We start from the raw sequence: 51,872 nt of genomic DNA on the forward strand, positions 1-51,872 counted from the left end.
GGCGTGCAATGTGTGTAGTTGGGTGTGTGACCAAGGGAGTATGTGTTGGGTAGGGACTGTCCCTATATGTTGCCAACTTGTACTTCCCAAGCGCTTAGTACAGTGCTCTGCACACAGTAAGCGCTCAATAAATACGATTGATAATGAGTGTTTGCATGCATGAGAAGCAGCGTGGCTCAGTGGAAAAATCACGGGCTTGGGAGCCAGAGGTCATGGGTTCCAATCCTGGCTCCTCCACTTCATCATCATCATCATCAATCGTATTTATTGAGCGCTTACTATGTGCAGAGCACTGTACTAAGCGCTTGGGAAGTACAAATTGACAACATATAGAGACAGTCCCTACCCAACAGTGGGCTCACTGTGTGGCCTTGGGCAAGCCACTTGACTTCTCTGAGCCTCAGTTACCTCATCTGCAAAATGGGGATTCAGACTGTGAGCCCCCCCGGGGGACAACCTGATCATCCAGCGCTTAGGACAGTGCTTTGCACATAGTAAGCGCTTAATAAATGCCATCATTATTGTGGAGGGGAGGAGCGTGTGAGTTTTTAGTATACGTGCTGAAAAAAGCAGCATGGTTGTAGTGCAGAGAGTGCCAGCTTGGGAGTCATAAGGTCATGGGTTCAACTCCCTGCCCTATGTCAGCTGCGTGACCTTGGGCAAGTCACTTCACTTCTCTGTGCCTCAGTTCCCTCCTCTGTAAAATGGGGATTGAGCCTGTGAGCCCCACGTGGGACAGGGACCGTGTCCAACCCCATTTGCTCTTATCCACCCCAACGCTCAAGTTCAGCGCTTGGCCGCGCTTAATACCGTTTTTATTACCATTGTTATGAGCATGTACGTGAATTGCAAGCTCGAGGTTGTGTGATCGAGGGAGCATGTGTTGGTGTGTTTGTGTGTACGTTTCCTGGGCTGACCAGAGGCTGGGTGTCTTTCTTACGCACCCCGCACCCCTGGCCCTCAATGCGGGTTCTGCTGCGCACGCTGTGAATGAAGAAATGCCTGAATGGAGGGAGGGAGGGAGGGAAGGGAACAAGGAGAGGAAGAATGAATGAAGCCGGCGAGGAGGGAAAAGTGAATGAACGCGCCACCGGGCTCTCTCCCTCCGGCTCAGCGCAGGGCCCGGCGTGTAGTAAGCGCTCCATCGACGCCGCCCCGGCCGGGTCTCTGCCCGGTGCCCACTGGCTCCTCTCCGGGCCTGCTCCCACTCGGGGTGGGGAGGGCGAAGGGGGCGGACGGGGAGGTTGAGGCAGCGGGAGCCTTGGCCAAGAGGTTCCCCATCCTTTATTGAGCCGGGGAGAGGAGGGGGCTCAGTCGCTGTCGCCCGCCTGCAGGTCGTAGCAGTCGAGGCCGGCCACCAAGGAACCGGCCAGCTTCACGGTGGACACCCAGGGCGGCTCGCTCAGGTGGTTGGTGGGCGTGCTGAGCCTAGGCCGGGCCGGGCCCGGGGAGGGAAGGGAGGCCTGGTGGGTCCTCACCCCGCCGCCCCGCCGACACTCGGGACCCCAGGGTCCCTCCCAGGGGGGTCCCCGACTCCGGGCCCGCCCCGTGGGACCCCCGCACTCTCACCAGGCCGTGACGTTGCGGGGCAGTTGGCGGCGGGGCTGGTGCTTGCAGTGACAGCGGGAGGGGCAGGAGCTGAGCACCTGGAACGGGGGCCAGTGGCGGGGGGCTGGGGCTGGGGGCGGCTCGGGGGTGGAGGCCGCCCGCTCCTTGGCAGCCGGCCCCGCCGCCCCTTCTTCCCGCCCCCCGCCTGCCCGGCCGTTCTTGTTCCTCTTGGAGGCCTTGGGCTTGGGCCGGGGATGGGGTCCCTGCTGGAGGGGCTTGGGGGCCGGAGCCTCGGCGGGCGGCGGGACGGGCTGGGGAGGGACCCTCTGACCGGCCGTCGCCGGCTCCTCCGGAGGGGTCGGGGGCGGCGGGCGGGGGCCGGGCCGGACCCCTTCCTCGCCTTCGGCCGTGGTGGTGGCGGCGGCGGCGGCGGGGAAGATGAAGATGGGGGGTGCCAGGAGGCTGGGGCCTGCTCGCCGCGGGTAGGGGGTCGGGGCCCGCTTCGGGGGCTCGGGGGAGCCCCGGCGGGCGAGCTCCGGGGCCCCCGCGAGCCCCTTGCCCGAGCCCACCCGTCGCAGGCCCCCGCCGATGCCGTTGAACTGGAAGGGAGCCCGGGGCCCAGGCTGGTTGGAGCAGGCCCAGTCGAAGTGCGGCCTGGGCCCCGGGACGGGCCCCCGGGGTGGTGAGCAAGAGAGCGGGGGCGCGGGGGATGCCGGGACGGGGGCGGCCTCCCTCGGCGGGGGGCCCTCGCCGGGGCCGGGGGTCCGGGCCGGCTCGGGACCCTGGCAGGCCGACGGCGGGGCCTGCTGCTTCAGGGCTTCGGCGTAGGAGGGGAAGGAGGGCCCGACCCCGCGGGCCCGCAGCGGAGGCGGCAGTGGGCCCGTCGGGAAGGCCACCTGGCACGTGAGGTTAAGGACGGGCTCCGGGTGCGGGGCTGGGGTCCCGCCGGCTGCTCCCCCGCAGGCCTGGGCCTTACCGTCGGGGTCCACGTCCTGCAGGGCCGGGACCCCCGGGGCCGCCCAGCTCTTGCGGGCCGCCTCCTTCTCTGGCGGGGGCTTCTTGGGCTCCGGCGGGCACGGGATCGGGCCCCGGGGGTACACCTTGGTCTGGGCGGCGCCCTCCGGGCCCGGGGAGCCCTGAGGGGGATCGTTGGGGGGCACCGGCAGCAGGGGGAGGGGGTCTCCCGGGCCGGGCAGGTCTCCCTGGCCCTGCTGCCCCTCCTGGGGGGCGGTCCCCGCGGCTGGAGGGGTCTTCCACGTGGCCGGGGCCTCGACGGAAGGCGACGCCAGGTCGAAGGCGGCTGGCGGGAGGGCGGAGGGGGCGGGCAGGCGGCCCCCGGGCCGGTCGGGGACCAGCAGGCCGCCCGGGCGGGACGGGCCCGGGGTCCAGAAGCTGCCCCGGGCCAGGCGGAGGGCCAGAGGAGCCGGGGGGCGCCGGGGACCGGGGGACCCAGGGGGTGGCGGGGGTTCGGCTAACGGGGCCGGTGGCGGGGCAGGGGCGGCCGGGGGGTCCTTCCGCCCCCCTCGGGGGGCAGAGCCGGACTCCGAGGCGGCGCGGGGCTCCGACTGCACGTTACCCATTCCCGCCGAGGCCACGGGCGGGGCCGGGACCCCCGAAACACACCTACACACACGGACACACACGGACACATCAGACGGCCGGCCAACCGGGGGGGACCCTCGCACCTCCTTGGCCGCCCCCTGTACCCTTCTTGCCCTCAGGCCGCTCTCAAGGGCCACGGGCGGTGTGGAGGGGGGTCTCGGTTCCGGACTGGGGGGCCCGGCCCGGGGCTCTGAGATGAAGAAGCAACCGGAGCGGCTCAGCACGAGCCGAAAATAACGGCCAAAAAGGGGTCCGGGGGCGGGGGGGAGAACCCCAGGCCCGCCCCCTTCCCCTTGGAACCTCGCCTTTCCAGCCCCGCCCCTCGTGACCTTTGACCCCTCCCCTCGGACTAGAGAAGCGGCGTGGCTCCGTGGAAAGAGCCCGGGCTTTGGAGTCAGAGGTCATGGGTTCGAATCCCGACTCCGCCACAAGTCTGCTGTGTGACCTTGGGCAAGTCACTTAACTTCTCTGAGCCTAAGTGACCTCGTCTGTAAAAATGGGGATTCAGACTGTGAGCCCCCCGTGGGACAACTTGATCACACTGTATTCCCCCCCAGGGCTTAGAACAGTGCTTTGCACATAGTAAGCGCTTAGCAAATGCCATCATCATCATCAACTCAGTCCCTCTACCCCCCTCTTCGTGACCCTGGACCCCTCTCTGGACGTCTTCCCCTCTACCCCTTCCTCGTGACCCTTGACCCCTCTCCAGATGTCTTCCCCTCCAACCCCCTCCTCGTGACCCTTGATCCCTCTCCGGACGTCTTCCCCTCTAACCCCCTCCTCGTGACCCTTGACCCCTCTCCGGACATCTTCCCCTCTAACCCCCTCCTCGTGACCCTTGACCCCTCTCCGGACATCTTCCCCTCTAACCCCCTCCTTGTGACCCTTGACCTCTCTAACCCCCTCCTCGTGACCCTTGGCCCCCCTCCGGACATCTTCCCCTCTAACCCCCTCCTCATGACCCTTGACCCCTCTCCGAGCGTCTTCCCCTCTAACCCCCTCCTCGTGACCCTTGACCTCTCTAACCCCCTCCTCGTGAGCCTTGACCCCTCCCCTCTGGAGTCTAACCCTCTAACACCCCCCCCCCCCACGCCGTGGTCCTCCATCCCTCCCCTTTGGACGTCTTCCCCTCTACCCCCACCCCTCGTGACCCTTGCCCCCTCCCCTCTGGAAGCCTGCTCAGTTATTTATTTATTTTATTTGTACATATTTATTCTATTTTGTTAATAGGTTTTGTTTTGTTCCCTGTCTCCCCCTTCTAGACTGTGAGCCCACTGTTGGGTAGGGACCGTCTCTAGATGTTGCCAACTTAGACTTCCCAAGCGCTTAGTACAGTGCTCTGCACACAGTAAGCACTCGATAAATACGATTGAATGAATGAATGAATGAATGCCCCTCTAATCCCCCCCACGTGATCCTCGACCCCTCTCCTTTGAAGGTCTTCCCTTCTGCCCCCGCCCCTCGTGACCCTTGCCCCCTCCCCTCTGGAAGCCTGCCCCATTATTTATTTATCTTATTTATACATATTTATTCTATTTATTTTATTTTGTTAATATGTTTTGTTTTGTTCTCTGTCTCCCCCTTCTAGACTGTGAGCCCACTGTTGGGTAGGGACCGTCTCTAGACGTCGCCAACTTGGACTTCCCAAGCGCGTAGTCCAGTGCTCTGCACACAGTAAGCGCTCAATAAATACGATTGAATGAATGAATGAAATACGATTGATTGATTGATTGAATGAATGAACAGTGCTCAGAGCTTAGAACAGTGCTTTGCACATAGTAAGCGCTTAATAAATGCCATTATTATTATTATTATTATTATTATTATTATTATTATTCCCTCCCCTCCTCCAGGAGGCCTTCCCAGACTGAGCTCCCTCCTTCCTCTCCCCCTCCTCCCCCCTCCATCCCCCCGCCTTACCTCCTTCCCCTCCCCACAGCACCTGTATATATGTATATATGTTTGTACGGATTTATTACTCTATTTTATTTGTACATATCTATTCTATTTATTTTATTTTGTTGGTATGTTTGGTTTTGTTCTCTGTCTTCCCCTTCTAGACCATAAGCCTGCCGTTGGGTAGGGACTGTCTCTAGATGTTTCCAACTTGGACTTCCCAAGCGCTTAGTACAGTGCTCTGCACACAGTAAGCGCTCAATAAATACGATTGAATGAATGAATGAAATACGATTGATTGATTGAATGAATGAACAGTGCTCAGAGCTTAGAACAGTGCTTTGCACATAGTAAGCGCTTAATAAATGCCATTATTATTATTATTATTATTATTATTATTATTACCCCCTCCCCTCTGGAAGTCCGCCCCTCTACCCCCACCCCTCGTGGCCCCCTCCCCTCTGGAAGCCTGCCCCTCTAGACCCGCCCCTTCGGGCCGAGCCCCTCTCACTCCGCCCACCTTAGGCCCAGCCCCTGTCAATCAATCAATCAAACGTATTTATTGAGCGCTTACTGTGTGCAGAGCACTGTACTAAGCGCTTGGGTAGTACAAGTTGGCAACATATAGAGACAATCCCTATGCAACAGTGGGCTCACAGTCTAGAAGGCTCTTCACCTCCTTAGAGCCCACCCACCCTTCCCGGCCATCGTGTGTGCACGCCCGTGTGTGTGTGTGTGTATATAATAATAATAATAATAATAATGGCATTTATTAAGCACTTACTATGTGCCAAGCACTGTTCTAAGTGCTGGGGAATTTACAAGGTGATCAGGTTGTCCCACGTGGGGCTCACAGTCTTAATCCCCGTTTTACCTTCATTCATTCATTCATTCAATCATATTTATTGAGCGCTTACTGTGTGCAGAGCACTGGACTAATCAATCAGTCATATTTATTGAGCGCTTACTGTGTGCAGAGCACTGTACTAATCAATCAATCAATCGTATTGAGCGCTTACTGTGTGCAGAGGACTGTACTAAGTGCTTGGAAAGGACAAGTTGGCAACGTATAGAGACGGTCCCTACTGTACTAATCAATCAATCAATCAATTGTATTTATTGAGCGCTTACCATGTGCAGAGCACTGTACTAAGCACTTGGGAAGTACAAGTTGGCAACATCTAGAGACGGTCCCTACCCAACAGTGGGCTCACAGTCTAGAAGGAGGAGACAGAGAACAAAACAAAACATATTAACAGAATAAAATAAATAGAATATATATGTACAGGTAAAATAAATAAATAAATAGATTAATAAATACTTACAAACATATATGCATGTATATAGGTGCTGTGGGGAAGGGAAGGAGGTAAGGTGGGGGGGATGGAGAGAGGGTTGGCAACATCTAGAGACGGTCCCTACCCAACAGCGGGCTCACAGTCTAGAAGGGGGAGACAGAGAACAAAACAAAACATATTAACAAAATGAAATAAATAGAATAGATATGGACAAGTAAAATAAATAAATAAATAGAGTAATAAATACGTACAAACATATACAAACATATTCTAGACTGTGAGCCCACTGTTGGGTAGGGACCGTCTCTATATGTTGCCAACTTGTACTTCCCAAGCGCTTAGTACAGTGCTCTGCACACAGTAAGCGCTCAATAAATACAATTGATTGATTGATATATATATATACAGGTGCTGTGGGGAAGGAAAGGAGGTAAGGCGAGGGGGATGGAGAGGGGGTTGCCAACATCTAGAGACAGTCCCTACCCAACAGTGGGCTTACAGTCTAGAAGGGGGAGACAGAGAACAAAACAAAACTTAACAGAATAAAATAAATATAATACAGAGGAGGTAACTGAGGCCCACAGAAGTGAAGTGACCTGCCCAAAGTCACACAGCTGACAAGTGGCAGAGCTGGGATATAATAATAATAATAATGATAGCATTTATTAAGCGCTTACTATGTGCAAAGCACTGTTCTAAGCGCTGGGGAGATTACAGGGTGATCAGGTTGTCCCACATAGGGCTCGCAGTCTTAATCCCCATTTTCCAGATGAGGTAACTGAGGCAGAGAGAAGTGAAGTGACTTGCCCAAGGTCACACAGCTGACAAGTGGCGGAGCCAATCAAGCAATCAATCAATCAATCATATTTATTGAGCACTTACTGTGTGCAGAGCACTGTACTAAGCGCTTGGGAAGTTATAATTTGGCAACATATAGAGACAGTCCCTACCCAACAGTGGGCTCACAGTCTAGAAGGGGGAGACAATCAATCAATCAATCAATTGTATTTATTGAGTGCTGACTGTGTGCAGAGCACTGTACTAAGCGCTTGGGAAGTTATAAGTTGGCAACATATAGAGACAGTCCCTACCCAACAGTGGGCTCACAGTCTAGAAGGGGGAGACAATCAATCAATCAATCAATTGTATTTATTGAGCGCTGACTGTGCAGAGCACTGTACTAAGCGCTTGGGAAGTACAAGTTGGCAACATATAGAGACAGTCCCTACCCAACAGTGGGCTCACAGTCTAGAAGGGGGAGACAGAGAACAAAACCAAACATATTAACAAAGTAAAACAAATAGAATAGATATGTACAAGTAAAATAAATAAATAAATAAATAAATAAATAAATAAATAAATAAAGTAATAAATATGTACAAACATATATACATATATACAGGTGCCGTGGGGAAGGGAAGGAGGTATGGCTGGGGGGGATGGAGAGGGGGTTGGCAACATCTAGAGACGGTCCCTACCCAACAGTGGGCTCACAGTCTAGAAGGGGGAGACAGACAACAAAACAAAATATATTAACAGAATAAAATAAATAGAATAGATATGTACAAGTAAAATAAATAGAGTAATAAATCCGTACAAACATATATACATATATACAAGTGCTGTGGGGAAGGGAAGGAGGTATGGCTGGGGGGGATGGAGAGGGGGTTGGCAACATCTAGAGACGGTCCCTACCCAACAGTGGGCTCACAGTCTAGAAGGGGGAGACAGAGAACAAAACATATTAACAAAATAAAATAAATAGAATAGATATGTACAAGTAAAATAAATAGAGTAATAAATACATACATGTATACAGGTGCTGTGGGGAAGGGAGGGAGGTAAGTTGGGGGGATGGAGAGGGAGAGGAAGGAGGGGGCTTAGTGTGGGAAGGCCTCCTGGAGGAGGTGAGCTCTCAGTAGGGCCCTGTAGGGAGGAAGAGAGCGAGCTTGGCGGATGGGCAGAGGGAGGGCATTCCGGGCCCGGGGGAGGACGTGGGCCGGGGGTCGGCGGCGGGACAGGAGAGAACGAGGCCTAACGGTGAGGAGATTAGCGGCAGAGGAGCGGAGGGTGCGGGCTGGGCTGGAGAAGGACAGAAGGTAATAAATATGTACAAACATATATACATTTGAACCCATGACCTCTGACTCCAAAGCCCAGGCTCATTCCACTGAGCCACACTGCTTCTCTCCATGTGTGTGTATATAATAATAATAATAATAATAATGGCATTTATTAAGCGCTTACTATGTGCAGTGCACTGTTCTAAGCGCTGGGGAGGTTACAAGGTGATCAGATTGTCCCACAGGGGGCTCACAGTCTTCACCCCCAGTTTCCAGATGAGGGAACTGAGGCCCAGAGAAGTGAAGTGATTTGCCCAAAGTCACACAGCTGACACTTGGCGGAGCCGGGATTTGGAGCCATGACCTCTGACTCCAAAGCCCGGGCTCATTCCACTGAGGCACGCTGCTTCTCTGTGTGTGTATATAATAATAATAATAATAATAATAATAATGATGATGATGGCATTTCTTAAGCGCTTACTATGTGCAATGCACTGTTCTAAGCGCTGGGGAGGTTACAAGGTGATCAGATTGTCCCACGGGGGGGATCACAATCTTAATCCCCAGTTTCCAGATGAGGGAACTGAGGCCCAGAGAAGTGAAGTGATTTTGCCCAAAGTCACACAGCTGACACTTGGCGGAGCCGGGATTTGGAGCCATGACCTCTGACTCCAAAGCCCAGGCTCATTCCACTGAGCCACGCTGCTTCTCTCTATGTGTGTGTGTATATAATAATAATAATAATAATGACATTTATTAAGCACTTACTATGTGCAATGGACTGTTCTAAGCTACGGGGAGGTTACAAGGTGATCAGATTGTCCCACGGGGGGGGGCTCACAGTCTTCATCCCCAGTTTCCAGATGAGGGAACTGAGGCCCAGAGAAGTGAAGTGATTTTGCCCAAAGTCACACAGCTGACACTTGGCGGAGCCGGGATTTGGAGCCATGACCTCTGACTCCAAAGCCCAGGCTCATTCCACTGAGCCACGCTGCTTCTATATATATATATATATATATATATATATATATACATGAGGGGGGGGGTGTCCCCCATGGGGGGCGGGGGGCGAGTCTCAATTAGGGCTGGATGCGGCCTTTCCCTCCCCTGCTCCGTGCGCATCTTATGCTCCCGGTTGGGGAGGGGGCGGGGAGTGGTGCCACTAGGACCGGGCGGACTCCTTCCTTCCTTCCTTCCTTCCTTCCCTCCCTCCTCTCTCCCACCCCCCCTTTTCCCTCCTTCCCCCCCCAACCCCCTCCCCTCCCACCCCCGGCTCCACCGGCGCTTCAACGAGCGAAGGAGCGAGGGCGGGAGGGGAGGGGAGGGGAGGGGAGGGGAGTCCAGCCCAGCCACTCCGGAGTCCGCCAGGACCACCGAGGCAGGTGCAGGGGATGCAGGGGATGCAAGGGATGCAGGGGATGCAGGGGAGGGGGGTGGGAAAGGGGGGGCCGCGATGGAGAGGGACCAGGGGCCTAGGGGAAGGTGGGGGGCAGATGCAGGATGTGTGTGTGTGTGTGTGTGTGTGTGCTGAGTGGGGGGAGAGAGTCGTGTCTCTCCGTTGAAATATGGCTGCTGTCTCTTTAGACGGATGCATCTGGGAAAATAATAGGGAATCAGCCTGCGCTCATTGGGGGGGGGACCCCCCCATTCCTGACTTCTTCCCCCTCCCCCTCAACTGCCGCCGCCATGGATACCGACATGGCTTGGATGTGATTTCCCCCGGGGGAAGGGGGCCACAGGGGAGGTTGGGGGCCCTTCAAGTCCCTCGACCCCCTAGTGAGGGTCAGTTTTCCCTCTCCCCCTGCCTCTCCGGACCCCCGGCTATCGCTCGCCCCTCGAGTCTCGGCGACCCCTCACTTTATTTTCGGGGGCGCTGCTCCGGGTGGGAGAAGGGGGGATGGAGAGAGGATGGAGAGATGAACAGGGGATGGGGTCTGGGGGTCCCCCCCCAACTCCCCCATCTCCTCCCCGCCTCCATTCCGGGAGGGAGCGAGGAGAAGGGCCGATATTTGTTTGTGAATCAATCCTATTTGCATCTGGACTCATTCATAAAAAATCAACCCCTCAGCCGGCGAAGGATCAGGTCTCTCTGGGGTTGAGGCAGATTGGGTGAGCAGGGGGAGAGACCCAGTTCCCCCATGGCTGCTCCACCACCACCCCCCCCAAAAAAAACAGGTCTGGACGCCCCTTCCTGATGTTCAGTTCCCCCCCAGATCCCTCCCCCTTTCACCTGTTGTTGATGGAGAGAGGGAGGACAAAGAGGCTGGGTCATGTGATTGCTCATTCACAAAATTTCTCAGCCCATTGAGAAAGGGGCTGGGAGACCCCAGCCCGTCCCCACCGGGTCCACAGGGGCCAGCCCGGAGGGGGGAGGGGAGGCGTGGCCTGGGCCCAGGGGGGGAAGGGCCAGAAGGGGTGTGGGGGGGTCCCCCCAGGGACCTCATGCTGGACAGCACACCCAGGTGAGCCGGGGAGGGGGTGGAAAGGAGTGGGAGGGGGCGTAGGGGGCAGAGGGGACACCTCTGGGGTCGGCCCACACCTTGTAGGGGGGCTCGGTAATGGGGGGCTTGGGGTGAGGGGTTGGGAATTACTGGGGGCGGGGGACGACACGGTCCCGGAAGGCTGGGGAGACAGAACCTGGGCACTGGCCAACTTGGGCAGACGGGTTTGGGGGGGTGGGGGGCAGCCCTCCCCGGTTCTCAACCCCTTAGGTCAGGTTGGCCGAGTCTAGGCCTCGATTTCCCCCTCTTGGGCTGAAAAAGGGAGGGAGGGGCGAGGGGAGAGAGGAAAAGGGGGGCTTCTCCTGTGTCGTCGACCCCTGGGAGAGAGCTGGGCCGGTGGGGAGGGGGCTGCCCCAACTAGGACCCTCTCCCAGCTCCCCCCAAAGCCCCCCTTCTCCCGCTGACCACCCGAGGCTTGTTCTGATACTGCACCTCTCGTCCACGGGGAGGATGGAGTTGGGAAGGGGTGTGGGGGTATCGCCTTCCCAAGCCGGTCCCATCCTAGGAAGGCGGGAGGGTGGGAATGGGCCTCTGTCTCCCCCCAGCCCAGCGCCCCGAGCCCCTCCCCCTTCCTGGCTGGGAGCTTGGAGGACGGGACTTCATTTTTATGAATGAAGCAGGATCTCGTTCTCCCACCGTGTCTCTCTCTCCGCCTCGACATCCCTCTCTGTCTCTGCCTCCTTCCCTCTCTGGGTCTCGATTTTTCCGGCCCTGGGATTCTGCCCTCCGTCTCCCCGTTTCGCTCTTTGTGTTTTGGAGCATCCTAGTGTCCCCACACCTGTCTCTGTCCCCCGTCCCCTGTCTCTGGGTGCTAGGGGTGGGAGAAGTGGGGGGATGCAGCTGAGTGGTGGGGGGTGTCTGGGGGGGATCGATGGGGTGTGTGAGCACTGTTGGCCTCATTCTTAAGTCTGGCTTGGGGGGGGGGACAACTGATCTCTGGGCTTTGCTTCCCCAGCTCTTTCCCCTGGGTCCGCACTGGTGGGGGGCGAAAAAAGGGGTGGGGGGCGAAAAAGGGCAGAGGGCAAGACCAAGGGAGTGAGAAGGACAGGCCCAGTAAGGGAGAGAGGGGAGAGAGGGGAAGGTGGGGGGCATATTCTCCCCCACCAGGAGGTGAAGGCCCTGGGGTGTGATTTCCAGCTAATCCTTGTCTCCCCATAATGTCCAGGGTAGAAACCCGTGTGAGGGTGTTGTGAGCCGTGCGTGTGTGTATGTATTTATGTATGTGTATGTTTTGTTCTCTGTCTCCCCCTTTTAGACTGTGAGCCCACTGTTGGGTAGGGACTGTATATGTTGCCAATTTGTACTTCCCAAGCGCTTAGTACAGTGCTCTGCACATAGTAAGCACTCAATAAATACGATTGATGATGACGATGGATGATGTATGTGTGTGTGTGTGCCTTTGCTTGTGTGTGACTGCTTCAGGTGGATTCTTATGTACCTGTGACTGCCTGTGTTGTTCTTGGGTGTGACTGCCCTGCGTGTATACCTGTTCTGTTCATGTGTGACTTTCTTGTGTATATGCTTGTGTGGACATGTCTCTGCCTGTGGATGCGCCCGCCTTACGTATGGGTTTATGTATAAGTGTCTGATCGTTTCAGAATGTGCACGCTGAAGTATGTGTGTGTGTGTGCATAAGGGTGTCTGTGTGTATTTAGGAAGGATATATATTTCTAGCCTGTGAGCCCACTGTTGGGTAGGGACCATCTCTATATGTTGCCAACTTGTACTTCCCAAGCTCTTAGTACAGTGCTCTGCACACAGTAAGCGCTCAGTAAATACGATTGGATGAATGAGTGAATATTCACATATTTATGTACATTAATATCTGTATGTTTGTATCCACGCATTGGATGTGGAACTGTGCATATGTAAGGGTGAATGGATGGACATCTGTATCTCGTGTGTGCACGGGTGAGTCTGTGCCTTTATACACCTATACGTGTTTGGGTGTGAATGGATATGAGGGTGGGTGAGTCTCTTCATGCCTATAGGTGTGTATGTGTGATTGCATCTGTGTCTTTTTGTATGACGGTACCAGAATCTGTATGCGTGTTTGTGTCAGCTTGGGCTGGTTTGCGTGTGTGTGTGGCTGTATGTGCCCATGACTCTGTGGTGTGTGAGTGTGTGTGTGTGAGAGCGCATATCTATGTCAGTGTAAATGCGTGTGTCAGTGTGTCTGAGGGGAGAGGAGGCCAGGTGTCCTGTCTCCCAGCTGCAGAGCCTTCGGCTGTGCAACCATCACGTTGGGCCCAGGCCCGGGCCTGGCGTGGCGAGGAGGGTGGGTGGAAAGACGAAGGGGGAGGGCCAGGGTCCGGCCGGATGGACGGAGGGACGGCCAGCGCGAGCCCGGGTCCTCTGGAAGCAGCGGCAGCTGCGGCTTTAGAGCAGGGGTCTGGTGGCATCCAGCCTTCAGGGAGAGAGGGGAGAGAGGGGAAGGTGGGGGGCATTTTCTCCCCTACCAGGAGGTGAAGGCCCTGGGGTGTGATTTTTAGCTAAATGACTTCCTTTACGGCCCAAAGGGGTCCCAGGGGTGCCGGCCGAGGGTGGGGGAGAGGAGGAACGACTGAGCCCTGTGCCCCTGAGCCTCCTGCAGGCACCCGGTGCCAGGTCGGGTGGTGGGGATGGCGTGTGGCGATGCCAGTGGGGGCCGGTTGCCCTGGGAGGCCGGGGATGGGAGGGAGGTGACAGAGCCCTGGGTCTCCTGCAAGCACCTGGTGTGAGTGCAGGCGGTGGTGATGGCATCAGGTGATGCCAGCAGAGGCTGGCTGTCCCGGGAGCCCGGGCTGTGGGGGTGACCGAGCCCCGGACCCCTGGGCCTCCGGTAGGCATGCGATGAGGATGCAGGAGGTGGTGACAGCGCATGGTGATGCCAGCGGGGGTTGGCTGCCCTTGGAGACCGGGGTGGGAGGTGGGCGAGGCTGAGCCCTGTACCCCTGGGGTATGGTGCCAGGCTGGGCATGTGGTGCTGCCAGCGGGGGATGACTCCCCAGGAAGCCCAGGTGGACTGGGGAGGTGACTGAGACCTGCGCTCTTGGGCCTTCTGAAAGCCCACGGCGCCGGTTTGGGTGGTAGTGACGGCACAGTGACACCAGTCGATCAATCAATCGTATTTATTGAGCGCTTACTGTGTGCGGAGCACTGGACTAAGCGCTTGGGAAGTCCAAGTTGGCAACATCTAGAGATGGTCCCTACCCAACAGTGGGCTCACAGTCTAGAAGGGGGAGACAGAGAAGAAAACAAAACATATTAACAAAATAAAATAAATAGAATAGATATGTACAAGTAAAATAAATAAATAAATAGAGTAATAAATACGTACATGCATGTATACAGGTGCTGTGGGGAAGGGAAGGAGGTAAGGCGGGGGGATGGAGAGGGAGAGGAAGGAGGGGGCTGAGTGTGGGAAGGCCTCCTGGAGGAGGTGAGCTCTCAGTAGGGCCTTGAAGGGAGGAAGAGAGCTAGCTTGGCGGATGGGCAGAGGGAGGGCATTCCGGGCCGGGGGAGGACGTGGGCCGGGGGTCGACGGCGGGACAGGCGAGAACGAGGCCCGGAGAGGAGATTAACTGCAGAGGAGCGGAGGGTGCGGGCTGGGCTGGAGAAGGGCAGAAGGGAGGTGAGGTAGGAGGGGGCGAGGGGATGGACAGCCTTGAAGCCGACCAGTGGGGACCAGTTGCCCTGGGAGGCCGAGGAGGTGAGGGGGTGACTGAGTCCTGCTCCCCTGGGCCTTCTGCAGGCATGTGTATATTCAATCGTATTTATTGAGCGCTTACTGTGTGCCGAGCACTGCACTAAGCGCTTGGGAAGTCCAAGTTGGCAACATAGAGCCGGTCCCTACCCAACAGTGGGCTCACAGAATAGAAAAGGGGAGAGGGACAACAGAACCAAACATGTAGGCACGTGGCGTTGGCGATGGCGCGCGGTGATGCCAGCGGGGGCTGGCTGCCCCGGGCAGGGGGCAGGCGGCCAGGGTGACGGAGCCCTGGGCCTCCCGCAGGTCCATGGTGCGGGTGCGGGCGGTGGTGATGGCGCGCGATGACTCCAGCGGGGGCTGGCTGCCCCTGAGGGGCGGCGGGCTGAGCCACGTCAGCGTGTGCCGGGGTCGGCCTGCCGAGGGGGGCACCCGGCGGACCCAGTACCTGATTCGGGGAGAGCGGCTGCGGGACCAGAGCGTGAGTGTCCGCTGCGGAGGGGACGGGGCGGGGGGCCCAGGGTGGGGGCACTGAGGGAAAGGCCGCGGGTCTGGGAGTTGGGGCACCCGGGTTCTGATCCGGCCTCTGCCCGCTTGGGTGACCTTGGGTGAGTCACTGAACTTCAGTCTCCTCATCTGGAAAATGGGGATTCAATGCCTGTCTCCTTCCTACCTGTGGGACGGGGATTGTCTTGTACCCGCCCTGGCACTTGGGACGGTGCTTGACACGTGCTAAGCGCTGAACGAGTACCGCAATGATAATTAAAAAAAAATAAGGGGACCATCGGAGCGGGGGGTCTTGGGAGCGGGGAGGCCTTGGGAGCATGGGGTCTCTGGATCAGGGGACCACGGGGGAGGCGGGAGGGGGGTCCCTGGAGCAGGGGATAATGGGAACATGGGGCCCATGGGAGCAGGGGGCCGTGAGAGTAGGGGGCCATGAATCCATTCAGTCGTATTTATTGAGCATTTACCATGTGCAAAGCACTGTAATAATAATAATAATAATAATGATGATCATCATCAATCGTATTTATTGAGCGCTTACTATGTGCAGAGCACTGTACTAAGCGCTTGGGAAGTACAAATTGGCAACATATAGAGACAGTCCCTACCCAACAGTGGGCTCACGGTCTAAAAGGGCATTTATTAAGCGCTTACTCTGTGCAAAGCACTGTTCTAAGCGCGGGGGAGGTAACAAGATGATCAAGTTGTCCCGCGGGGGGCTCCCAGTCTTAATCCCCATTTTACAGATGAGGGAACTGAGGCCCAGAGAAGCGAAGTGACTTGCCCAAAGTCACCCAGCTGACAAGTGGTGGAGCCGGGATTCGAACCCATGACCTCTGACTCCAAAGCCCGGGCTCTTTCCATTGAGCCATGCTGCTGTTCTAAGCGCTTGGAAGAGTACAGTGTAACAATAGATACATTCCCTGTCCAACCAGCGAGCTTACAGTTTGCAGGGAGTGGGGGAACCATAGGAACAGGGGGACGTAGGAGCAGAAGATGAGCGTGGCACAGAGAAGCAGGGAAGCGTGGCTCAGTGGAAAGAGCACGGGCTTTGGAGCCAGAGGTCACGGGTTCAAATCTGGACTCCGCCGACTGACAGCTGTGTGACTTTGGGCAAGTCACCTCACTTCTCTGGGCCTCAGTTCCCTCGTCTGGAAACTGGGGATTAAGATTGTGAGCCCCATGTGGGACAACCTGATCACCTCGTGACCTCCCCGGCGCTTAGAACAGTTTTTTGCACATAGTAAGTGCTTAATAAATCATCATCATCATCATCAACCGTATTTATTGAGGGCTTATTGTGTGCAGAGCACTGTACTAAGTGCTTGGGAAGTCCAAGCTGGCAACGTATAGAGACAGTCCCTTCCCAACAGTGGGCTCACAGTCTAAAAGGGGGAGACAGAGAACAAAACCAAACATACTAACAAAATAAAATAAATAGAATAGATAGCGGGTCAGGGGCTCAACCCAGTGGCTCCCGGGCCAGAGTCTCCGGCTCTCCTGACCTTGGCAGATAATAATAATAATAATAATAATAATAATAATAATAATAATAATAGCATTTATTAAGCGCTTACTATGTGCAAAGCACTGTTCTAAGCGCTGGGGGGGATACAGTGTGATCAAGTTGTCCCACGTGGGGCTCACAGTCTTAATCCCCATTTTTACAGATGAGGGAACTGAGGCTCAGAGAAGTGAAGTGACTTACCCAAGGTCACGCACCAGACTCGTGGCAGATCCGATCCCTTCACCCTTAAATGCCATTATCATTATTATTACGAGGAAATGGGGCCGCGTGCGCATGGGGAGAGGGCTGGGAAGCAGTGGAAATAGTGCGGAGGGTCCCAGGAAAGCAGGGTCGGGAGCCGAGGCCGGAGAGGGTTTGGGACGGTGGTCGGGCCGGGCCTGAGCCCTCCGGCCCGGCCCCCCGCCCCCGCCCAGACCATCCTGGAGTGCGTGCTGAAGCCGGACCTGGTGTACAACAAGGTGAACCCCATCTTCCACCACTGGCGCCTCGACAACAGCAAGTTCGGCCTGACGTTCCAGAGCCCGGCGGACGCCGACGCCTTCCAGAGGAGCCTGCAGGCCGCCCTGGCCGAGCTGGGCCGAGGTCCGGGCCCCTGGGGGGGCTCGGGGGCGGGGGAAGGAGGAAGACCGGGGTGGTGGGCTGGGAGCCGGACCCCCGGACCCTCACACCGCCCCCCCGGCTCTCTCCCTGTCCAGGTTCGCTCTCCCCATCCTCCTCCTCTTCCGCTCAGGATGAAGCCGAAACGGCTGAGCAGCCCGCCACGGTGAGTGTCGTCAGGAGAAGCAGCGTGGCGTAGTAGTAATGATAATAATCATCATCATTTTGGTACTTGTTAAGCACTTACTAGGTGCCAAGCACTGTTCTAAGCGCTGGGGAGGATACGGGTTGGTCAGGTTGTCCCACGGGGGGGCTTACAGCCTTCATCTCCATTTTACAGATGAGGGAACTGAGGCACAGGGAAGTGAAGCGGCTTGCCCAGAGTCATACAACTGGCAAGCAGCAAAGCTGGGATTTAATAATAATAATAATGATGGCATTTATTAAGCGCTTACTATGTGCAAAGCACTGTTCTAAGCGCTGGGGAGGATACGGGTTGGTCAGGTTGTCCCACGGGGGGGGGCTTACAGCCTTCATCTCCATTTTACAGATGAGGTCACTGAGGCACAGGGAAGTTAAGCGGCTTGCCCAGAGACACACAACTGGCAAGCGGCAGAGCTGGGATTTAATAATAATAATAATGATGGCATTTATTAAGCACTTACTATGTGCAAAGCACTGTTCTAAGTGCTGGGGAGGATACAGGTTGGTCAGGTTGTCCCACGGGGGGGCTTACAGCCTTCATCTCCATTTTACAGATGAGGGAACTGAGGCACAGGGAAGTTAAGTGACTCGCCCAGAGTCACACAACTGGCAAGCGGCAGAGCTGGGATTTAATAATAATAATAATAATGATGGCATTTATTAAGCTCTTACTATGTGCAAAGCACTGTTCTAAGCGCTGGGGAGGATACACGTTGGTCAGGTTGTCCCACGGGGGGCTTACAGCCTTCATCTCCTTTTTACAGATGAGGGAACTGAGGCACAGGGAAGGTAAGCGACTTGCCCAGAGACACACAACTGGCAAGCAGCAGAGCTGGGATTTAATAATAATAATAATAATAATGGCATTTATTAAGCGCTTAATAATAATAATAATAATGATGGCATTTATTAAGCGCTTACTATGTGCAAAGCACTGTTCTAAGCGCTGGGGAGGTTACAAGGTGATCAGATTGTCCCATGGGGGGCTCACAGTCTTCATCCTCATTTTACAGATGAGGGAACTGAGGCACAGAAAAGTGAAGTGACTTGCCCAAAGTCACCCAGCTGACAGGAGGCAGAGCCGGGATTTGAACCCCTGACCTCTGACTCCAAAGCCCATGCTCTTTCCACTGAGCCACGCTGCTTCCCTGCTTACTGTGTGCAAGGCACTGTTCTAAGCGCTGGGGAGGTTACAAGGTGATCAGGTTGTCCCTCAGGGGGGCTCACAGTCTTCATCCCCATTTTCCAGATGAGGTCACTGAGGCCCAGAGAAGTGAAGTGACTTGCCCAAAGTCACACAGCTGACAGGAGGCAGAGCTGGGATTTGAACCCCTGACCTCTGACTCCAAAGCCCATGCTGTTTGCACTGAGCCACGCTGCTTTCCTGCTTACTGTGTGCAAGGCACTGTTCTAAGCGCTGGGGAGGTTACAAGGTGATCAGGTTGTCCCTCAGGGGGGCTCACAGTCTTCATCCCCATTTTCCAGATGAGGTCACTGAGGCCCAGAGAAGTGAAGTGACTTGCCCAAAGTCACGCAGCTGACAATTGGTGGAGCCGGGATTTGAACCCATGACTGACTTCCAAGCCCATGCTCTTAACACTGAGCCACCTAGTAGAGAGAGCCCGGGCCTGGGATCTAATCCCGGCTCCGCCGCTTCTCTGCCGGGTGGCCTTGGGCAAGTCACTTCGCTGCTCTGTTGCCTCATCTAGAAAACGGGGATTGAGACCGTGAGCCCCACGTGGGACGGGGAATGTACCCAACCCGATTTGTCTGTATCCACCCCAGCGCTTCATAAAGTGCCTGGCACATAGTAAGCGCTTCGCAAATACCACAATTATTATTATCGTTATATTATTAGTGTCCTGACAGGGGAGAGGAAAGTGGGAAAGGGAGGAGAAGGAGCTCCGTCTGTGGCGGGGTGGGAGAGGCGGAGACCCGCCAAGAACTCCCTAAAGGCTATATCCATCCCCCTCCCTCCCGACCGTGGATGAGGAAAAAATTGGATTCTGAACTATTTACCCACATACAGAGGGGACTGACACTTAGTGAGTGAGGGTAATAATAATAATAATAATAATGGCATTTATTAAGCGCTTACTATGTGCAAAGAACTGCTCTAAGCGCTGGGGAGGTAGATGAGAAGCAGCGTGGCTCAGTGGGAAGAGCCCGGGCTTTGGAGTCAGAGGTCATGGGTTCGAATTCCGACTCCACCAATTGTCAGCTGGGTGACTTTGGGCAAGTCACTTCACTTCTCTGGGCCTCAGTTCCCTCACCTGTAAAATGGGGATTAAGACTGTGAGCCCCCCCGTGGGACAACCTGATCACCTTGTAACCTCCACAGCGCTTAGAACAGTGCTTTGCACATAGTAAGTGCTTAATAGATGCTATCATTATTATTATTATTATTACAAGGTGATTAGGTTGTCCCACGGGGGGCTCACAGTCTTAATCCCCATTTTACAGATGAGGGAACTGAGGCCCAGATATTTATTTATTTATTTTACTTGTACATATCTGTCCTATTTATTTTATTTTGTTAGTATGTTTGGTTTTGTTCTCTGTCTCCCCCTTTTAGACTGTGAGCCCACTGTTGGGTAGGGACCGTCTCTATATGTTGCCAACTTGTACTTCCCAAGCGCTTAGTACAGTGCTCCGCACACAGTAAGCGCTCAATAAATACGATTGATGATGATGATGATTTATTTATTTTACTTGTCCATATCTATTCTATTAATTTTATTTTGTTAGTATGTTTGGTTTTGTTCTCTGTCTCCCCCTTTTAGACTGTGAGCCCACTGTTGGGTAGGGACCGTCTCTAGTTGTTGCCAACTTGTCCTTCCCAAGCGCTTAGTACAGTGCTCTGCACACAGTAAGCGCTCAATAAATACGACTTAAGTAACTTGCCCAAAGTCACACCGCTGACAATTGGCGGGGCCGGAATTTGAACCCGCGACCTCCGACTCCAAAGCCCGGGCTCTTTAAACTGAGCCACACAGAAGGGACTGATCCCCGGTGAGCCGACGCTGGCCGGCCCGGAGTCCCGGAGTACGGGGACGGTAGGGACTGTCTCTATATGTTGCCAACTTGTACTTCCCAAGCGCTTAGTACAGTGCTCTGCACACAGTAAGCGCTCAATAAATACGATTGATGATGATGATGATGATGATGATGATGAGTCAAACTGGATCCCCTTTCTCCCCCCAGACGCACACAGACAGCGAGTCCTCGTCCAATGGCCGCCAGGAGATGCGGCCCAAGCCGCTGACCATCGTCACCAGCGAGTCGTCCTCCACCTGCTACGGACGCTCGCCCACGTCCGACGAATACGCGCCCCCGGCCCCCTCTCAGGTGAGGACCCCACCCACCCAGCAAAACCAGTCATTCCTTCAATCGTATTTATTGAGCGCTCACTGTGTGCGGAGCACTGTACTAAACGCTTGGGAAGTCCAAGTTGGCAACATCGAGAGACGGTCCCTACCCAACCGTGGGCTCCCAGTCTAGAAGGGGGAGACAGAGAACAAAACCAAACATATTAACAAAAGAAAAGAAGTAGAATAAATATGTACAAGTAAAATAAATCAATAGAGTAATAAATCCGTACAAACATATATACAGGTGCTGTGGGGAAGGGAAGGAGGTAAGTCAGGGGGGATGGAGAGGAAGGAGGGGGCTCAGTGTGGGAAGGCCTCCTGGAGGAGGTGAGCTCACAGTAGGGCCTTGAAGGGAGGAAGAGAGCCAGGGAGGATCAGTCAATTGACTAATCCCGGCTCCGTCACTTGTCTGCTGTGTGACCTTAGACAAGCTACTTCCATCCATGGAGAAGCAGCGGGGCTCGGTGGAAAGAGCCCGGGCTTGGGAGCCGATCAATCAATCAATCAATCAATCGTATTTATTGAGCGCTTACTGTATGCAGAGCACTGGACTAAGCGCTTGGGAAGTACAAGTTGGCAACATGTAGAGACAGTCCCTACCCAACAGTGGGCTCACAGTCTAAAAGGGGGAGATATCATCAATCGTATTTATTGAGCGCTTACTATGTGCAGAGCGCTGTACCAAGCGCTTGGGAAGTACAAGTCGGTAACACATAGAGACAGTCACTACCCAGCAGTGGGCTCACAGTCTAAAAGGGGGAGACAGAGAACAAAACCAAACATACTAACAAAATAAAATAAATAGAATAGATATGTACAAGTACAATAAATAAATAAATAAATAGAGTAATAAATATGTACAAACATATATACATATATACAGGTGCTGTGGGGAAGGGAAGGAGGTAAGATGGGGGGAGGAAGAGGGGGACGAGTCAGAGGTCAGGGGTTCAAATCCCGGCTCCACCAATTGTCAGCTCTGTGACTTTGGGCAAATCACTTCACTTCTCCGGGCCTCAGTTCCCTCATCTGGAAAATGGGGATGAAGACTGTGAACCCCCGCCGTGGGACAACCTGATCACTTGTAACCTCCCCAGAGCTTAGAACGGTGCTTTGCACATAGCGCTTAATAAATTCCATCGTCATCATTATTATTATTATTATTATTACTTCACTTCTCCAGACCTCAGTTCCCTCATCTTTTAGACTGTGAGCCCACTGTTGGGTAGGGACTGTCTCTATATGTTGCCAACTTGTACTTCCCAAGCGCTTAGTACAGTGCCCTGCACACAGTAAGCGCTCAATAAATACGATTATAGATGATGATCCGTAAAACGAGCCCCACGTAGGACAGGGACTGCGTCCGACCCAGTTTGCTTGTATCCACCCCAGCGCTCAGTACAGTGCCTGGAGTATAATAAGCGCTTAACAAATGCCATAAAAAAACTTATGATGTGTGCAGAGCATTGGGAAGGGACAATGCAACATTCCCTGCCTGTGACGAACTTGCCGTCTAGAGGAGGAGGCCTCTGTCCCTCCTCCCTCCTTCTCCCTGGGTGTGACCCCTGTACCCCAACCTTGGTGAGACCCCCACTCCCCACCCATCTTCCTCCTTCCCTCTGCCCGATCTCAGAGCCGGCCGGGCAGCCCCCGGGACTCCTGGGGTGACCCCACCTCTCTTCCCGCAGAGCCGACCCCCTCCTCTGCCCTTCGAGGAGGAGGAGGAGGAGGAGGAGGAGACCTTAGAGAGCACCGCGCTACCCCCCGGCCGGGACCCTTGGAGAACCAAAGGCTACGAAGACTACCGGCGGGCCGAGGCCCAGCGGACCCCCGGCCCGGCCAAACCGGCCGTGTGCGTCCACTTCGACAAGGGCGGCCTGGGCCGAGAGGGGCAACACCGGCCCCCGCCCAGGGCCCCCAAGAGCTCCCCATCCTGCAGGATCCACGCAGCCCCCATCTCCCCGTCCAAGGGGGGCTCCGGGCCGGGGGGCGGGCTAGGCCTCGGGGGGCTCGGCGGAGGGCAGGGGGTGGAAGAGGAGGAAGGTTTAGGGGAGGACGACGACGACGACGAGGAGGAGGAGCGGGAGGGCGAGGCTGGAGGCCCAGGCGGAGCGGCCCCACGCTGCGTGTACTGCCAGGACGTGCTGCGGGGCGAGGAGAAGGGGCGAGGCCGGTGCCAGGACGCTCCGGACCCTGTGGGCCGCTGCCTTCGCCAGCTGACCTGCCTGTGGTGCGCCGAGAGCCTCCTCTATCACTGCATGTCGGACTCGGAGGGCGACTACACCGACCCCTGCTCCTGCGACCCCGGCCACCCGCAGTTCTGCGCCCGCTGGGCCGCGCTGCTGGCGCTGGCGCTGGCCGTGCCCTGTATGTGCTGCTACCTGCCCCTGCGGGCCTGCCACTGGGCCGCCCGCCGCTGCGGGTGCTGCGGGGGGCGGCACAAGGCGGCGCGGTGAGGGCGGCGGGGGGGCGGCGGGCGCCCCGAGGACCCTCGCCCGGACTCCTGATGGCCTGCCCACCGCCTCTGTCGGGGGGGAAGGGACTGGGGCAGGTGGGGGGGCCTTTCCCTTCCAGCCCCCCGCCCCGATTCTCAAGCTTTCGGCTTGCGCACTCCATGCCAACCTCTCCGTTTTTCGTTAGGCCTTTCCTCGCCCACCCCCCATCCCCGGTGGCCCTCTCCATCCCCCGCTCCGCCCGAAGCCGGGCACCGTGCCCTCAGGGGAGGAAGTGGGAGCGGGCATCGGCGGAAGCCAAGGAGAGCGGGGCACAACAGGGTTGCGTGTGTGTGTGTGTCTGTGTGTGAGTGTGGCCTTTGACCTCCCCCGCCATCTCTCCTCCGCCCCGCCAACGGCCTCGGCCCATCCGGCCGGTGCCAGGGGTGCCAGGCAAGGTCAGCGCGGACGGCCCCTCGGGTCCATCTGGCCCCGGGGCGGGGAGGGCCGGGCTTTATTTAATTTAAATTATTGATTATTTATTGTGTGACAGATTCATTGATTCCATTGATTGATGATTGATTGATTTAGTGCCTTTTAGTGCATTTCACCCCCACAAGCTGGGTGGGTCCCCTCCTGTTGGGGAGGCAGCCAGGGACCCCCCCCCCCCCCGCCCCAACCGGCCCACCGCACCCCTCCCGCCCCCTCCCTGGCTTTAATCAGTGTTAGGGGGAGACCCCCGGGCCGAGGGCGAAGATCTCCTGGGGTCTGTGGAGGTCTGGAGGTGAATGCGGGGATGGGGGAGCTGGGGACGCCTGGGTCCTGTTCCCCTTTCTGTGTCTCAGAACTCAACGTACCTACCTCGCAGTGGCGACGGAGGGGGCGGGGGAGCCCAAGGTGCTTTGGGATCCTCAGTCGGGGGAGAGGCCGAGGGTCTCGGGGTGCCCTCCCCACACCCCCAGAGCTGGGGGAGAGCGGTCGAGACCCTCCCACGCCCAACCCTCCATTTCCCTGCCGGACACCCACCGTTTATCCATGAACCCCTGGCACACCAGGTTGGTTGGGGGGCGCGGGACCTGCCCTCTCCCAGGTTGTCCTCTCCCCGGAAAGAAGGGGAGCGGGACATCGCGTCCCAGAACAGGGTAATGGGGAGAAAGGGGAGCAAGGAGAGGAGGATAGGCCCAGCCCCGCTCCCCCAGCCACGTTTAGTAACCCCAGGGTCTCCCGGAGCAGGCCTAGCCTCGCACCGTCCCATGGGGCGCGGAGACCCCTTCTGCGCCGTGGGGGACGGGGGAGAGAACGGGGCGCCTCCAGGCAGCCGGAAGGGCCTGGCGAGTCCCCCCCTCTCCCCTCAAATCGAATTTTCTTTTCCTGTTTTCGTATTTGAGCCGGTTTGTATTCAATATTGTAACTTCTGTGTGGTCGAGTGGGAGAGCGAGCGGGCCCTGGGGGGCCGGGGTGGGCCAGAAGTGAGCGAGGTGTGGGCCTTAAAGTGTCTGTTGTTACTCAGTGGCAGAGTCTGTGGCTTCTTTGCTCCGCCCCAACCCCCCAACTCCCACCAGACCACCCCAGAGGAGGAGGTGAGGAGGCCCGGTGTGAGTCTAACCATCCTCCCTCTGACTCCCCGAAGATCCCCAGAACGAAGCCGTTCTCTTCCCCTCCCACCATCCCCAAGATCCCCTCTGCACCCTCCTCCTCCTCCGCATCGAGGATCGGTGCAGGAACTTGTCTAATCTAATCTAATCCAGCGCTTAGAACAGTGCTTTGCACATAGTAAGCGCTTAACAAATGCCATTATTATTACTGTTATTATTAATCTCATTTAATCAATGGTATTTATTGAGTGCTTACTATGTGCAGAGCACTGTGCCGAGTGCTTGGAAGAGAACAGTACGACACAGTTGGCAGACACGTCACCTGTCCGCAATGAGCTTTCCAGTCTACAGCGGGAGACAGACATTAGTCTAAATAAACAATTTAAAATATAGAGTTTAAAGATATGTAACGATAATAATAATGATGGTATTTGCTAAGCGCTTACTATGTGCAGAGCACTGTGCCGACTGCTTGGAAGAGAACAGTACAACACAGTTGGCAGACACGTCACCTGCCGCAATGAGCTTTCCAGTCTACAGCGGGAGACAGACATTAGTCTAAATAAACAATTTAAAATATAGAATTTAAAGATATGTAACGATAATAATAATGATGGTATTTGCTAAGCGCTTACTATGTGCAGAGCACTGTGCCGACTGCTTGGAAGAGAACAGTACGACACAGTTGGCAGACACGTCACCTGCCGCAATGAGCTTTCCAGTCTAGAGCGGGAGACAGACATTAGTCTAAATAAACAATTTATAATATAGAATTTAAAGATATGTAACAGTAATAATAATGATGGCATTTATTAAGCGCTTACTATGTACAAAGCACTGTTCTAAGCGCTGGGGAGGTTTTACAAAGTGATCAGGTTGCCCCTGGGGGGCACACAGTCTTAATCCCCATATTACAGTTGAGGGAACTGAGGCACAGAGAAGTTAAGTGACTTGCCCAAAGTCACACAGATGACAATTGGTGGAGCCGGAATTTGAACCCATGACCTCAGACTTCACAGCCCGTGCTCTTTCCACTGAGCCACGCTGCTTCTCTGGGCCACAGTGACCTCATCTGTCAAATGGGGATGAAGACTGTGAGCCCCCCATGGGCCCACCTGATCACCTTGTAACCTCCCCAGTGCTTAGAACAGTGCTTGGCACATAGTAAGTGCTTAATAAATAATAATAATAATAATAATAATAATAATAATAATAATTGCATTTATTCATTCATTCATTCATTCAATCGTATTTATTGAGCACTAAGAGCGTACTATGTGCCTGATCACCTTGTAACCTCCCCAGTGCTTAGAACAGTGCTTGGAACATAGTAAGCACTTAATAATAATAATAATCATCATCATCATCATAATGGCATTTATTAAGCGCTTACTATGTGCCTGATCACCTTGTAACCTCCCCAGTGCTTAGAACAGTGCTTGGAACATAGTAAGCACTTAATTAATAATAATAATAATCATCATCGTCATAATGGCATTTATTAAGCGCTTACTATGTGCCTGATCACCTTGTAACCTCCCCAGCGCTTAGAACAGTGCTTGGTACATAGTAAGTGCTTAATTAATAATAATAAAAATAATCATCATAATGGCATTTATTAAGCGCTTACTATGTGCCTGATCACCTTGTAACCTCCCCAGCGCTTAGAACAGTGCTTGGTACATAGTAAGTGCTTAATTAATAATAATAAAAATAATCATAATAATGGCATTTATTAAGAGCTTACTATGTGCCTGATCACCTTGTAACCTCCCCAGCACTTAGAACAGTGCTTGGCACATAGTAAGCGCTTAATAATAATAATAATAATGGTAATAATGGCATTTATTAAGAGCTTACTATGTGCCTGATCACCTTGTAACCTCCCCAGCACTTAGAACAGTGCTTGGCACATAGTAAGTGCTTAATTAATAATAATAATAATAATAATAATAATAATAATAATGGCATTTATTAAGAGCTTACTATGTGCCTGATCACCTTGTAACCTCCCCAGCGCTTAGAACAGTGCTTGGCACATAATAAGCGCTTACTAAATAATAATAATAATAATGGCATTTATTAAGAGCTTACTATATGCCAAGCACTGTTCTAAGCACTGGGGAGGTTACAAGGTGATCAGGTGGGCCCATGGGGCCTCCCAGTCTTCATCCCCATTTTCCAGATGAGGGAACTGAGGCCCAGAGAAGTGAAGTGACTGGCCCAAAGTCACACAGCGGACAGTTGGTGGATGCTGGGGGCATCACAGAGTAAGCCCTTGAGAAGCAGCGTGGCTCAGTGGAAAGAGCCCGGCCTTGGAAGTCAGAGGTCGTGGGTTCTAATCCCAGCTCCGCCGCTTGTCAGCTGTGTGATTTGGGCACGTCACTTCACTTCTCAGTTCCCTCATCTGTAAAATGAGGATGAAACTGTGAGCCCCATGTGGGACAACCTGATTACTTTGTATCTACCCCAGTGCTTACAACAGTGTTTGGCACATAGGAAGTGCTTAACAAATACCCAGCGCTTAGAACACTTCTTTGCAACATAGTAAGCACTTAAAAAAATGCCATTATTATTATTAATACTGTGAGCCCGTTGTTGGGTAGGGACCGTCTCTATATGTTGCCGACTTGGGCTTCCCAAGCGTTTAGTCCAGTGCTCGGCACGCAGTAAGCGCTCAATAAATATGATTGAATGAATGAATGAATGAATGAATGAATCCTTCTCTCCATCCCCCATCCCTTCCTAGATGTCTTCGACCCTCGCTCTCCTCCCTCCCCCCCACCATCATTCCTTCATTCAGTCATATTTATTGAGCGCTTACTGTGTGCAGAGCACTGTACTAAGCGCTTGGGAAGTTCAAGTTGGCAACATATAGAGACGGTCCCTACCCAACATATTTATTCTACTTATTTTATTTTGTTAATATGTTTGGTTTTGTTCTCTGTTTCCCCCTTCTAGACTGTGAGCCCACTGCTGGGTAGGGACCGTCTCTAGATGTTGCCAACTTGGACTTCCCAAGCGCTTAGAACAGTGCTCTGCACACAGTAAGCGCTCAATAAATACGATTGATTGATATTGATTGATTGATTGGCTCCGCGGCCGAGGGTTGGGCAGCATCCGCATCCTCCAACGCGCTCCCCGGTTGCTATGGCAACGTCCCCCCGTCTCCCCGGCGGCGGCTCCGATTCCCGCCCTCCTCCTCCTCCGGGCCAATCGCGAGCGCCCGTTCGGGCCGCGACCCCCGCGAGCCAATCCAAGCCTCGCACTGTTGCCGCCCCGTCCAATCAGAAGCGCTTCCTGGGAGGACGAGGCGGGAAGGGAGCGCCGCTCCCGTTCCCGCCGTGGGCGGCAGAGGGCGCTCGCGCCGGCGGTGATGGCGGACGAGGAGGAGGCGGAGGTGGCGGCACAACTAAGGGCCTTGGGGTAATAATAATAATAATAATTAATAATAATGGTATTGGTTAATTGCTTACTATGTGCGAAGCACTGTTCTAAGCGTTGGTGATCAGGTTGTCCCACGTGGGGCTGACAGTCTTAATCTCCAGTTTCCAGATGAGGTCACTGAGGCCCAGAGAAGTGAAGTAATAATAATAATAATAATAGTAGTATTTGTTAAGCGCTTACTATGTGCGAAGCACTGTTCTAAGCGCTGGAGGGGGATACAGGGTGATCAGGTTGTCCCACGTGGGGCTCACAGTCTTAATCCCCATTTTCCAGATGAGGTCACTGAGGCCCAGAGAAGTGAAGTAATAATAATAATAATAATAGTAGTATTTGTTAAGCGCTTACTATGTGCGAAGCACTGTTCTAGGCGCTGGAGGGGGATACAAGGTGATCAGGTTGTCCCACGTGGGGTTTACAGTCTTAATCTCCATTTTCCAGATAATAATAATAAACGCTGAGGGGGATACAAGATGATCAGGTTGTCCCACGTGGGGCTCACAGTCTTAATCCCCATTTTACAGATGAGGTCACTGAGGCCCATAGAAGTGAAGTAATAAGAATAGTAGTATTTGTTAAGCGTTTACTATGTGTGAAGCACTGTTCTAAGCGCTGGAGGGGGATACAAGGTGATCAGGTTGCCCCACGTGGGGCTCACAGTCTTAATCCCCATTTTCCAGAAGAGGTCACTGAGGCCCAGAGAAGTGAAGTAATGATAATAAGCATAGTAGTATTTGTTAAGCGTTTACTGTGTGCAAAGTACTGTTCTAAGCGCTGGAGGGGGATACAAGGTGATCAGGTTGTCCCACGTGGGGCTCACAGTCTTAATCCCCATTTTACAGGTGAGGTCACAGAGGCCCAGAGAAGTGAAGTAATGATAGTAAGAACAGTAGCACTTGTTAAACGTTTACTATGTGCAAAGCACTGTTCTAAGCGCTGGAGGGGGATACAAGGTGATCAGGTTGTCCCACGTGGGGCTCACAGTCCTAATTTCCATTTTCCGCATGAGGTCACTGAGGCCCAGGGAAGTGAAGTAAAAAAATAGTAGTATTTGTTAAGCGTTTACTGTGTGCAAAGCACTGTTCTAAGCGCTGGAGGGGGATACAAGGTGATCAGGCTGTCCTACGTGGGGCTCACAGTCCTAATCCCCATTTTTAATAATAATAATGGCATTTGTTAAGCGCTTACTACGTGCCAAGTACTGTTCTAAGCGCTGGAGGGGGATACAAGGTGATCAGGTTGTCCCACGTGGGGCTCACAGTCCTAATCCCCATTTTTAATAATAATAATAATAATAATGACATTTGTTAAGCGCTTACTATGTGCAAAGTACTGTTCTAAGCGCTGGAGGGGGATACAAGGTGATCAGGTTGTCCCACGTGGGGCTCACAGTCTTAATCCCCATTTTCCAGGTGAGGTCACAGAGGCCCAGAGAAGTGAAGTAATGATAATAAGAATAGCAGTATTTGTTAAGCGTTTACTCTGTGCAAAGCACTGTTCTAAGCGCTGGAGGGGGATACAAGGTGATCAGGTTGTCCCACGTGGGGCTCACAGTCCTAATCCCCATTTTTAATAATAATAATAATAATAATAATGACATTTGTTAAGCGCTTACTATGTGCAAAGTACTGTTCTAAGTGCTGGAGGGGGATACAAGGTGATCAGGTTGTCCCACGTGGGGCTCACAGTCTTAATCCCCATTTTCCAGTTGAGGTCACTGAGGCCCAGAGAAGTGAAGTAATAATAATAATAGTAGTAGTATTTGTTAAGGGCTTACTATGTGCAAGGCACTGTTCTAAGCACTGGGGGGGGGGGGGGATACAAGGTGATCAGGTTGTCCCACGTGGGGCTCACAGTCTTAATCCCCATTTTCCAGTTGAGGTCACTGAGGCCCAGAGAAGTGAATAATAATAATAATAGTAGTATTTATTAAGGGCTTACTATGTGCAAAGCACTGTTCTAAACGCTGCGGGGGGGGGGAGATACAAGGTGATCAGGTTGTCCCACAGGGGCTCACAGTCTTCACCCCCATTTTCCAGATGAGGGAACTGAGGCCCAGAGAAGGGACTGGCCCAAGGTCACCCAGCTGACAAGTGGCGGAGTCGGGATTATAATAATAATAATAATGGAATTTATTAAGCGCTTACTCTGTGCAAAGCCCTGTTCTAAGCGCTGGGGAGGTTGCAAGGCAATCGGTTTGTCCCACAGGGGGCTCACAGTCTTCATCCCCATTTGACAGATGAGGTAACTGAGGCCCAGAGAAGTGAAGTGACTTGCCCAAAGTCACCCAGCTGACAATTGGCAGAGCGGGGATTCGAACCCAAGCCCGGGCTCTTTCCACTGAGCCCCGCTGCTTCTGTAGGGCGAGGGGGTCCCGGGGAGGGCGGGAGGGGGCCGCAGACCCCTTCCCCTCACCGAGCCCCTGCCCCTGCCCCGCTCCGCAGGCTCTCCGGCCTCTCCTTCAGGACGCTGTGCGCGCGGCTGGTGGAGGAGCTGGCAGCCCGGAGGGCTCTGGAGGAGGCGGCCCTTCTCAGCCCTGGACACGGTGAGCGGCAGACAGGCCTTCACCCTCTGTATTCATTCATTCACTCAATCCTATTTATAATTATTAATAATAATAATAATTATGGCATTTGCTAATTTGTACTTCCCAAGCGCTTAGTACAGTGCTCTGCACATAGTAAGCGCTCAATAAATACGATTGATGATGATGATGATTTGCTAAGTGCTTACTATGTGCAAAGTCTGTCTGTCTGTCTCCCCTTTTAGACTGTGAGCCCACTGTTGGGTAGGGACTGTCTCTATATGCTGCCAGTTTGTACTTCCCAAGCGCTTAGTACAGTGCTCTGCACATAGTAAGCGCTCAATAAATACGATTGATGATGATGATGCAAAGCAGTGTTCATTCATTCAGTCGTATTGAGCGCTTACTGTGTGCAGAGCACTGTACTTGGGAAGTACAAGTTGGCAACATATAATAAAAATAATGTTGGCATTTGCACATAGTAAGCGCTTAATAAATGCCATCATTATTGTTATTATTATTATTTGTTAAGTGCTTACTATGTGCAAAGCACTGTTCTAAGCGCTACAAAGTGATCAGGTTGTCCCGCGGGGGGCTCACAGTTTTCATCCCCATTTTCCAGATGAGGGAACTGAGGCTCAGAGAAGTGAAGTGACTTGCCCCAGGTCACACAGCAGACGTGTGGCGGAGTTGGGATTCGAACCCATAACCTGTGACTCCAAAGCCCGGGCTCTTTCCACTGAGCCACGCTGCTTCTCTATAGAGACGGTCCCTGGTGTTCTAAGCGCCGGCTATTTGTTAAGCGCTTACTACGTGCCAAACACTGTCGTAAGCACTGGGGTAGATACAAAGTAGTCAGGTTGTCCCATGTGGGGCTCATAGTCTTAATCCCCATTTTACAGATGAGGCAGCTGAGGCACAGAGAAGTTGAGTGGCTTGTCCAAAGTCACACAGCTGAAAAGTGGCAGAGCTGGGATTAGAACACGTGTCCCCTGACTCCCAAACCTGGGCTCTTTCCACTAAGCCATGTTGCTTCTCTATTTGTTAAGCGCTTACTATGTGCCAGCCACTGTACTAAGTGCTGGGGTGCATGCAAGGTAATTGGGTTGGACCCAGTCCCTGTCCCATATAATAATAATAATAATAATAATAATAATAATAATAATAATAATGGCATTTGTTAAGCGCTTACTATGTGCCAAGCACTGTTCTAAGCGCGGAGGAGGTTACAGGGTGATCAGTTTGTCCCATATGCGGCTCACAGTCTTCATTCCCATTTTACAGATGAGGGAACTGAGGCACAGAGAAGTTAAGTGACTCGCCCAAAGTCACACAGCTGACAATAGGCAGAGTCCGGATTCGAACCCCTGACCTCTGACTCCAAAGCCCGGGCTCTTTCCACTGAGCCACGCTGCTTCTCTATGGGGCTCACACTCTCAATCCCCATTTTACAGATGAGGAAACTGAGGCACAGAAAAGAATAATGATGATGATGGCATTTAAGCGCATACTATGTGCCCAGCACTGTTCTAAGCGCTGAGGTAGATTCACGGTCATCAGGTTGTCCCATATGTGGCTCCCAGTCTTCATCCCCATTTTACAGATGAGGTAACTGAGGCACAGAGAAGTTAAGTGGCTTCCCCAAAGTCACACAGCTGATAAGCGGCGGAGCCGGGATTAGAATCCACAGCTTCTGTCTCCCAAGCCTATGCTCTTTCCACTAAGCCCCGCCGAAGTGATGTTCATTCATTCATTCGTATTTATTGAGCACTTACTGTATGCAGAGCACTGTACTAAGCGCTTGGGAAGTACAAATCGGCAACATATAGAGACGGTCCCTACCCAACAACGGGCTCACAGTCTAGAAGGGGGAGACGGACAACAGAATAAAACAAGTAGACAGGACTTGCCCAAGGGCAAACAGCAGACAAGTGGCGGATCAGACTGTAATAATAATAATAATAATAATAATAATGATGGTATTTGCTAAGCGCTTACTATGTGCAAAGCACTGTTCTGAGCGCTGGGGAAGATACAAGGTTATCAGGTTGTCCCACATGGGGCTCCCAGTCTTAGTCCCCATTTTACAGATGAGGGAACTGAGGCCCAGAGAAGTGAAGTGACTTGCCCAAAGTCACACAGCTGACATCTGGAAAATGGGGATTGAGATTGTGGGGGGCCCCCCCCGGGGGACAGCCTGATCGCCTTGTAGACTCCCCAGCGCTTGGAACGGCGCTTTGCACATAGTGGGTGCTTGATAAATGCCGTCATTATTGTTATTATTATAAATGCCATTATTATTATTATTATAAATGCCATTATTATTATTATAAATGCCATTATTATTATTATAAATGCCATCATTATTATTGTTGTTATAAAGGCCATTATTATTATTATGAATGCCATTATTATTATTATTAAATGCCATTATTATTATTATTATAAATGCCATTATTATTATGAATGACATTATTATTATTATAAATGCCATTATTATTATAAATGCCATTATTATTATAAATGCCATTATTATTATTATAAATGCCATTATTATTATTATTATAAATATCATTATTATAATAATAATAATTATAATAATATCTCTCCCCCTTTTAGACTGTGAGCCCACTGTTGGGTAGGGACTGTCTCTATATGTTGCCAATTTGTACTTCCCAAGCGCTTAGTACAGTGCTCTGCACATAGTAAGCGCTCAAGAAATACGATTGATGATGAAGATGATGACAAGTGGCAGAGCTGGGATTCGAACCCATGACCTCTGACTCCGAAGCCCGTGATCTTCCCACTAAGCCACAGCTGCTTCTGTAGACTGCAAACTCACTGTGGACAGGGAATGTGTCTGTTTTTGTGCTGTACTCTCCCAAGCGTTTAGTACAGTGCTCGGCACACAGTGACTGCTCATAAATACTATTGAGTGAATGAAACTCCTTGCGGGCAGGGAGCAAGTCTACCAAATTGGTTATTTGGTACTCTCCCAAGCGCTTAGTACAGTGCTCCCAACCCTTAGCCCCATACCACTTATGTCCATACCCGTCATTTATCTATATTAATGTTACTCTCCTCTAGACCGTAAGGTTGTTGTGGGCAGGGAGCGTGTCCACCAAATCGGTTCAGTCGGGCCCTCCCAAGCGCTTAGTACAGTGCTCTGCACTCAGTAAACGCTCAGTATATTCATTCAATCATATTTATTGAGCGCTTACTGTGTGCAGAGCACTGTACTAAGCGCTTGAGAAGTACAAGTTGGCAACATATAGAGACGGTCCCTACCCAACAACGGGCTCACAGTCTAGGAGTGGGGGGACAGAGAACAAAACAAAACATGTGGATGGGTGTCAAGTCGTCAGAACAAATAGAATTAAAGCTAAATGCACATCATTTACAAAATAAATACGGTAGTAAATATGCACAAGTAAAATAAAGTAAATAAAATAAATAAATACAGTAAACAAAATAAAATAAAGTAAATACGATTGAATGAGTGAAGCTCGTTGTGGGCAGGGAACGTGTCTACCCAATCGGTTCTATCGTCTTCCCCCAAGCGCTTAGTCCAGGGCTGGGCCCGCAGTAAGCGCTTAGTAAATAGGATCATTGGATGATTGGATGGATGGATGGATGATTGGATGAATGGATGGATGATTGGATGAATGGATGGATGATTGGATTGATGGATGGATGATTGGATTGATGGATGATTGGATGGATGGATGGATGGATGGTTGGATGGATGGATGGATGACTTGATGGATGGATGGATGATTGGATGAATGGATGGATGATTGGATGGATGTATGGATGGATGATTGGATTGATGGATGGATGATTGGATTGATGGATGGATGATTGGATGATAGATGATTGGATGGATGATTGGATGGATGATTGGATGGATGGATGGATGGATGATTGGATGAATGGATGATTGGATGGATGGATGACTGGATGAATGGATGGATGATTGAATGGATGGATGAATGGATGATTGGATTGATGGATGGATGATTGGATGGATGGATGATTGGATTGATGGATGGATGATTGGATTGATGGATGGATGATAGATGATTGGATGGATGGATGGATGATTGGATGGATGGATGAATGGATGATTGGATGGATGGATGATTGGATGGATGGATGGATGATTGGATGAATGGATGGATGATTGGATGGCTGTATGGATGGATGATTGGATTGATGGATGGATGATTGGATGATGGATGATTGGATGGATGCATTGATGGATGATTGGATGGATGGATGGATGGAGTGCGGTTGGAGTCCGGAGGACTCAGTCGGGGGTGGGCCGGGGTCCCTCCCCCCGGGCTGAGCTCAACGCCCCTGCCCAGAGCCCGGCACGGAGGAGAGCTTCCTGCTGGAGCTGAGCGGGCTGCTGCGGGAGCTCCACTGCCCCGATCCCGTGCTCACCGCCGGGGAGCCCGCCGTGTGCCTCCGCCAGCCCTGCACCCGACTGCGCCTGCTCCGTGAGTGGCACCGATGGGGGGCCGGACCTGGGGGGTGGGCAGAGCCCAGGGGCGGGCAGAGCTGTGGGGAGGGGCCTGGGAGATGAGAAGAGCGGGAAGGGAGCGGGGCCGGGGCTGGGGGGGTGGGGATGGGCAGTGCCAGGGAGGAGGTGGGGCCTGGACCATTGGCAGAGCCAAGGAGGGGGTGGTAATAATAATAATAATGGTATTTGTTAAGTGCTTATTATGTGCCAAGGACTGTTCTAAGCACTGGTGTAGATATAAGATAATCAAGTTGTCCCACGTGGGGCTCACGGTCTTAATCCTCATTTTACAGATGAGGTAACTGAGGCACAGGGAAATTAAGTGGCTTGCCCAAGGTCACCCAGCAGACAAGTGGTGAATAATAATAATAATGATGGTGTTTGTTATGCGCTTACTATGTGCAAAGCACTGTTCTAAGCGTTGGGGGGTACACAAGGTGATCAGGTTGTCCCATTAGGGGCTCATAGTCTTCATCTCTATTTTACGGGTGAGGGAATTGAGGCACAGAGAAGTTAAGTGGCTTGCTCAAGGTCACCCAGCAGACAAGTGGCAAATAATAATAATAATGATGGTGTTTGTTATGCGCTTACTATGTGCAAAGCACTGTTCTAAACGCTGGGGGGTATACAGGGTGATCAGGTTGTCCCATGAGGGGCTCACAGTCTTCATCCCCATTTTACAGATGAGGGAACTGAGGCACAGAGAAGTGAAGTGACTCACCCAAAGTCATGCAACTAAGTGGCGGAGCCGGGATTAGAACCCGTGACCCCTGACTCCCAAGCCTGGGCTCTTTCCACTGAGCCACGCTGTATATATGTATATATGTTTGTACGTATTTATTACTCTATTTATTTTACTTGTACATATCTATTCTATTTATTTTATTTTGTTAATATGTTTGGTTTTGGTCTTCTAGACTGTGAGCCCACCGTTGGGTAGGGACCGTCTCTATATGTTGCCAACTTGTACTTCCCAAGCGCTCAGTACAGTTCTCTGCACACAGGAAGCGCTCAGTAAATACGATTGATTGATTTTCTTCTCTGCCTCCCCCTTCTAGACTGCGAGCCCACTGTTGGGTAGGGACCGTCTCTGTATGTTGCCAACTTGGACTTCCCAAGTGCTTAGTGCAGTGCTCTGCGCACAGGAAGCGCTCAGTCATCATTATCATCATCATCATCAATCGTATTTATTGAGCACTTACTGTGCAGAGCACTGTACTAAGCGCTTGGGAAATACAAGTTGGCAACATATAGAGACAGTCCCTACCCAACAGTGGGCTCACAGTCTAGAAGGGGGAGAAATCAATCAATCAATCAATCAGTTGTATTTATTGAGCACTTACTGTGCGCAGAGCACTGGACTAAGCGCTTGGGAAGTCCAAGTCGGCAACACACAGAGACAGTCCCTACCCAACAGTGGGCTCACAGTCTAGAAGGGGGAGAAATCAATCAATCAATCAATCAATCGTATTTATTGAGCACTTACTGTGAGCAGAGCACTGGACTAAGCGCTTGGGAAGTCCAAGTCGGCAACACACAGAGACAGTCCCTACCCAACAGTGGGCTCGCAGTCTAAAAGGGGGAGACAGAGAACAAAACCAGACATACTAACAAAATGAAATCAATAGAATAGATATGTACAAGTAAAATAAATAGAGTAATAATAATAATAATGGCATTTATTAAGCGCTTATTATGTGCAAAGCACTGTTCTAAGCGCTGGATAATAAGCGCTAAGTAATAAATCTGTACAGACATATATACATATATACAGGTGCTGTGGGGAAGGGAAGGAGGTGAGATGGGGGGGGATGGGGCTAGGGGACTGGCAGGACCGGGGACGGGGTGGAGCCGGGTGGCGAGGATGCCCGGATCCAGGGCAGCGCGGTGGGCGGTCCTCTCTTCCCGTCCCTTCCCGTCCCTTCCCGTCTCCATCCCTCCAGGTTTTCTCTGCTCAGAGGTCCAGGCGGCCCGACTGCTCCGTCGCAAGACGCCCCGGGTCCGGTCGCAGGAGGAAGGGGAGCGGCTCTGGAAAACCAGGGAGGAACTGACCCTCATCTGCGAGGCCTTAGGAATGCCCTCTCCCCAGCCTGGCACCGCCCCCAGCCAACTGTTTCAGGAGCTGCTCGCTAAGGTGAGGAGCCTGGACTCGTTCATTTGATCATATCATAATAATAATAATAATGATATTAAGCGCTTACTATGTGCCAAGCACTCTTCTAAGCGCTGGGGAGGTTACAAGGTGATCAGGTTGGCCCACTGGGGGGCTCACAGTCTTCAACCCCATTTTCCGGATGAGGGAACTGAGGCACAGAGAAGTGAAGTGAGCCCACTGTTGGGTAGGGACTGTCTCTATATGTTGCCAATTTGTACTTCCCAAGCGCTTAGTACAGTGCTCTGCACACAGTAAGCGCTCAATAAATACGATTGATGATGATGATGATGAAGTTTATTTATTTATTTTACTTGTACATATCTATTCTATTTATTTTATTTTGTTGGTCTGTTTGGTTTTGTTCTCTGTCTCCCCCTTTTAGACTGTGAGCCCACTGTTGGGTAGGGACTGTCTCTATATGTTGCCAACTTGGACCTCCCAAGTGCTTAGTACAGTGCTCTGCACACAGTAAATGCTCAATAAATACGATTGATTGATTGATTGTCTCCCTGTTCTAGACTGTGAGCCCACTGTTGGGTAGGGATTGTCTCTATATGTTGCCAACTTGGACTTCCCAAGTGCTTAGTCCAGTGCTCTGCACACAGTAAGCGCTCAATAAATACGATTGATTGATTGAAGTGACACAGCTGACAATTGGCGGAGCCGGGATTTGAACCTCTGACCTCTGACGCCAAAGCCCTTTCCACTGCGCTTACTGTGTACTAAGCGCTTGGGAGGTACAACTTTGAGACACATGGAATTGTGCTGTATATTGGCTTAGTTGATGGAGCACGGTCATGGGTTCAAATCCCAGCTCCGCCAATTAATAATAATAGTAATAATTATGGCATTTATTAAGCACTTACTATGTGCCAAGCACTGTTTTAAGCGCTGGGGAGGTTACAAGGTGATCAGGTTGTCCCACAGGGGGCTCACAGTCTTAATCCCCATTTTACAGATGAGGTCACTGAGGCACAGTGAAGTGAAGTGACTCCCCTCGTCCCCCCTCTCCATCCCCCCATCTTACCTCCTTCCCTTCCCCACAGCACCTGTATATATGTATATATGTTTGTACAGATTTATTACTCTATTTATTTATTTATTTATTTATTTTACTTGTACCTATCTATTTTATTTTATTTTGTTAGTATGTTTGGTTTTGTTCTCTGTCTCCCCCTTTTAGACTGTGAGCCCGCTGTTTGGGTAGGGACTGTCTCTCTATGTTGCCAACTTGGACTTCCCAAGCGCTTAGTACAGTGCTCTGCACACAGTAAGCGCTCAATAAATACGATTGATTGATTGATTGAAGTGACACAGCTGACAGTTGGCGGAGCCGGGATTTGAACCTCTGACCTCTGGCTCCAAAGCCCATGCCCTTTCCACTGCGCTTTCTGTGTACTAAACGCTTGGGAGGTACAACTTTGAGACACATCGAACTGTGCTGTATATTGGCTTAGTTGATAGAGCACGGTCATGGGTTCAAATCCCAGCTCTGCCAATTAATAATAATAATAATAATTATGGCATTTATTAAGCACTTACTATGTGCCAAGCACTCTTCTAAGCGCTGGGGAGGTTACAGGGTGATCAGGTTGTCCCACGGGGGCTCACAGTCTTCATCCCCATTTTACAGATGAGGGAACTGAGGCCCAGAGAAGTGAAGTGACTTGCCCAAAGTCACACAGCTGACAATTGACAGAGCCGGGATTTGAACCTCTGACCTCTGACTCCAAAGCCCATGCCCTTTCCACTGCGCTTACTGTGTGCAGAGCACTGTACTAGGCGCTTGGGAGGTACAACTTTGAGACACATGGAACTGTGCTGTATATTGGCTTAGTTGATAGAGCACGGTCATGGGTTCAAATCCCACTCCGCCAATTAATAATAATAATAATAATGGGATTTATTAAGCACTTACTATGTGCCAAGCACTCTTCTAAGCGCTGGGGAGGTTACAGCGTGATCAGGTTGTCCCACGGGGGGCTCACAGTCTTCATCCCCATTTTACAGATGAGGGAACTGAGGCCCAGAGAAGTGAAGTGACTTGCCCAAAGTCACACAGCTGACAAGTGGTGGAGGCGGGATTTGAACCCATGACCTCTGACTCCAAAGCTCCTGCTCTTTTCCACTGAGCCACGCTGCTTCTCTAAGCTGCTTCTCTAAGCGCTAGGGGGGATACGAGGCTCAGTAGGAAGAGCCCAGGCTTGGGAGTCAGAGGTTGTGGGTTCTAATCCCGGCTCCACCACTTGTCGGCTGTATGACTTTGGGAAGGGGCAAGGTTGAAAGACCTCCTCCCCCAATTATAATTATAATTATTATTCAAGATATTATTATTCAAGAGAAGCAAGGCTCAGTAGAAAGAGCCCAGGCTTGGGAGTCAGAGGTTGTGGGTTCTAATCCCGGCTCCGCCACTTGTCGGCTGTATGACTTTGGGAAGGGGCAAGGCTGAAAGACCTCCTCCCCCAATTATAATTATAATTATTATAATTATTAATATCAAAATATTATTATTATTATTATTATTATCATTATTATTCAAGAGAAGCAAGGCTCAGTAGAAAGAGCCCGGGCTTGGGAGTCAGAGGTTGTGGGTTCTAATCCCGGCTCCGCCACTTGTCAGCTGTATGACTTTGGGAAGGGCCAAGGCTCTTGGGGGAGGGAGGCTCTTGGGCTCTTGGGGGAGGGAAAGACCTCCTCCCCCAATTATAATTATAATTATTATTCAAGATATTATTATTATTATTCAAGAGAAGCGAGGCTCAGTAGAAAGAGCCCGGGCTTGGGAGTCATAGGTTGTGGGTTCTAATCCCGGCTCTGCCACTTGTCGGCTGTATGACTTTGGGCCAGTCACTTTCATTCATTCATTCATTCATTCATTCAGTCGTATTTATTGAGCGCTTACTGTGTGCAGAGCACTGGACTGAGCGCTTGGGAAGTACAAGTTGGCAACATCTAGAGACGGTCCCTACCCAACAGTGGGCTCACAGTCTAGAAGGGGGAGACAGACAACAAAACATATTAACAAAATAAAATAAATAGAATAAATATGTACAAATAAAATAGAGTAATAAATACGTACAAACATATATACATATATAGAGGTGCTGTGGGGAGGGGAAGGAGGTAACGTGGGGGGGATGGGGTTCTCTGTGCCTCAGTTCCCTCATCTGGAAAATGGGGAGGAATCAATCCATCAATCAATCGTATTTATTGAGCGCTTACTGTGTGCAGAGCACTGTACTAAGCTCTTGGGAAGTCCAAGTTGGCAACGTCTAGAGACGGTCCCTACCCAACAGTGGGCTCACAGTCTAGAGGAAGACTGTGAGCCCCACATGGGACAACCTGATGACCTTGTATCTATCCCTGCGCTGAGAACTGTGAGCCCACTGTTGGGTAGGGACTGTCTCTATATGTTGCCAACTTGGACTTCCCAAGCACTTAGTCCAGTGCTCTGCACACAGTAAGCGCTCAATAAATACGATTGATGATGATGACAACAGTGCCTGGCACATAGTAAGCGCTTAACAAATACCATCGTTGTTGTTATTTACCCAGATCTCAGAGCTGCTGCCCTTGCTGCCACCTGGACACCTGGCTCCTCTTCTGACCAGCTCCCTGGACTCTGCCCGCTGGGTATGACCCCCCCCGGGGACAACCTGACCACCTTGTATCCCCCCCCCAGCGCTTAGAACAGTGCTTTGCACATAGTAAGCGCTTAACAAATGCCATCATTATTATTATTATTATTACAAAAAAGTGATCAGGTTGTCCCACGGGGGGCTTAGTCTTAATCCCCATTTTACAGATGAGGTAACTGAGCCCCTTCCTTCCTCTCCCCCCCCGGTCCCCCTCTCCATCCCCTGCCTCTTACCTCCTTCCCTTCCCCACAGCACCTGTATAGATGCATATATGTTTGTACATATTTATTACTCTATTTATTTATTTTACTTGTACCTATCTATTCCATTTATTTTAGTTTGTTAGTATGTTTGGTTTTGTTCTCTGTCTCCCCCTTCTAGACTTTGAGCCCACTGTTGGGTAGGGACTGTCTCTATATGTTGCCATCTTGTACGTCCCAAGCGCTTAGTCCAGTGCCCTGCACAAAATAAGCGCTCAATAAGTACGATTGATTAATTGATTGGTGGTACCCCAGGCTGGAGGGGTTTATCTGGGCTCCGGGGGGGAGGAAGGCGGCCGAACCGAAGGCGGCACAGAGAAGTTAAGTGGCTTCCCCAAAGTCACACAGCTGATAAGCGGCGGAGCCGGGATTAGAATCCACAGCTTCTGTCTCCCAAGCCTATGCTCTTTCCACTAAGCCCCGCCGAAGTGATGTTCATTCATTCATTCGTATTTATTGAGCACTTACTGTATGCAGAGCACTGTACTAAGCGCTTGGGAAGTACAAATCGGCAACATATAGAGACGGTCCCTACCCAACAACGGGCTCACAGTCTAGAAGGGGGAGACGGACAACAGAATAAAACAAGTAGACAGGACTTGCCCAAGGGCAAACAGCAGACAAGTGGCGGATCAGACTGTAATAATAATAATAATAATAATAATAATGATGGTATTTGCTAAGCGCTTACTATGTGCAAAGCACTGTTCTGAGCGCTGGGGAAGATACAAGGTTATCAGGTTGTCCCACATGGGGCTCCCAGTCTTAGTCCCCATTTTACAGATGAGGGAACTGAGGCCCAGAGAAGTGAAGTGACTTGCCCAAAGTCACACAGCTGACATCTGGAAAATGGGGATTGAGATTGTGGGGGGCCCCCCCCCGGGGGACAGCCTGATCGCCTTGTAGACTCCCCAGCGCTTGGAACGGCGCTTTGCACATAGTGGGTGCTTGATAAATGCCGTCATTATTGTTATTATTATAAATGCCATTATTATTATTATTATAAATGCCATTATTATTATTATAAATGCCATTATTATTATTATAAATGCCATCATTATTATTGTTGTTATAAAGGCCATTATTATTATTATGAATGCCATTATTATTATTATTAAATGCCATTATTATTATTATTATAAATGCCATTATTATTATGAATGACATTATTATTATTATAAATGCCATTATTATTATAAATGCCATTATTATTATAAATGCCATTATTATTATTATAAATGCCATTATTATTATTATTATAAATATCATTATTATAATAATAATAATTATAATAATATCTCTCCCCCTTTTAGACTGTGAGCCCACTGTTGGGTAGGGACTGTCTCTATATGTTGCCAATTTGTACTTCCCAAGCGCTTAGTACAGTGCTCTGCACATAGTAAGCGCTCAAGAAATACGATTGATGATGAAGATGATGACAAGTGGCAGAGCTGGGATTCGAACCCATGACCTCTGACTCCGAAGCCCGTGATCTTCCCACTAAGCCACAGCTGCTTCTGTAGACTGCAAACTCACTGTGGACAGGGAATGTGTCTGTTTTTGTGCTGTACTCTCCCAAGCGTTTAGTACAGTGCTCGGCACACAGTGACTGCTCATAAATACTATTGAGTGAATGAAACTCCTTGCGGGCAGGGAGCAAGTCTACCAAATTGGTTATTTGGTACTCTCCCAAGCGCTTAGTACAGTGCTCCCCAACCCTTAGCCCCATACCACTTATGTCCATACCCGTCATTTATCTATATTAATGTTACTCTCCTCTAGACCGTAAGGTTGTTGTGGGCAGGGAGCGTGTCCACCAAATCGGTTCAGTCGGGCCCTCCCAAGCGCTTAGTACAGTGCTCTGCACTCAGTAAACGCTCAGTATATTCATTCAATCATATTTATTGAGCGCTTACTGTGTGCAGAGCACTGTACTAAGCGCTTGAGAAGTACAAGTTGGCAACATATAGAGACGGTCCCTACCCAACAACGGGCTCACAGTCTAGGAGTGGGGGGACAGAGAACAAAACAAAACATGTGGATGGGTGTCAAGTCGTCAGAACAAATAGAATTAAAGCTAAATGCACATCATTTACAAAATAAATACGGTAGTAAATATGCACAAGTAAAATAAAGTAAATAAAATAAATAAATACAGTAAACAAAATAAAATAAAGTAAATACGATTGAATGAGTGAAGCTCGTTGTGGGCAGGGAACGTGTCTACCCAATCGGTTCTATCGTCTTCCCCCAAGCGCTTAGTCCAGGGCTGGGCCCGCAGTAAGCGCTTAGTAAATAGGATCATTGGATGATTGGATGGATGGATGGATGATTGGATGAATGGATGGATGATTGGATGAATGGATGGATGATTGGATTGATGGATGGATGATTGGATTGATGGATGATTGGATGGATGGATGGATGGATGGATGGATGACTTGATGGATGGATGGATGATTGGATGGATGTATGGATGGATGATTGGATTGATGGATGGATGATTGGATTGATGGATGGATGATTGGATGATAGATGATTGGATGGATGATTGGATGGATGATTGGATGGATGGATGGATGGATGATTGGATGAATGGATGATTGGATGGATGGATGACTGGATGAATGGATGGATGATTGAATGGATGGATGAATGGATGATTGGATTGATGGATGGATGATTGGATGGATGGATGATTGGATTGATGGATGGATGATTGGATTGATGGATGGATGATTGGATGATTGGATGGATGGATGGATGATTGGATGGATGGATGGATGGATGATTGGATGAATGGATGATTGGATGGATGGATGATTGGATGGATGGATGGATGATTGGATGGATGGATGGATGATTGGATGGCTGTATGGATGGATGATTGGATTGATGGATGGATGATTGGATGATGGATGATTGGATGGATGCATTGATGGATGATTGGATGGATGGATGGATGGAGTGCGGTTGGAGTCCGGAGGACTCAGTCGGGGGTGGGCCGGGGTCCCTCCCCCCGGGCTGAGCTCAACGCCCCTGCCCAGAGCCCGGCACGGAGGAGAGCTTCCTGCTGGAGCTGAGCGGGCTGCTGCGGGAGCTCCACTGCCCCGATCCCGTGCTCACCGCCGGGGAGCCCGCCGTGTGCCTCCGCCAGCCCTGCACCCGACTGCGCCTGCTCCGTGAGTGGCACCGATGGGGGGCCGGACCTGGGGGGTGGGCAGAGCCCAGGGGCGGGCAGAGCTGTGGGGAGGGGCCTGGGAGATGAGAAGAGCGGGAAGGGAGCGGGGCCGGGGCGGGGGGGGGGGGGATGGGCAGTGCCAGGGAGGAGGTGGGGCCTGGACCATTGGCAGAGCCAAGGAGGGGGGTGGTAATAATAATAATAATGGTATTTGTTAAGTGCTTATTATGTGCCAAGGACTGTTCTAAGCACTGGTGTAGATATAAGATAATCAAGTTGTCCCACGTGGGGCTCACGGTCTTAATCCTCATTTTACAGATGAGGTAACTGAGGCACAGGGAAATTAAGTGGCTTGCCCAAGGTCACCCAGCAGACAAGTGGTGAATAATAATAATAATGATGGTGTTTGTTATGCGCTTACTATGTGCAAAGCACTGTTCTAAGCGTTGGGGGGTACACAAGGTGATCAGGTTGTCCCATTAGGGGCTCATAGTCTTCATCTCTATTTTACGGGTGAGGGAATTGAGGCACAGAGAAGTTAAGTGGCTTGCTCAAGGTCACCCAGCAGACAAGTGGCAAATAATAATAATAATGATGGTGTTTGTTATGCGCTTACTATGTGCAAAGCACTGTTCTAAACGCTGGGGGGTATACAGGGTGATCAGGTTGTCCCATGAGGGGCTCACAGTCTTCATCCCCATTTTACAGATGAGGGAACTGAGGCACAGAGAAGTGAAGTGACTCACCCAAAGTCATGCAACTAAGTGGCGGAGCCGGGATTAGAACCCGTGACCCCTGACTCCCAAGCCTGGGCTCTTTCCACTGAGCCACGCTGTATATATGTATATATGTTTGTACGTATTTATTACTCTATTTATTTTACTTGTACATATCTATTCTATTTATTTTATTTTGTTAATATGTTTGGTTTTGGTCTTCTAGACTGTGAGCCCACCGTTGGGTAGGGACCGTCTCTATATGTTGCCAACTTGTACTTCCCAAGCGCTCAGTACAGTTCTCTGCACACAGGAAGCGCTCAGTAAATACGATTGATTGATTTTCTTCTCTGCCTCCCCCTTCTAGACTGCGAGCCCACTGTTGGGTAGGGACCGTCTCTGTATGTTGCCAACTTGGACTTCCCAAGTGCTTAGTGCAGTGCTCTGCGCACAGGAAGCGCTCAGTCATCATTATCATCATCATCATCAATCGTATTTATTGAGCACTTACTGTGCAGAGCACTGTACTAAGCGCTTGGGAAATACAAGTTGGCAACATATAGAGACAGTCCCTACCCAACAGTGGGCTCACAGTCTAGAAGGGGGAGAAATCAATCAATCAATCAATCAGTTGTATTTATTGAGCACTTACTGTGCGCAGAGCACTGGACTAAGCGCTTGGGAAGTCCAAGTCGGCAACACACAGAGACAGTCCCTACCCAACAGTGGGCTCACAGTCTAGAAGGGGGAGAAATCAATCAATCAATCAATCAATCGTATTTATTGAGCACTTACTGTGAGCAGAGCACTGGACTAAGCGCTTGGGAAGTCCAAGTCGGCAACACACAGAGACAGTCCCTACCCAACAGTGGGCTCGCAGTCTAAAAGGGGGAGACAGAGAACAAAACCAGACATACTAACAAAATGAAATCAATAGAATAGATATGTACAAGTAAAATAAATAGAGTAATAATAATAATAATGGCATTTATTAAGCGCTTATTATGTGCAAAGCACTGTTCTAAGCGCTGGATAATAAGCGCTAAGTAATAAATCTGTACAGACATATATACATATATACAGGTGCTGTGGGGAAGGGAAGGAGGTGAGATGGGGGGGATGGGGCTAGGGGACTGGCAGGACCGGGGACGGGGTGGAGCCGGGTGGCGAGGATGCCCGGATCCAGGGCAGCGCGGTGGGCGGTCCTCTCTTCCCGTCCCTTCCCGTCCCTTCCCGTCTCCATCCCTCCAGGTTTTCTCTGCTCAGAGGTCCAGGCGGCCCGACTGCTCCGTCGCAAGACGCCCCGGGTCCGGTCGCAGGAGGAAGGGGAGCGGCTCTGGAAAACCAGGGAGGAACTGACCCTCATCTGCGAGGCCTTAGGAATGCCCTCTCCCCAGCCTGGCACCGCCCCCAGCCAACTGTTTCAGGAGCTGCTCGCTAAGGTGAGGAGCCTGGACTCGTTCATTTGATCATATCATAATAATAATAATAATGATATTAAGCGCTTACTATGTGCCAAGCACTCTTCTAAGCGCTGGGGAGGTTACAAGGTGATCAGGTTGGCCCACTGGGGGGCTCACAGTCTTCAACCCCATTTTCCGGATGAGGGAACTGAGGCACAGAGAAGTGAAGTGAGCCCACTGTTGGGTAGGGACTGTCTCTATATGTTGCCAATTTGTACTTCCCAAGCGCTTAGTACAGTGCTCTGCACACAGTAAGCGCTCAATAAATACGATTGATGATGATGATGATGAAGTTTATTTATTTATTTTACTTGTACATATCTATTCTATTTATTTTATTTTGTTGGTCTGTTTGGTTTTGTTCTCTGTCTCCCCCTTTTAGACTGTGAGCCCACTGTTGGGTAGGGACTGTCTCTATATGTTGCCAACTTGGACCTCCCAAGTGCTTAGTACAGTGCTCTGCACACAGTAAATGCTCAATAAATACGATTGATTGATTGATTGTCTCCCTGTTCTAGACTGTGAGCCCACTGTTGGGTAGGGATTGTCTCTATATGTTGCCAACTTGGACTTCCCAAGTGCTTAGTCCAGTGCTCTGCACACAGTAAGCGCTCAATAAATACGATTGATTGATTGAAGTGACACAGCTGACAATTGGCGGAGCCGGGATTTGAACCTCTGACCTCTGACGCCAAAGCCCTTTCCACTGCGCTTACTGTGTACTAAGCGCTTGGGAGGTACAACTTTGAGACACATGGAATTGTGCTGTATATTGGCTTAGTTGATGGAGCACGGTCATGGGTTCAAATCCCAGCTCCGCCAATTAATAATAATAGTAATAATTATGGCATTTATTAAGCACTTACTATGTGCCAAGCACTGTTTTAAGCGCTGGGGAGGTTACAAGGTGATCAGGTTGTCCCACAGGGGGCTCACAGTCTTAATCCCCATTTTACAGATGAGGTCACTGAGGCACAGTGAAGTGAAGTGACTCCCCTCGTCCCCCTCTCCATCCCCCCATCTTACCTCCTTCCCTTCCCCACAGCACCTGTATATATGTATATATGTTTGTACAGATTTATTACTCTATTTATTTATTTATTTATTTATTTTACTTGTACCTATCTATTTTATTTTATTTTGTTAGTATGTTTGGTTTTGTTCTCTGTCTCCCCCTTTTAGACTGTGAGCCCGCTGTTGGGTAGGGACTGTCTCTCTATGTTGCCAACTTGGACTTCCCAAGCGCTTAGTACAGTGCTCTGCACACAGTAAGCGCTCAATAAATACGATTGATTGATTGATTGAAGTGACACAGCTGACAGTTGGCGGAGCCGGGATTTGAACCTCTGACCTCTGGCTCCAAAGCCCATGCCCTTTCCACTGCGCTTTCTGTGTACTAAACGCTTGGGAGGTACAACTTTGAGACACATCGAACTGTGCTGTATATTGGCTTAGTTGATAGAGCACGGTCATGGGTTCAAATCCCAGCTCTGCCAATTAATAATAATAATAATAATTATGGCATTTATTAAGCACTTACTATGTGCCAAGCACTCTTCTAAGCGCTGGGGAGGTTACAGGGTGATCAGGTTGTCCCACGGGGGCTCACAGTCTTCATCCCCATTTTACAGATGAGGGAACTGAGGCCCAGAGAAGTGAAGTGACTTGCCCAAAGTCACACAGCTGACAATTGACAGAGCCGGGATTTGAACCTCTGACCTCTGACTCCAAAGCCCATGCCCTTTCCACTGCGCTTACTGTGTGCAGAGCACTGTACTAGGCGCTTGGGAGGTACAACTTTGAGACACATGGAACTGTGCTGTATATTGGCTTAGTTGATAGAGCACGGTCATGGGTTCAAATCCCACTCCGCCAATTAATAATAATAATAATAATGGGATTTATTAAGCACTTACTATGTGCCAAGCACTCTTCTAAGCGCTGGGGAGGTTACAGCGTGATCAGGTTGTCCCACGGGGGGCTCACAGTCTTCATCCCCATTTTACAGATGAGGGAACTGAGGCCCAGAGAAGTGAAGTGACTTGCCCAAAGTCACACAGCTGACAAGTGGTGGAGGCGGGATTTGAACCCATGACCTCTGACTCCAAAGCTCCTGCTCTTTTCCACTGAGCCACGCTGCTTCTCTAAGCTGCTTCTCTAAGCGCTAGGGGGGATACGAGGCTCAGTAGGAAGAGCCCAGGCTTGGGAGTCAGAGGTTGTGGGTTCTAATCCCGGCTCCACCACTTGTCGGCTGTATGACTTTGGGAAGGGGCAAGGTTGAAAGACCTCCTCCCCCAATTATAATTATAATTATTATTCAAGATATTATTATTCAAGAGAAGCAAGGCTCAGTAGAAAGAGCCCAGGCTTGGGAGTCAGAGGTTGTGGGTTCTAATCCCGGCTCCGCCACTTGTCGGCTGTATGACTTTGGGAAGGGGCAAGGCTGAAAGACCTCCTCCCCCAATTATAATTATAATTATTATAATTATTAATATCAAAATATTATTATTATTATTATTATTATCATTATTATTCAAGAGAAGCAAGGCTCAGTAGAAAGAGCCCGGGCTTGGGAGTCAGAGGTTGTGGGTTCTAATCCCGGCTCCGCCACTTGTCAGCTGTATGACTTTGGGAAGGGCCAAGGCTCTTGGGGGAGGGAGGCTCTTGGGCTCTTGGGGGAGGGAAAGACCTCCTCCCCCAATTATAATTATAATTATTATTCAAGATATTATTATTATTATTCAAGAGAAGCGAGGCTCAGTAGAAAGAGCCCGGGCTTGGGAGTCATAGGTTGTGGGTTCTAATCCCGGCTCTGCCACTTGTCGGCTGTATGACTTTGGGCCAGTCACTTTCATTCATTCATTCATTCATTCATTCAGTCGTATTTATTGAGCGCTTACTGTGTGCAGAGCACTGGACTGAGCGCTTGGGAAGTACAAGTTGGCAACATCTAGAGACGGTCCCTACCCAACAGTGGGCTCACAGTCTAGAAGGGGGAGACAGACAACAAAACATATTAACAAAATAAAATAAATAGAATAAATATGTACAAATAAAATAGAGTAATAAATACGTACAAACATATATACATATATAGAGGTGCTGTGGGGAGGGGAAGGAGGTAACGTGGGGGGGGATGGGGTTCTCTGTGCCTCAGTTCCCTCATCTGGAAAATGGGGAGGAATCAATCCATCAATCAATCGTATTTATTGAGCGCTTACTGTGTGCAGAGCACTGTACTAAGCTCTTGGGAAGTCCAAGTTGGCAACGTCTAGAGACGGTCCCTACCCAACAGTGGGCTCACAGTCTAGAGGAAGACTGTGAGCCCCACATGGGACAACCTGATGACCTTGTATCTATCCCTGCGCTGAGAACTGTGAGCCCACTGTTGGGTAGGGACTGTCTCTATATGTTGCCAACTTGGACTTCCCAAGCACTTAGTCCAGTGCTCTGCACACAGTAAGCGCTCAATAAATACGATTGATGATGATGACAACAGTGCCTGGCACATAGTAAGCGCTTAACAAATACCATCGTTGTTGTTATTTACCCAGATCTCAGAGCTGCTGCCCTTGCTGCCACCTGGACACCTGGCTCCTCTTCTGACCAGCTCCCTGGACTCTGCCCGCTGGGTATGACCCCCCCGGGGACAACCTGACCACCTTGTATCCCCCCCCCAGCGCTTAGAACAGTGCTTTGCACATAGTAAGCGCTTAACAAATGCCATCATTATTATTATTATTATTACAAAAAAGTGATCAGGTTGTCCCACGGGGGGCTTAGTCTTAATCCCCATTTTACAGATGAGGTAACTGAGCCCCTTCCTTCCTCTCCCCCCCCGGTCCCCCTCTCCATCCCCTGCCTCTTACCTCCTTCCCTTCCCCACAGCACCTGTATAGATGCATATATGTTTGTACATATTTATTACTCTATTTATTTATTTTACTTGTACCTATCTATTCCATTTATTTTAGTTTGTTAGTATGTTTGGTTTTGTTCTCTGTCTCCCCCTTCTAGACTTTGAGCCCACTGTTGGGTAGGGACTGTCTCTATATGTTGCCATCTTGTACGTCCCAAGCGCTTAGTCCAGTGCCCTGCACAAAATAAGCGCTCAATAAGTACGATTGATTAATTGATTGGTGGTACCCCAGGCTGGAGGGGTTTATCTGGGCTCCGGGGGGGAGGAAGGCGGCCGAACCGAAGGCGGCACAGAGAAGTTAAGTGGCTTCCCCAAAGTCACACAGCTGATAAGCGGCGGAGCCGGGATTAGAATCCACAGCTTCTGTCTCCCAAGCCTATGCTCTTTCCACTAAGCCCCGCCGAAGTGATGTTCATTCATTCATTCGTATTTATTGAGCACTTACTGTATGCAGAGCACTGTACTAAGCGCTTGGGAAGTACAAATCGGCAACATATAGAGACGGTCCCTACCCAACAACGGGCTCACAGTCTAGAAGGGGGAGACGGACAACAGAATAAAACAAGTAGACAGGACTTGCCCAAGGGCAAACAGCAGACAAGTGGCGGATCAGACTGTAATAATAATAATAATAATAATAATAATGATGGTATTTGCTAAGCGCTTACTATGTGCAAAGCACTGTTCTGAGCGCTGGGGAAGATACAAGGTTATCAGGTTGTCCCACATGGGGCTCCCAGTCTTAGTCCCCATTTTACAGATGAGGGAACTGAGGCCCAGAGAAGTGAAGTGACTTGCCCAAAGTCACACAGCTGACATCTGGAAAATGGGGATTGAGATTGTGGGGGGCCCCCCCCGGGGGACAGCCTGATCGCCTTGTAGACTCCCCAGCGCTTGGAACGGCGCTTTGCACATAGTGGGTGCTTGATAAATGCCGTCATTATTGTTATTATTATAAATGCCATTATTATTATTATTATAAATGCCATTATTATTATTATAAATGCCATTATTATTATTATAAATGCCATCATTATTATTGTTGTTATAAAGGCCATTATTATTATTATGAATGCCATTATTATTATTATTAAATGCCATTATTATTATTATTATAAATGCCATTATTATTATGAATGACATTATTATTATTATAAATGCCATTATTATTATAAATGCCATTATTATTATAAATGCCATTATTATTATTATAAATGCCA

At 50.9% G+C, this 51,872-nt stretch overlaps 4 protein-coding genes across 4 annotated transcripts; 3 read left to right on the forward strand and 1 right to left on the reverse strand.

Annotated features, from left to right (window-relative positions):
* Nucleotides 1-1,266: 1,266 nt before the first annotated feature.
* On the reverse strand, nucleotides 1,267-14,908 carry GGN (gametogenetin). The gene is made up of 6 exons (XM_038767661.1): nucleotides 14,796-14,908; nucleotides 13,419-13,796; nucleotides 13,151-13,263; nucleotides 2,525-3,340; nucleotides 1,570-1,646; nucleotides 1,267-1,463 (listed from the first exon to the last, which is right to left on the reverse strand). The coding sequence occupies exons 1-6, from the start codon at nucleotides 14,906-14,908 to the stop codon at nucleotides 1,311-1,313; spliced, it is 1,650 nt and encodes a 549-aa protein (XP_038623589.1). The 3' UTR covers nucleotides 1,267-1,310.
* SPRED3 (sprouty related EVH1 domain containing 3) lies at nucleotides 14,757-23,256 on the forward strand. Its single transcript, XM_038767480.1, has 5 exons — nucleotides 14,757-15,077; nucleotides 17,042-17,210; nucleotides 17,324-17,391; nucleotides 20,634-20,777; nucleotides 22,489-23,256. The coding sequence occupies exons 1-5, from the start codon at nucleotides 14,907-14,909 to the stop codon at nucleotides 23,254-23,256; spliced, it is 1,320 nt and encodes a 439-aa protein (XP_038623408.1). The 5' UTR covers nucleotides 14,757-14,906.
* Nucleotides 23,257-23,306: 50 nt separating this feature from the next.
* On the forward strand, nucleotides 23,307-41,114 carry LOC119946211. Its single transcript, XM_038767662.1, has 10 exons — nucleotides 23,307-23,351; nucleotides 23,441-23,574; nucleotides 24,078-24,129; nucleotides 24,288-24,374; nucleotides 24,621-24,812; nucleotides 28,183-28,253; nucleotides 30,716-30,816; nucleotides 35,163-35,297; nucleotides 37,264-37,454; nucleotides 41,031-41,114. Exons 1-10 carry the CDS (start codon nucleotides 23,307-23,309, stop codon nucleotides 41,112-41,114), a joined length of 1,092 nt encoding a protein of 363 aa, XP_038623590.1.
* Nucleotides 41,115-44,335: 3,221 nt separating this feature from the next.
* LOC119946212 (protein FAM98C-like) lies at nucleotides 44,336-50,391 on the forward strand. The gene is made up of 4 exons (XM_038767664.1): nucleotides 44,336-44,345; nucleotides 44,403-44,555; nucleotides 46,522-46,712; nucleotides 50,288-50,391. The coding sequence occupies exons 1-4, from the start codon at nucleotides 44,336-44,338 to the stop codon at nucleotides 50,369-50,371; spliced, it is 438 nt and encodes a 145-aa protein (XP_038623592.1). The 3' UTR covers nucleotides 50,372-50,391.
* The last annotated feature ends 1,481 nt before the right edge of the window (nucleotides 50,392-51,872 follow it).

Source organism: Tachyglossus aculeatus, chromosome 26 (assembly GCF_015852505.1).
Source record: "Tachyglossus aculeatus isolate mTacAcu1 chromosome 26, mTacAcu1.pri, whole genome shotgun sequence".
NCBI lineage: Eukaryota > Metazoa > Chordata > Mammalia > Monotremata > Tachyglossidae > Tachyglossus > Tachyglossus aculeatus.

Coding starts and splice junctions, on each gene's coding strand:
- LOC119946212 (XM_038767664.1), top strand. Junction 44,556..46,521: donor CACCCGACTGCGCCTGCTCC/GTGAGTGGCACC, acceptor CCATCCCTCCAG/GTTTTCTCTGCTCAGAGGTC. Junction 46,713..50,287: donor TTCAGGAGCTGCTCGCTAAG/GTGAGGAGCCTG, acceptor TTATTTACCCAG/ATCTCAGAGCTGCTGCCCTT.
- SPRED3 (XM_038767480.1), top strand. CDS start 14,907: ATGGTGCGGGTGCGGGCGGTGGTGATGGCGCGCGATGACTCCAGCGGG. Junction 17,392..20,633: donor CGGCTGAGCAGCCCGCCACG/GTGAGTGTCGTC, acceptor TTCTCCCCCCAG/ACGCACACAGACAGCGAGTC. Junction 20,778..22,488: donor CGCCCCCGGCCCCCTCTCAG/GTGAGGACCCCA, acceptor CTCTTCCCGCAG/AGCCGACCCCCTCCTCTGCC.
- LOC119946211 (XM_038767662.1), top strand. CDS start 23,307: ATGGCCTGCCCACCGCCTCTGTCGGGGGGGAAGGGACTGGGGCAG. Junction 23,575..24,077: donor GGAGAGCGGGGCACAACAGG/GTTGCGTGTGTG, acceptor TCTGTGTCTCAG/AACTCAACGTACCTACCTCG. Junction 24,375..24,620: donor ACATCGCGTCCCAGAACAGG/GTAATGGGGAGA, acceptor TTCGTATTTGAG/CCGGTTTGTATTCAATATTG.
- GGN (XM_038767661.1), bottom strand. CDS start 14,908: ATGGACCTGCGGGAGGCCCAGGGCTCCGTCACCCTGGCCGCCTGCCCC. Junction 1,647..2,524: donor GCAGGACGTGGACCCCGACG/GTAAGGCCCAGG, acceptor CCCCCGTTCCAG/GTGCTCAGCTCCTGCCCCTC. Junction 1,464..1,569: donor CCCCGCAACGTCACGGCCTG/GTGAGAGTGCGG, acceptor AGGACCCACCAG/GCCTCCCTTCCCTCCCCGGG.